The 71,919-nt window shown below is 45.4% G+C and overlaps 2 protein-coding genes and 1 long non-coding RNA gene across 5 annotated transcripts; 2 read left to right on the forward strand and 1 right to left on the reverse strand.

The window, feature by feature from the left end:
- Window positions 1-25,824: 25,824 nt before the first annotated feature.
- Window positions 25,825-27,369, reverse strand: LOC136463204 (uncharacterized). 2 transcript variants are annotated; one of them, XR_010760935.1, is made up of 5 exons: window positions 27,263-27,369; window positions 27,077-27,170; window positions 26,786-26,878; window positions 26,533-26,673; window positions 25,825-26,179 (listed from the first exon to the last, which is right to left on the reverse strand). It is a non-coding gene; the product is annotated as an uncharacterized lncRNA (long non-coding RNA). The 2 variants fall into 2 exon arrangements; XR_010760934.1 differs by having other exon boundaries at window positions 27,077-27,363.
- A 4,935-nt stretch (window positions 27,370-32,304) lies between these two features.
- On the forward strand, window positions 32,305-44,525 carry LOC136463205 (uncharacterized protein At5g41620-like). 2 transcript variants are annotated; one of them, XM_066462223.1, is made up of 3 exons: window positions 32,305-32,866; window positions 34,867-34,992; window positions 42,875-44,525. In XM_066462223.1, the coding sequence occupies exons 1-3, from the start codon at window positions 32,432-32,434 to the stop codon at window positions 44,345-44,347; spliced, it is 2,034 nt and encodes a 677-aa protein (XP_066318320.1). In that variant the 5' UTR covers window positions 32,305-32,431; the 3' UTR covers window positions 44,348-44,525. The 2 variants fall into 2 exon arrangements, with proteins under 2 accessions (XP_066318320.1, XP_066318322.1); XM_066462225.1 differs by having other exon boundaries at window positions 34,873-34,992.
- Window positions 44,526-47,894: 3,369 nt separating this feature from the next.
- Window positions 47,895-53,804, forward strand: LOC136466971 (BTB/POZ domain-containing protein POB1-like). Its single transcript, XM_066465517.1, has 6 exons — window positions 47,895-48,283; window positions 50,552-50,683; window positions 51,797-51,915; window positions 52,008-52,071; window positions 52,280-52,559; window positions 52,678-53,804. Exons 1-6 carry the CDS (start codon window positions 48,073-48,075, stop codon window positions 53,486-53,488), a joined length of 1,617 nt encoding a protein of 538 aa, XP_066321614.1. The 5' UTR covers window positions 47,895-48,072; the 3' UTR covers window positions 53,489-53,804.
- Window positions 53,805-71,919: the final 18,115 nt, after the last annotated feature.

The following is a 71,919-nucleotide window of genomic DNA, read 5'->3' on the forward strand; positions in this document are numbered from 1 at the left end:
GGTGTGCACCACACAATCCTTCGTGAACCTCATACATCACTTTCTTGGCCTCTTCTTGACTTAAACATTTGAGCAATACTCCATCGATGGACTTGTAATATAACTGATCATCAAGGAACACAAATTTGAGAGCTTTGTATCTGAGTTTTCGGGAAACTTTTTGAGATGGACCTTTCAGATAATTGGTAATTTCGTATCTCCAATCACCATCTACTTGATCAGTATTTAAAACAGCTTCTTCTATAGCAAAAACTTCCCGACTCTCTCGATATCTAGAAGCAGCTTGAGCTAACTTATTTGCTTCTTCATTATACTCTCTAGAGATATGATGCAAGGTTACTACCAGAAAATTCTTCAAAAGTTCTCTACACTCCTCATAATATTCTCTTAACACATTGTTCTTGCATTCATACTGACCACTCAGTTGATTAATCACCAACTCAGAATCCCCAAAGATTTCAACAGCAACGGCCTTTACTTCTATAAGAAGCTGAAGCCCTCTAAGCAACGCTTCATACTCTGCCTGATTATTAGTAACATGAAATTCAATAGGAACCGCATACTCAAAAGTTTTTCCTTGTGGGGAAATCAAGAGAATACCAGCACCACCACCTTTGTTACAAGATGATCCATCGAAGAACAAGGCCCAAGGCACAATGCTTATCGCCTCAACAGAAAGATCCCGATGTTGGGTAATAAAATCGGCAATAATTTGACCCTTTACCGCCTTTGCTGATTCGTACCTTAAATTAAATTCTGACAATGCTAAAATCCATTTGCCAATTCTTCCATTCAAAATTAGCATTGATAGCATATGTTTGATTACATCAAAACTAGAAACTACCACGCATTCGGCATTCAACAAATAGTGCCGAAATTTGGTACATGAGTAATACACACACAAGTAAAGTTTTTCTGTAGCCGAATACCTTGTTTCCGGGTCTAGCAGCTTTCGGCTAAGATAAGCTATGACTCTTTCTTTTCCTTCAAATTCTTGCATAAGGGCCGATCCTATCGTTAGGCTATCAGTCGCCACATACAACTTAAAAGGCTTGTCAAGTTGTGGAGGTACCAGCACAGGTGGTGCCTTCATATATTGCTTGATCTCATCAAAAGCCTTTTGTTGTATGTCACCCCATACAAATTTTTGATCCTTCTTGAGCTTTAATAAAGGAGAAAAGGGTAAAACTCTCTCTGATAGATTGGATATGAATCTTCTTACAAAGTTGATTTTGCCTAACAATGATTGTAATTTTGTGAGATTGGTTGGCGGCACAACTTTGTCTATTGCTTCCATGCTCTTTTTCCCAACTTCAATTCCTCCTTTATGAACTAAAAATCCCAAAAACTCACCAGCCGAAACTCCAAAGGCACATTTGTTTGGATTCATCTTCAAGCCATGCTTTCTTGTGCACTCCAGAGTCTTTCTTAAATCGGCTAAATGTCCTTCATGATTTCTAGACTTGACCACTACATCATCGATGTAGATCTCTACAATCTTGCCGATCAGCTCGTGAAAAATATAATTCATAGCTCTTTGATAAGTTGCACCGGCATTCTTTAACCCAAATGTCATGACTATCCATTCAAACAAACCAATATGACCAGGACATCTGAAGGCTGTTTTTGAAATATCTTCCATTGCCATAAAAATTTGATTATAGCCAGCATTACCATCCATAAAACTAATGACTTCATAACCTGCTGCTGCATCTACTAGTAAATCGGCAACTAGCATTGGGTAACCATCCATGGGAGTGGCCTTATTAAGATTTCTGAAATCTATGCAAACCCTCATTTTTCCATTTTTCTTGTATACCGGTACTATATTTGAAATCCACTCTGCATACTTGCAGGGCCGAATGAAGTTTGCTTCTATTAATCTTTCAACCTCCTTCTTCACATTGGCCAATACCTCCTCTTTGTATATCTTCCGTGGAGGTTGTTTGTAAGGACGAAATCCAGGTTTAATGGGTAATCGATGCTCAACAATGGAACGATCCAATCTAGGCATTTTCGTGTAATCCCAAGCAAAACAATCTTTAAACTCTTTCAACAGATCTATCAACTTTGATTTATATTCTGGGTCTAACTTTGCACTAATATACATCGGCCTTGGCTTAGAACCATCACCAACATCAATTTCTTCCAACTTATCAGCCGACATAAAACCATGTCCCAACTTTCCTTTGTTGCCATCGACAGGATTTCCCATTAAAAATTACTATGAGAGCCGACTGCTTGGATCGGCTGTTGGCCCTCGCTGAAAACATTTACAGGACCTTCTTTCCACAGTTTTCCAGAGAAACAATCGACGCCTTCATATTCCCAGTAGGTAGATTCTGTGGCAGCAACACTTACCGAATCGTCAGCATGTACAACTTCAACATCATCTCCAATCCATTGAATGAGAATTTGATGCATGGTCGAAGGAATGCAGCAATTAGCATGGATCCAATCTCTGCCCAAGAGTAGACTATATGCCCCCTTGCCATCAATGACAAAAAAGGTAGTAATCAGAGTTTTCGACCTAATAGTCAGCTCGACATGGATAGCACCTCGGCTATCGGAAGGGTTGCCAGCAAAGTCCCTAAGCACCATGTCAGTTTTCAACAATTCTTCATTAGTCATCCCAAGCTTTTTGAAGGTAGTATAAGGCATGATATTGATAGCAGCCCCTCCATCAACAAACATCTTAGTTAAAGGCTTGCCATTGACATATCCCTTTAAATAGAGTGGTCTCAAGTGACGATTCTTGATTGGTTTGTCAAAAACAGTCTGCTGTGTTAATACAAGCTGGCCATCAAATCCTGACATTCACTTTCATCAAAATCAGAGTACACCTCTTCTTGGACATATTGGCTTTCGGGAGCTATAAACTCTGATGGGAGGAAGAAAGCCATGCAAGCATCAGCCGAAGGACCACATTCATCAGGCTTCTTCTTAGGACGCCATATTTGCTTTGTTTCGGTAACTTCCTGTTTCAACTCCCTATTCCTCAACCGTTGAACTCTTCTTTTCTGACTTTTCCTCAGGCCTGGAGGACACCACTATCCTTTTTGCCATACGTATCTATAGGAATCAGCTTCTTCATCATGCACTCTATCATGAATCCAACCTTGACCTGCAAATCTTTTCCTTTGCTGATTCTTAAAATCATCTGTTTTTAAGCGCCGATCATCTTCAGGAACCTTCGTTCCAAGTCTTTCATAGACGGGACGGCGGTTGACTCGAGATTGCCTATACTCGGAGTACTGAGCACTACACTCTGGACAATTATTTCTAGCAGGCAACCTCAAGCCTTCATTCCAACAATGCCTAAAGAATGAACAACCCCAATGAGACTGCTCCTGTTCTGTCATGTACTCTTCTTGCTCCCTTCGGTATACCTCTTCCTCATACCTCCGGCATTCTTCCATAAACCATTGCTTATTATAGTATTCCTTCTCTTGCTCTCTCTGCCACTTGTTTAGCAAAATACGTGATGTAACTCTGGGTTTGGAAGTTTGACCTTTCTCGGTTCGGCTATTCTGAAACCGAACTCGTTGCTGCAGCTCTCTACTGGTGACTTGCCGATCCGGGTCAACAGCACCATTTTTCTTTGCTCTATCAGAAGTCAACACCTTCATCTTGCCTTTACCTTTGAGATCATTGGCAGAGACCATATTCACAGAGAAAGAAATCATATTTTGTGGAAAAGGCTGATCATCAATTTTCATCTTGCCATCAAACTTCAAATGTCCCTCTTGGATAGCTTTCTGGATTCGTATTCTGAACACTCGGCAATCATTGATAGAGTGAGAATTAGTGTTATGGAAGCCATAATACTTTTTGTCTTTCACTCCCTCAGGACGTAGCATGGGATGTCCTTCTGGCAGCTTGATGCGTCCTTCCTTCATCAATAATGCAAAAAGCTTGTCTGCCTTAGTAACATCAAAATCATAGGTTCCCTTTTGTTGTTTCAACCAGCGTTGACTAATTTGAGTAGGCTCCTTTGCCCAATTCAACTCAGCTGCAGCTATCTCATCTTTATCAATATACTCAATCGCTTCCTCCAGAAAACCTTGATACACCTCATTAGTGGCATTGTTCTTCTGAAAGCGATTATCTCTCCTGAATCCTTGGGCCTGATTACTCATAGCTGCTAAACGCTGTGCAAGTTGGCCAAGATCATCAAACTCCATGCCGAACAACTTCTCCTTGATATTCGGCAACATTCCTGCTATAGCTATTCCAGGTAGTTGATCATCTGGTAAATTCAGAGAGTAACACATATTCTTGGTCTCCCTAAATCTGCGAAGATATTCCAATGGTGTCTCATTTGTTCTCATCCTCAGACTCATGAGATCGACCAACTTCTTCTCATTAGTACCCGTGTAGAAATATGAATGAAACTTCTGCTCTAGCTCTGCCCACGTACCAATGGAATGAGCTGGCAAAGACGTGAACCACGTGAAAGCTGGTCCTGTAAGAGACAAAGGAAAATATCGAATCCTCCAGGCTTCATCTGAAGCAGCTTCTCCAAGCTGCATTAAGTACCGACTGACGTGCTCTATGGTACTAGTATCATCTTGACCAGAAAACTTGGTCAAATCTGTTGGAGGCTTCACCCTTGGAGGTAATGCCACTCTGTTGTACCACTCTGGGTAAGGAGACTTGTATGAATAGGATTGATTTTTTGGCTTCAAGCCGAACTGATTCTGCATCATATCAGCCATCCTGTGCATCAAAACATCAATGCCTGAATCCTGATTTCCTTGTACTTGTACTCCAGAAGGTAATCCTGAAACACTCCTATACCCTGGATTTGGCACAGCATTGATAGCATTGTAATCAGTAAATTCTTGATACCCATCTCCATATATATTCTTCTGTAATCTGTTTGATGCTGGAGAAACTCTATAAGCTGAAGGTGGCACTTCTCCTGTGGTACCAAATGTTACCTGGCCATAGGTGGGATGTGATTGCTTTTCAGTGTGAGTCAATCCACCTATATTTGAAGTCGATGGTCCTTCTTTTCCAACAGGCTTCTCTTGATGCTTTGGAACATTGAAAAGTGTCGGTCCACTGAGTGGGCCAACATTTTCTTCAAAGTACTTATCAACCATTGGACCAAAAGTACTGATCATGATTGCCCGAAAAGTATTCAGAAAAGCTGTGTGATGGTTTGTCATGGTTTCTCCCATAGCTTTATAAACCAGGGCTGCCATCTTCTGAGCATCCTCCTCTTCAGTGTAATCAGTTTGATGTGGAAGAAGAACCCTTGGCATTGACTGCTTTTGAAACACTTTATTGCTCTTGTTTTTGGAAAAAGACATCAAACACTTCCGTTGGTATTGCTCACATGCTTGTAGCACTAAATCCCTGTAATTATCTGGCAATTCTGCCATGCTCACATCCAGAACATGATCATTGTTGATCTCAGACGCCATCTTGAACTAACAGATTGTCCCACCGGGCGTGCTAAAAAGTGTGTTGACACAAAATGTGACGCGCTGTGCCTCACACATAGCAAGCCGGAAAGCGTGGCTTCAATTGGATGCCGGGTGCTTCGTGATCCGGAAACATGCTAGTCAGTTTGACCTGAAAAAAACTAACAAGGGATAAAATAGTTAAATGCCAAACCGGAACATGTCGGGTGAGACCAGACAGTTCCATATATACGGCCCTGAAGCCACTTACAACGACATACAGCTATAGGAAGCTATCTGCCAACAAGTTTATAAACCATTTGGCTAATCGTAAGATGAACACACGTAAAGATTCGATTGCCGAATGCATGTGCATGGGAAGACATGTTTGAACAAGTGAAATTAATCATGAGTTAATGCATAACCAAGCTCAGCAATCCAGCCGAGTTGGGGTCCATGAAGAAGGAACGTGCAAATAAACACGATTAAACTAATCTAAAACCTGCATCTGCCGCACGACACCTAGTTTCGTCAAAGCTTAAACGTAATTAACATGCATGAACCCACGACATGTGACAATCTAGATTAAAATAATTCAGCCATTACGAGCATGTTATCTATTTGCAAAGGTAATACGAAAGTAATGACCATTGAAGCACGAATAAAACCATAAGAGAGGGCCGAACAATATTAATCTAGATTGGGCAAAAGTGTGTTACAAATATATAAAATATTTAAAACATGCAACACAGGATAACTTAATGAATCTATTTAGATTTTGCCGTATCTAATAGAGCCGATAACTGTCTTGCCTTCACTAAGCATATTGAGCAAACACCTGCCGCACGGTATCTACTCAATAACAAAGCATAAGCAAAGACTTCTTGATTGTCAAGCAAAGATCCGCCGCACGATCATTGAAAACAAACAAGACTACTTGCATCACGTCTAAATCCACCGCATGATACTAAACATGATAACAAGGTTGTCGGAACTTACGGAGGTCGACGGATCGATGACTCCTCTCGAAGAACTCGACGACACGACAAAAGGACTCGAAAGTTGGCACGGGGCCGGTTGTATTGATTTGGTTGTGAACGCCTATTACAAGGGTCGAGGGTCAATATTTATACCCTAGACAAAACACGAGTCCTAAAAGACTACGATTTACAAAGGAACTCTTAAACAAACTTGGAAACCACGATTCCTTGCCCTAAACTCTCAGAGTCCTTTATTATTACAACTTTCATCTTTTCGATCGGCTTTGCTTGCCATCTTCTGCTTTCTCGAATGGAGTCACCACCTTCTGAAGTAACCGACCGCACAAGCATTTAGCCGACCGCTCGTTTTGTTTGCCGAATGTCCTTCTTCCCACATGCGGGCCCACCTGTCATCTTCCAAAGTCGACCAAAATCCAGTGTTAACACTACCATACAACTTCGAGTAAGTTCAACTCTATTCTTAAAGCTTTGTTTGATATATTTTATTCGATGCAAAAGAGCTTATCTAGTTCTATGATTAAATCCATGCAGCAACCACTGGATTTGTATAGCCGTCGATGTCAGGAGGAGCATGGCATGGGTCTTTGATTCAATAGATAGGGACCCAATGACATACAAAGACTTCATATCAATTCTCAAGACGTATACATATCGACAATCCTCATTAGTTTATATGTTTGTATACATACTTGTAATGTTCACTTTTGGATACTAACAAGTTGTATTTGCTAAAATAATTCGAACAGGGCATTTAGGTTCTATGTCACTAATCATCATGGAAGGCATGATCTAGCAAGGAAGGAAAAGCTGGCTATAAAAACACTATGTGCGGTTAGTGTAACTTACTTCTTCAGTACTCTATTACATGGCTGTCAAAAGAATTACTTAACATTTTTATATGCAAAACAAACAGTGCCCCAAGCAGAAGTCTGGGAGTGTACATTGTGGATACTATATATGTTCTATGATGAGTAACACCGGTGCCTACAGGAGACACCCCTTAAGGGTAAGTTTGAACCTCTTCACCCGTAGTATAAAAACTTCGTATATGGTATAAAATACTAAACCGAAACTTGTTCTCTTGTAGTGGAAAGAAGAGAAAGGAATGAAAAGAGACCCATACAAGGATGACCAACTCTTAGAGCTCGTCGGCGACCTTTGTAACTTCATATTGGACCAAATTGTACATGTCAGAGGCGCCTACCATGACCGAGAGTCTGACTTAGGTAGAAATCCTCAGTACCAACACCTTCGTGAGACTGAAAGGCTAGCTCTAGGACGTTGATAACAATGTGTATGGAATTTGTATATTTAATGATGGATTGTATATATTCTTGTGAATTTGACTTGTAATTGTAGTTTATATAATACTCTTGTGCTTGTAGTCGCGGTAGCGGGGCGTTCAGCAACGCGAACGCGGTTTGGAACGTTGGTCGCGGGGCGTTCGGCAACGCGAACATGGTTTGGAATGCTGGTCGTGGGGCTTTCAGCAACGCGAACGCGGTTCAGAACATTGGTCGTGGGGTGTTTGGCAACGCAAATGCGGTTCAGAATGTTGGTCGTGGGGCGTTCGGCAACGCGAACGTGGTTCGAAACGTTGGTCGCGGAGTGTTCGGCAACGTGATTTTGAATTATAAATTTGAATTTTTTTTGCGAGAAAACATACTGTAGGGGCGGTTCTAGATTGAGCCACCCCTACAAACAGGTATTTATAGGGGCGGCTGGTATTACAGCCGCTCCTATAAATCGATTTGTATGGGCGGCCTGGGAACCGTCCCTACAAATGCATGATTTGTAAAGACGGTTTGGTAGGGGTGGCTGGCCAAACCGTCCCTACAAAGGGTTACGAGCCGCCCCTAAAAATCGATTCTATAGTAGTAGAAAATCATGGACACACCACTGATCCAAGCAATGGCGGAGCATGAGGTAAAATCAAGGGTGAGGGCCTTTTGGTTTCTCAAGAGAATATTGATTGATAGGAGGGCTTGGAGATTGATAAATGGACACATGTATTGAAATTTTCTTTTAGATCAACTCATCAATGGCCTTCTCAAGAGAGATTGATGGGATAGGACGGACAGGAGAGTTTGGAGAATGATGGATGGGCACTCGTATTAAAATTTCCTTCCAAATCAACTTATCAAGAGGGAAGAGCCCAACATCGTTTCCATGAGGCTTCACCCCTAAATCCAACACACTAGACAAAGATTTAAATACATATAGAGCATGCAACTAGGTTGTAAGACTATCTTCAACAATATCACATAAAATACAAGACCTATTTCACGTTTGGGTAGTGCTACAGGTAAATGGTTCAATACCTATTTTTGGTCTTCTCCAACAACAGGACCCAAAGAAGAACCCTTTATACAAATGAATCTACAGGAGAGAGAATACTCATATTTGGGTTGTGAGTCTGTTGCAACCCAAAATGCGTCTCGTATATAGGCCCCGTTTGCTTCGCTGAAAAAACAAGCCAAAACACTATTTTGGCTGATTTATTGTGAGAGAAAAACATTGTTTTGGCTGAAAAAACAAGCTGAAAAAGATGGATTATAAGAGAAGCGAATAGGGCCATAGGTAATCTGTTGGAGGTCAAAACAGTACTATCCAATACATATTTTAGGTTTGGGTATCCATATAGGTAAGCCGTTGGAGACAGTCTAAGCAAGTGATTAACACATTACCCTATAGTTCCCCTACATACAGGCCTCGTAGATCAACTCGAATGACATTGGGCCTATTCGCTTAAACTTATTAGCCGACTTATCAGCTAGAATATACAGTATTTTCTCTCACAACAAAACAGCTTCAGCCGATTTATCAGTCGGCTTTAATACCAGTCGAACAGGCCCATTATTGTGACTCAGTGAGCATGTTTTAATACAAAAATAATGAGCAAGCATCTATGACGCACTTACACCCTGTTCATTTGATCATATCAGCCATGCTTATCAGTTATGATATAGTGTTTTTCTCTTACAATAAAACAACACCAGTCGACTTATAAGCCACCAAAACGATTAAGGGACCGGGGCTCAAACATGTGGTATATACTTCTGCGTGCGTACGTGCTTAGGGCCGACTGAGCTGAAGATTGGAAACAATAAAATATAGAAAAAGCAGGGTTGATTTGGACACCATTGAGGACGCCCTTAGCTAACAACTTTATTTTTTTTCATACCCCTACCACATACAAAGTACAAAGTGTTCAAGTAGGTCATGACTAACGAGGACCTCAAAAGCGGATGATAACAAGTATTTTTTTCACTTGCCTTATTCGCTTGGCTTATAAGTCATACTTTTTCAATCAACAAACAGTATTTTCTCTCATAACTAATCAGTCAATAGTATTTTCAGTCATGACTTATTAGCCAAGCTGACGCAGGTGAGGCGGCATAGGTCCTCCTAGGACGGTCGGGTTCCCAGGAGGCACCGAGCTGGCGCTCTAGCCTCCCGAAATCGAAGCCGAGGAGCTGTCGCTCCTAGGGGCGTGGGCCTCCGGTGCGTGCAGCTGTAGCTCCTCAAGCGCCACGGCGATCGCGTCGAGGCTAGTAGAGTGGAGAGGCTAGATGGTGGCAAAAAGTAACGATGAAGTCTAGGTTTCCAAAGCGCACGTGTGCACCCGGGACCCAGCCAATGCCATGACTAGCCATCCGAGGTCTGATATGGACGTCGAGACGCGTAAAAAGCCCCTACCTGGCGTGCCAACTGTCGGTGTTTTTGGACCACCGACGAGTAAATTTGTATTTGCGTGTCTGGCTCGCATGGTGTGCTCTAAGGACACAAGGGTTTATACTGGTTCGCTGCTGCTGCTTGTGTTACCAGCACTTGGTTTGCAGTAGGTGTTACAAACAGGCGAGAGAGGGAAATGATCCCAAGTCTCTGGTGGAAGGAGTGAACGGGTCCTAAGAGCTCAATTGCCGCTCAGCCATGTGCTCGTGTCGTGCTCTTGTGTTTTTTTTATCCCGTGGTCCCCTTTTATGGGGCGTCCTGCTGATCGGCAAAAAATAGAAGAACGAGAGAGTAGAAGGCTTCTAGAGTCGTCTTGTCCTTCTTCTCCTTTATGCGTGTCCCGTTGATCCTGTAGATGTCAACAGGGATGGCTCCATGTCACGGCCCTGTTCGTCACTAGTGCCATGAGCCAGCGTCATCTGCCAGTCATGGCATTCCACTCTGTCCCGGTGAACGTCGTGGTGAACTGATGCGCCTGTCAGCGCCCGTGAGAGAATTAGGCAGAACAGCACCGGCATGTCCAACACTGTTCTTATGCGAATCCCCAGGTATGGCCCGTCATGGCCATGGGTTACATCGAGGCATGCCAGCCTCTTCCCTTGCTTTAGAGTTTTCACCCAGGCCCATACGCTTAGACCTAGAGAGGTTGGCGGCGGTATAGGTCCTTGTCGGACGAGATGAAACTCGCATTCTCGAGGTCGGGCGAGGCTGAAACTACGTCCTCAGGGTCGGGCGAGTAGGAGCCTGCACCGAAGAGATCAGGCGAGACGGAGCCCGCGGCCTTGAGGTCGGGCAAGACAGAGCCCGCACCTAAGGGGTCGGGCGAGATGGAGCCCGTACCCAAAGGGTCAGGTGAGACGGAGCCGATGGCCTTGAGGTCGGGAGAGACGGAGCCCGCGTCCTTGGGGTCGAGCAAGACCTTTTAATATGTCTCGAGCCATCTGGGGAAGTCAACATGAGCGCTAACTTCCTTGCTTTAGGTATCCCTAATATTGATACCCAACAGTAGCCCCCGAACCTACGAACGAGTAGAATACTCCTTTGGAGGCTTTTCTGGACGGGAGGACTCTTAGGGCCTTGGCCTTCTTTTTGTAGCCCACGGCGTGTCCTAGTAGGATGACAATTCCATTTTATCACGATCAATCTTCTATGGGGCATGTAACTGTAGGATTCGGGAGGTTGAAAAGATTGTTCTTGATTCCGGTCCCCTAGGATCCGATCGTTCTATCATCGTACTGTGACCGCGTGTTTGGTCTCCTTGCGAGTCCAACTTCCCTCGAGCCCCTACGCATAGCGGGGGTCCAGTCGAGGGTCGGCTCGTCTTTGTGATCGTCATCCCTCAAGCATTTTTTCGATAAAATAGAGGGGCTGAGCCATGCCATGGTTTTCCTTGATGGACGAAACATGGTGCTCGATGAGCTGTTAACGGGCTAGTCCAAGTGGGACCACGACTTCCTGTTCACGAGGGTCCGCATGGGTCAGCTGGTTACCGACTCTAGATTCTCAGTGGCCAATCCATATAGTTCTCGAGTCCGTTTGACCGGTCCTAAGGGCTTGTTGCCTTTCTTCAAGAAAAAACCATAGACTGGGAACCGACCAAGACTCGAACCAAGGTTGGGATGCCCGTGGTGCCCATGCGCCCAGGTATTGGCTACTAGTGGGCCCATCCCATTCCACCCCTCACTCTAAGGGCGCCTCAGAGCAGCTATCAGCCCATCGGAGGGCCAGCCTTCAAACTCCTAGTCTTGTATGGGCCATAGGAGCATTTTCAGCTCTGTATCCCTCCTTACCTACGATGGTTCTTGGCCCATCGACCGAGCGAACCATCATCCGACATATCCTTCGAGGGTGTGGCCAGAGATAGCATGTGCGCGATCTTTGAAGGGAGGTGACATAACGTGGCACAGTGAGCACGTGAATCTAGGCGGACGATTCGCCTTCTCGCCCTGCTCCGTCCTATATATAGCGGCCTCCCCCTTCATGTTTCTACACATCAAAACCGTAGCCTTACCATCTTCGTTTCTCCAGTGCCGCCATTTGGATCTATCATGATTGCTCATCCACCACCGGAGTCCTAGATCTGTAGCTTCTGCTTCTTCGCCACCGCCTTTGCTTCTCCACAGCCGCCTCCATCCTCCATGGATTCATGGTACCGCTCCGATGTTACCCAAGCATGCATGGAGGGACTCATCAAGCGTGGTCTTCTCCGTAGGAGGACCGATGCGGTGGAGTGGCTTGTGCCTAGCCGTGAGGAGGCGCCAGCACCGCTCGATGGCTATGTTGTCTCCTTCGCGCCCTTCCATGAGCGTGGACTCACGGTTCCTCCCCACCCATTCCTCCAAGGTCTGTTGCACCACTATCAGATTGAGCTACAGCACTTGAAGCCCAATAGGATCTAGCACATCGTGGCCTTCATCATGATGTGCGAGGGGTACCTAGGGATCGAGCCCCACTTCAAGCTGTGGAGATATTTCTTCTCTATCTCCTTGATCAAGAAGAAGGAGAGAGGCCAGGAGATAATGGAGACAGGGACCCGATCTTCCATCAGGTGATGGTAACTATCGTTGTGGCGGAGAATGACACACCGATCCGGCTTCAGATCGAAAGATCGAATCCTGCAATCTTAGCACCATAGCTCCTCTGGTTATCAACCGAGTCATGGACCAGGTTGACCTCACCAAGAAGGCTAATCTCTACATGCGCAACAAAGAACACAAGCAAGAACAAGAAAGATCACAACCAAATTGCAGATGAATGATTAAACTCACGAAGTTGGGGTCTCACAAACCGATGAACGGCGAAACTGTTCTTAACAGATTAATCTAAGCAAAACCCAAAACCTAATGTAGGTGGTAGCTACTGATTATATAGCCTAAGGGACGTCCAAGGATCCCTCTTCACGTCCTAAAGGTGTCCCAACACGTTACAAGGCCCAACGGCCCAAAAGACGACGACGCAGCGCCGTGATAGATTCTGGATGTCAACTTGTTTCGACGATTCCCATTGATTCTGACAGAATTTTGATGTGGAACCACTTCCATTGGTTTCCTTATGAAATTATCTTTCCATCCATATGTGGATCATCAAAAATGAAGTTCAGATGCGTCCTGGGCGTCCATTTTATTGCAGACTGGTCCTGACGGCCGAGGCAGACTCGAACTCGGATTGGACTGGGCCTCTGGTTTGGCTTGGACGTCCTTGCTGGCCTCCTAAGGTGGTGGCCAAGGAGGAGGACGTCCAAGGCCATCTCTTAGGAGTTCTCCATCTTCTTGGGGCGTGCTCCAACTTAGGCCTGGGTCCCAAGGATGTCTAACAAGCCCATGACGACAGTGTAGCTCCTGCCAGAAATAGCGGCAGAATATATTAGTGATTTGGAGGCCTTGCCGACGTGATATTGAGATGGAACCAGATCTATTTGAAACTTATCAAATAAGCTTTCCATAAAGTGCTCATTGACCTCGATCGCACTCCGGATGGATGAGTTATGGCCTTCCCAATGAGGCACTGTCGGGCTGCCGACGAACCGAAAATTCAACTTTGATGAACTTCCATTATGAAACACATTTGAACCTACAATCAAATAGTGACATGTACATGTGGAACCAAGTGAATTATAACCAAAGCCACTATGCAAATGTAGGAACGAGCGCACCTTATAATCATTGTTCGTATCCGAAGGTGCCATGTCCTCATCAGGAGACCCCGATGCCGATGGGATGCGCGGGCATCCACCTCCGAGGGCAGCGGGTGGCCGAGTACATGCCCTGCCAGCTCTCCAGATCCAACAAGAGGTGGCACTCGCATTGGTTCTACCTAAAGGATGACCCTGCCGCTCCTTGCCGGTCTTCTCCGAGCGCCTGGTCAAAGAGGTACCGTCATCATGGCCATGGGGGCCACCCGTCAAGGAGAAGAAGAGGATGCATGACCTCCTTGAGGCCATCACATTCCTAAAGACCCATGGCCTCCGTGGGGCTAGCATCATCGGGGGGTATCACATGAGGAGGGTGGCGCCACTGATGTCGCGCGTCCACCCGCTGTACGGGATGATGCCTGGCATGCAGCTCATCGGGACGATGCTCACCCAAGGGTTGCTCCACGACAGCGAGATCATGCAGCGGATCAAGGAGGCCATGGGGGAGGCCGATGTCGTGTTCCTAATCCTAGGGCATCCCGTGATGTGGCAGGACGCGGGCTTCATTGAGTTACCGGCAGGGTTAGTCTTTAGGGACTCTGTCGCGCCGCTGCCAGAGCATGCGGCCATGAGGGCGACGAACCATGCCATGGATGAACAAAGGAAGAAGAAGAAGGACGACGAGGATAGGAAATGGTGGTCAAAGCAGCGAGCGAAGCTGTAGCGAGGAAAGCGGCATGAAGGTTCATCAGAAGAAGAGGAGGAAGAAGAAGAGGAGGAGGAGGAGGATGGCTACCTATCGCCCATACCATGGGACGATCTGGCCACCGAGGATGAGGACCCACCTTCGCCGTAGGGTGGGGCCCTTCCTATGGCATGCCACGGGGCAGGAGGGGACGGATGCGCCCCAAGAGCCGGCGAAATCAAAACATCCTGCCCCGTCTAGTCCTTCGATGGCGGCCTCAGAACCGACAGAATCAGGCCACTTCGCCTCATCTAGGCCTTCGACAGCGGCCCTGGAGCCGACAAAAATAGGTCACCCTACTCCTTCCGAGCCCTCAGTAGCATCTCTAGAGTCGGCGGGAGGCGGTCGTTCTGATTCATTTGAGCCCTCTAAGCCAAGGGAGGGCTCAAAGCTGCAACGTGCCGACGAGGAGCAGCCCGTCTCGAGCAAGCTAGCCCCAAAACGTCCTCACATGATGGCATTATGGTGAGTTAAGAGTTTTTTCGTCCTTTTGTCTTAATGAATTTTTGCCATGAACTGACCGCCATGTCCCTTGCAGTGTCGAAGGATGTGGGACTCTCCTATGGCTCGCTCTAAAAAAGATCCTCCTCTTGCAAACACTCTAGGAGCCGGCTAGCGCCACGTTGGTGGTGAGCACGAGTGGTGTTGGGACGGCCATGGCATCGACCGGGGAGGCACAGCCGTTGGCTGCGTCCACGAGAGAGCAGGAGAAGGAGGGCGCGTCTGGGGCACCCATGGCGGGCGCAGCAAGGCCGGTTGTGTCCTTGATGTCATAGGTGGAGAAGGCATGGCTAGAGCCACCGTCTGTGTAGGTGGCCATGTCCATGGTAGGGCGGACAGAAAGGGGCGCACTTAAGGCATCCTTCATAGATGTGGTGATAGGGCAGGCCTTCGTGTTCGTGTCACCCACCCCCTCTATCGCTAGAGGAGCTGCCACTGCAAGAGAGGTCAACGCCGCTTGAGGTCGGTGCAGGGACATCCTGGTCTCTGGTCTGGGTGGCTGCCCTCAATGAAGCTTCTGAGGAGAGGGAATAGGGGAGCGTCCACATGGAGGTTGGGGACGCGGTTTGCGTCCTGACCACCATGCTAAGCTCGATGCGTGACATTGTCGCTTCGGTTGGCCAGGTATGATATGACCGTGCTTCCGAGCCCCATGTTCTCTTTCCATGCCTCTAAGTCTTGTTTTCTTCACAGATCCTTATGGCCCATAGCCGAGAGAAGTCCTAGTTCCTTGCTGAGGAGACATGGCAGAGTGAGGGGCTGGCCGCATAGTTCACTGCCGCCCATCAGGAGGTGGCTGAGATTGCCCCTACCACCCAAGAGGTGGCCGACCTCTGAGTCAGGGAGAAGGACGCTCGCGATGACGCCCGCGAGGCCAAGGAGAAGCTCACAGCCCTAGTCAGGGAGAAGGACACGTGCATGGACGTCGTGGAGGCCAAGCGGGACGATTTGCTCTGGGCCATAGAGGAGCTCCACACGAGGATTGACCAGGCTCGCTAGGAGCGTGTCGACGCTCAGTAGCGGATCGACCACCTCGAGGATGAGTTTCAGAGGGAGAGGTACCTGAAGGTTGTAGCTAAGGGTGTGTCCACCAGGCTCATCGTGAAGGTCGGTCAGCGCTAAGAAGAGGTCCAGTGCCTAGAAGCCAAGGTGACCCAGTAGCGCGATGAGCTGCGCAAGCTTCGGGCAGACGTGGACGGTAAGTCTCTGGTTTCCCTTGTTGTATTTCTCCCTGGAATCCATGGTAAGCCTTTTAACACGGTCGATACGTGACTTGGGTAGGTCTCGATGACAAGCTCGAGGCAGAGGTGGTGAAGAGCCACGGCCTAGAGAAGAAGCTCAGTGAGGTGAAGGACACCCTCCAGAAGGAGAGCGACGATCATGACAACCTGCGCGTCGCCATCCAGCTAGTCTACGACGAGCTCGAGCTAGCCCTAGAGCAGGAGACAAGCTCATTCGTGGTTCGCGCCACTAGATCACGGATGGGGCACATGATAAGGCAAGGGGCATGCTCCACTTTGGCGTTCACTGATCGTTCATGATCGCCTGTTCTCATTATGAGAACATCGATCTAGCGACGATGAGCCAAGGCTTCGTGCCCGTGTATACCAACGCCGAGCTAGACGACATCGAGAAGGAGGTGGCCCCCCTGGCGCATGACCTTTCTACCAAGATAGAAGATGAAATCATCCCCCAAGGGGTTAGTTTAGTCAGATAGGTCAAGCGACACATTTGTAATAAGCGGACAAGTTTCATCCCTCCTGTTTCGTTTAAACAAGCTTGTTCTTTTATTTTGGTTGAACAAATTTGTTCTTTCTCCCTTTTTATGTGTAAAAAGGGGTTAATGTGTTTCGACCCTTCCTGTTGTTAAGACCATAGAGCTTGAGGTGTGGGTGATAAACTCTGATCACGCTAGTAAGCAAGAGTGTCGTAGCCGCTGGGGCGTCGATTTCTTGCAGTCCAACCAGTTTTACTCAGCGTTCATTTCTGCAAACCTTGCCTCTATGTTTTTAACATAAGAAAGGGTCAGGCATGGCAACTGTTTTAGAAAGGATATGTATATACCCTTATCAGCCCCCGAGTGAGGCCCGACCCCTTACCATTGTCGAGGCCAAGATCGAGGAGACGATAGTGAAACTGGTAAGAGGAAGCATTTTTGTTTCAAAAATGTTATTCTTAGTTTTTGTACGTACCGCCTCCCTAGGATCCGAGCCATTATCCTATGACCACGCATTCGGTCTCCTTGCGAGTCCAACTTCCCTCGAGCCCTCGCGCGTTGCTAGGATCCGGTCGAGGGGTCAACTCATCTTTGTGATCGTCATCCCTCAAGCGTTTTTTTGATAAAATGGAGGGGCTGAGCCATGCCACATTTTTCCTCGATGGACAAAACATGGTGCTCAGTGAGCTATAAATAAGCTAGTCCAAGTGGGGCCCCGGCTTCCCATTCATGGAGGTCTAGCATGGGTCAGCTGGTGACCGACTCCAGATTCTTACTAGCCAATCCATATAGTTCTTGGGTCCGTTCAACCGGTCCCGAGGGCTCATTGCCTTTCTTTGAGGAAAAAACATAGACTAGGAACCAACCAAGACTCGAACATGGCCCCGAACAGGCCGTAGGAGCGTTTTCAGCTCTGTTTCCCACCTTACCTGTGACAGTTCTCGCGCCTGTCTACACCAACGCTAAACTAGACGACATCGAGAAGGAGGTTGCCCCTCTGGCATAGGACTTATCTACAGAGATAGAGGATGAGATCATCCCCCAAGAAATTAGTTAGATAGATAAGCCAGGCGGCGAACTTGTAATAAGTGGATAAGCTCTTAAATTTCGTTATGGCCAAACAGATTTTTAGCTCTTCTCCCCTTTTTGTATAAAAAGGTTAATGTGTTTCGACCCTTTCCGTCGTTAAGGCTATAAAGCTCGGGGTGCGGGTGAAAAAACTCTGATCATGCTGGTGAGCAAAAACGTCGTAGCCGTTGGGGCGTTGGTTTCTTGCAGTCCGACCAATTTTACTCAGCGTTCGTTTCTACAATCCTTGCTTCTCAGATCTTAACATGAGAAAGGGTCAGGCACAGAGAATGTTTGTCAGGTAGATATATTCTTTAATGTGTTCCTACTCTTTTCGTAGTTAAGGCCAAAAAGCTCAGGGTGCGGGCAAAAAACTCTGATCATGCTGGTGAGCGAAAACGCCATAGCCGCTGGGGCGTAGGTTTCTTGCGGTCCGACCAGTTTTACTCAGCGTTCGTTTCCACAACCCTTGCTTCTAGATCTTAACATGAGAAAGGGTTAGACATAGAGAATGTCTACTGGATAGATATGCTCTTATTAGCCCCAGAGTGAGGCCCGGCCCCTTGCCGTTGCTGGGGTCGGGTGTCACTAAAGATCGAGGAGTCGATAGCGAAACTGATAAGAGAAAGCATGCATAAATTAAGGGTAAAAGCAACGTAGTTGTTCGATGTTCTAGGCATTGATGAAGACTTTGTCGTCGATGGTCCTGAGCCCCCTACCATTGTAGGGGTCGGGTGTCACCAAAGATCGAGGAGTCGATAGTGAAACCAATAAGAGAAAGCATGCGTAAATTAAGGGTAAAAGCGACATAGCTGTTCGATGTTCCAGGCGTTGACGAAGGCTTCACCATCCATGGTCCTGAGCTTATAGGTGCCTGGTCGGAGCACCTCCGTAGTGATGTACGGTCCCTCCTACGGTGGAGAGAGCTTGTGGCAGTTCTTGTTGCTCTAGACGAGGCGGAGCACCATGTCCCCGACGTTGAAGGCCCAACCCCGCACTCGATGGCTGTGGTATCAGCGCAACGCTTGCTGGTACTTGGCCGAAGGGAGGATGGCAATGTCACGCGCTTCATCTAGCTGGTCCATGGCATCCTCAAGGGACACCTCGGCTCCCTGTTTGTCGTACGCCCTAACCCTCAGCGCTCCATAATCGAGGTCGGTCGGGAGCATAGCCTCGGAACCGTAGGACATGAAGAATGGCGTGTAGCTGGTGGTTCGGCTAGGAGTCGTCCTCGGGCTCTAGAGCACCACAGGAAACTCCATGACCCATCATCTACCAAACTTGTTCAACCGGTTGAAGATCCTTGGCTTAAGGCCTTGTAGGACCATGCCGTTCGCGCACTCGACCTGCCCGTTCGTGCGGGGGTGCACCACGATGGTCCAATCAACATGGATGTGGTACTCATCACAGAATCAGAGGAACTTCTTCTCGGTGAACTGCGTGTCATTTTCCATGATAATGGAGTTTGAGACTCCAAAGTGATGGATGATGTCAAGAAAGAATAACACGGCTTGCTCGGACTTGATCGTAGAGATCAGTCGAGCTTCTATCCACTTTGTAAACTTGTCTACATCGACAAGCAAGTGCGTATATCCCCTGGGCACCCTCTTGAGAGGTTCGACCAGATCGAGCCCCAAGACCACAAATGGCCACGTGATGGGGATTATTTGGAGTGCTTAGCCCGGTAGGTGGGTCTGCTGAGTGTAGTATTGACACCCTTCACAGGTGCGCATAATCTATTCAGCATCGGCTACTATGGTCAACCAGTAGAAGCCTTGTCATTACATGTTTCTGACCAGGGTCCTATGCGTGGTGTGGTGCCCGCAGATCCCACCGTGGATATCACTCAGCAACTTCTTCCCTTGTTCAATGAGGATGCAGCGCTGCAGGACCCTAGTGTGGCTTTGCCTGTAGAGCTCGCCCTCAATAACGACAAAGGACTTGGCGCGACGCGTGAGCCGCTGAGCCTCCGTTTTGTCTATCAACAACTCCTCACGGAGGAGGTAGTCGAGGTAAGATGTCCTCCAGTCAGCCAGAGGGTCAGGCTATGTCGCTTTATACTCATCAAGCTCCATGACTTCAGGGTCAGATGGGTCCGCCGGCTAGTTAGCCCCTGAGCCTAGGGCAGGTGGCCCATCACTGGTCTATTCCGGCTCCTCGTAGCGGACCAAATGCTTGTACTGATCGCAGGCAAAGACGCTCGTCGGCACCGGCTCTCGGCCGAACACTATTTTTGCTAGTGTGTTGGCCGTCTCATTGAGATGCCTCGGGATGTGATTGAGCTCGAGACTGTTGAACTTGTCCTCCATCTGGCGGACTTCTCAGCAATACGCAACCATCTTGGTGTTGTGGCAGCTTGATTCCTTCATGGCTTGGTCAATGTCTAGCTGGGAGTCGCCCTGGCCCTCAAGCCATCGGATACCCAACTCGATGGTGATGCGTAGGCCATTCATGAGTGCCTCATACTCGGCCACATTGTTGGAGGAGGGGAAATGGATGCGAACCATGTACCTCATGCGTACCCCGAGGGGTGAAACAAAGACTTGCCCCGCGTCGGCGCCTTTCTTCATCAGTGATCCATCGAAGTACATCATCTAGTACTCTTGATCGACGACTGCTGGTGGCATTTGGATCTCGGTCCACTCTGCAACAAAATCAGCCAGCACTTGGGACTTGATGGCGGTCCAAGGGGCATATGAAATGCCTTGACCCATTAGCTCGAGTGCCCACTTCACGATTCTTCATGTGGCATCCCGGTTTTGGACGACCTTGCCAAGAGGGAAGGGCGTCATGACCATCATCGGATACGACTTGAAGTAGTGACGCAACTTCCTCTTGGCGATAAGGATGGCGTATAGGGTTTTCTAGATTTGTGGGTAGCGAGTCTTGGATTCAGACAAGACCTCGCTAATGAAGTACATGGGATGCCACACTTTGAGGGCATGTCCCTCTTCTTCTCATTCTACCACCAGGGCGGCGCGGACAACTTGCATGGTGGCTACAATGTAGAGCAGAAGCGGTTCCCTATCGATCGGGAAACCAGGATCGAGGCCTTCGTCTAGAGCTGCTTGACCTTGTCAAGTGCCTCCTAGGCCTCGGGCGTCCATTCGAAGCAGTCGGCCTTCTTCAGAAGCAGATAGAGGGGGAGGCCTCCTTCACCGAGGCACGAGATAAAACGGCTAAGCGCGACGAGGTACCCTGTAACTTGCTGTACCCCTTCATCACGATTTGATGGTACCCAGAGTACGCATCAAGGAAGCAAAGGATTTCGCACCCTAAGGTCGAGTCGACTACTTGGTCTATGCGTGGCAAAGATAATAGATCCTTTGGACATGCTTTGTTGAGACCCATGTAGTCAACACACATTCTCCATTTCCCACTTTTTTGTATAAGAACGAGACTGGCTAACCACTCGGAGTGGTATACTTCCTTGATGAACCCGGCCACCAAAAGCTTTGTGATCTCCTCGCCGATGGCCCTGCATTTCTCCTCGTCGAAGCGATGCAGGCGCTGCTTCACTGGCTTGGAGCCTGGCCTGATCTTCAAGGCATGCTCGGTGACTTCCCTCAAAATGCCTAGCATGTCCAAAGATTTCCATGCAAAGATGTCTCTATTGGCGTGGAGAAAGACGGCGAGCACGCTTTCGTATTTGGAGGAAAGCATGGTGCGGATGCACACCACTTTACCCTTGGAGCCACTAGGGTCTATGAGGACCTCCTTGGTGCCCTCTACAGGCTCGAAAGACCCGGTCGACCACTTGGGTTCTGGCGCTTCTTTGACGACCTCCTCCCTAATGGGCACAAGCTCTTTGGAGACGACAATTGTCGTGGCGTGTTCGCAGCACTCGACCTCACATGGGCTGGCATCTTCAACTTCAGATAGGTGTAGTTGGGAACGGCCATGAACTTCACGTAGCATGGACGTCCTAGGATGGTGTGGTAGGTCCCATGAAACCCGACCACATCAAAGGTAAGGGTCCTCGTCCTATAATTGGTTGGATTCTCGAATGTGACGGGCAGATCAATCTGCCCAAGGGGCACGTCCTGCTTTTCTAGGCAAGATGTCATGGAAAGGTGCCCCGATCGGCCGGATGTGTGATCGGTCGATGCCCATGGTATCGAGCATTTTAGCATACATGATGTTGAGGCCGCTACCTCCATCCATCAGCACCTTGGTGAGCCGCTTCATGCTGATGATCAGGTCAACCACGAGCGAGTATCCTCCCAACTATAGGATGCTTTTCTAGGTGGTCGGTCCGATCAAAGGTTATGGCAGACTCCAACCATCAGAGGAAGGAAGGCGCGGTCGGCTCGGCCGTATAGACCTCACGGCATGCAAGCTTCTGGCGGCGTTTGAAATCATAGGCCACCGACCCTCCAAAGATCATGAGGCAGCCATCCAGCGTCGGAAATTTACCATCCTTCCCCTCGGCGTCATCTACGACTGGCTTGGGCTCCTTGCTATGTTCTTCCTTGTTGGAGCCTCCAGACAAGAACCGCTTCATGAGGACGCAGTCCTTGTATAGGTGCTTGACGAGGAAAGCATGGTTTAGGCATGATCCTTCGAGCAGCTTCTCGAAGTGGTCCGGGGTACCCTCGACGGGCTTCCGACCCCCCCTTACGGTCGATAGAGGCCACTAGCGAGCCCTCACGCTGCTACTTGTTCTTCTTGTTGGGACGGTTAGAGGCACCTTTGCCGACATCCTTGTCCCGCTTTGCCTTGCCCTTGGGGCGGTTGAAAATCGCCCCGACTACCTCCTCGCCCGAGGCATGGCTGGTGGCGATGTCGAGGAGCTCCTTGTTGGTTTGCGGGCGCTTACATTCTAGCTTGTGAACTAGGGACTCATAGGTTGTTCTGGACATGAAAGCTCCTATGATGCCAACGTCGGCGACATCGGGCAGCTCGTTGCACTGCCGAGAGAAGCATTGGATGTACCCATAAAGAGTTTCCCCAGACTTCTATCAGCAATTTTTGAGATCCCATGGGTTCCTAGGACGCGCGTATGTGCCCTTGAAGTTTCCCAAGAAGATTTCTTTTAGGTCAGCCCAATTTTGGATTCGGTTAGGTGGAAGGTTGCAGATAATGAAATTATCACTATCCGCTCCACCGGCTTGGCAAGTAAGCCGATAATCCTTGAGCCACAGTTCGGGGTTTATTTCCCTGGAGTATTTCAGGATATTGGTTGGCGGTCGGTACCACAGTGAGAAAATGACATTGAGGATGTGTCACCCAAAGGCCTGAGGTCCTGGCAAGTCAAGACTTGGGCATCGGTCCTCGCCGTTGTCGTAGCGTCCACCTCAATGAGGGTGGTAGCTGCGGCTAGCCTCCTTCCTCTCATGGCCATGGGGACACCTGCGGGCATCTAGGGTGTCGCGTGCGTCACGGTGGAGGCCGAGACACTCATGCAACGGGGCCACAGCATGCGGCCTGCCGCCTCGCTGCGCCTAGTGGATTGACACGTCCCTGTCGACTCGCTCTGAGGGCGCGTGCTGGCTAGCATCGAGCTCGCGTCATCGGGATAGCGAGCTCTTGGCCAGTTGCACCATCGCACGCTCAAGTAGTGTGCAAATCTCACGATGGGTCCGATGATCCTCTAGTGTCGCGGGCTTCGAAAGCCCATAGAGCAAGGCCACCACGACAGCGACGTTCTAGCTTGCCCGGGTGAAGTGCGGGAGGGCTCCGTCGTCCTCGATGATCCTCTGATTCATGTCATGGGCCACGACGCGTGCACGCCCACCATATCCATGGCGCTCGATCTCTCACTCGAGCTCCGCGCATTTCTGCTCGAGCTAGAGTCGTGCTTCTTCAAGCTCTTGGTGTCGCGTCCTCAGCTAATATACCCTTAGGCAAGGTGGGGCCCCTGCATCCCCCTCGACCTCATCGTCGAGGTCGTCTGTTGGGGTAGCCCCTCCCTCATGGATGCTTTTGATGTATCCCTCAGGGGTTCCTGCCATGAAACATTCTCACGAGGGGTGATGGCTCCCCCTGCTGGAGTCAGAGTCGGAGGGCGACTCTAATTCTCCCACGAGAATGTCGTGGAAAGATTTCACGACGTATTCATTCATCCCCACGAACTTGTCATTCGTAGGGGATGGGGGCGTGCACTGCGCCACAAGGTGGCCAACAGTCTCTGTGGCGTGGCGTAGACCGAACAGGAGCACTATCGGGACACTCCAGATAAGGTATTCAAGGGAGAGCGACTCTCCTCCAGCAAGCTGCATCATGATGTTAGCGAACGAGAAGGTGAGGCGGCGTAGGTCCCCCTAGGACGGTTGAGGTCCTAGGATGGCGTTGAGCTGGCGCTCTAGCCTCCCATAATTGAAGCCGAGGAGTTGGTCGCTCCCAAGGGCGTGGGCCTCCGGTGTGTGTAGCTGTAGCTCCTCAAGCGCCTCGGCGATCGCGTCGAGGCTGGCAGAGTGGAGAGGCTGGACGGCGGCGGGAAGTAGCATTGAAGTCTAGGTTCCCGAAGCGCACGTGCGCGTCCGGGACCCAGCTGACGCCGTGACTAGCCATCCGAGGCCTAATGTGGATGTCGAGATGCACAAAAAGCCCCTACCTGGCGCACCAACTATCGATGTTTTCGGACCACCAATGAGTAAATTTGTATTTGCACGTCTGGCTCAGATGGTGTGCTCGGAGAACAAACGGGTTTATACTAGTTCAGGCGGAACGTCCCTACGTCCAGTTCATTGCTACTCGTGTTACTGGCACTTGGTTTGCAGTAGGGGTTACAAACATGCGAGAGAGGAAAAGGATCCCAAGTCTCTGGTGGAAGGAGTGAATGGGTGTTGAGAGCTCGATTGCCACTCAGCCATGTGCTCGTGTCATGCTCTTGTATTTTTTTGATCTTGTGGTCCTCTTTTATGGGGCGTCCTACTTCCCCTTTTATAGGCGAAGGGAAAGCGCGGGTTATAGAGAAGGCTTTCAGAGTCACTGGGTCCTTCTTCTCCTTCATGCATGTCCCGCTGATCCTGTAGATGTCAACAGGGACGACTCCATGTCGTGGCCCTGTTCATCACTGGAGCCATGCGCAGGCGTCATCTGCCGGTCATGGTGTTCCACTCCGTCCCGGTGGACGTCGTGGTAAACTGACGCGCCTGTCAGCGTCCGTACGAGGATTAGGCAGAACAGCACCGGCATGTCCGACATTGTTCTTGATGTGAATCCCTAGGTATGGCCCGTCATGGCCACAGGTTATATCGAGGCGTGCCAGCCTCTTTCCTGGCGTCAGAGTTTTGACCTAGGCCTATAAGCTTGGACCTGGAGTGGTTGGCGATGGTATGGGTCCCCGTCGGACGAGATGGAACCCGCGTTCTCGAGGTCAGGTGAGACAGAATCCATGTCCTTAGGGTCGGGTGAGACGAAGCCCGCACCCAAGGGGTTGGGCGAGATCGAATCCGCATCCTTGGGGTCGAGCGAGACGGAGCCTGCACCCAAGGGGTCGGGCGAGACGGAACCCGCGTCCTTGGAGTCAGGCGAGATGGAGCCCGCACCCAAGGGGTCGGGCGAGGCGGAGCCCGCGGTCTTGAGGTCAGGCGAGATGGAGCCTGCACCCAAGGGGTCGGGCGAGACGGAACCCGCGTCCTTGGAGTCAGGCGAGATGGAGCCCGCACCCAAGGGGTCGGGCGAGGCGGAGCCCGCGGTCTTGAGGTCAGGCGAGATGGAGCCCGCACCCAAGGGGTCAGGCGAGACGGAGCCCATGCCCAAGGGGTTGAGCGAGACGGAGCCTATACCCAAAGGGTCGGACGAGACGGAGCCCGCGGCTTTGAGGTCGAACAAGATGGAGCTCGCGTCTTTAGGGTCGAGCGAGACCTTTTAATACGTCTCGAGCCATCCGGGGAAGCCAGCATAGGCGCTAACTTCCTTGCTTTGGATATCCCTAATATCGATTCCCGACACCTCAAGTGGAGATCAATCTCCCCGAGGATAGCGTCACGGCAACAGAGACCTCGACTCATAATCAAAACCCTAACCTCATGATACCATGTAAGCATTGAGGATTATATATAACTAGGAAGATAGGCGCGCTCCGCTGCGCCCGTTCGCGAAGCATATGCCTATATATATTTGTTTAATTAGCTATCCTTAGGCACTAAGCTTCATAGTATGAGCATAACGCAACAGTGGGCAACTTCAATTTGCATTTTATGAACATAAACCTTGTCTTCTCTCATATATGGCAGGTACTACAACTCTGAATTTCTGAAAACTCAAATATTAAGAGAAGGCCTAAAGGGGGCAATACACTGGGAATGGTTGTTTCCTCATACATTAGTACTTCCATTTGATGTAAAAATGGATCCGTTAGAGACTATCTCGATGCAGAAACCTGACATGCCGCTAGCCAGCAAATAAACGGCTGACTAAAATCTGCAAGAAATGTGTGACCTTTTGTCAGATATGTTTAATAGGCGCGTAATAACAAACATAGACACGTAGTAACATAACAAAATGAAGTGAATGGAAAACTTTCACACATCCGGGAAATGATTCCACAATTTAAAGACAGCCACATATGAGTTTATCCAAATCCAAATGGAGACATATGGTTATTAATTACCCTATTAGTTGCATCTTAACAAATACAGGAAGATGCATTAGAAGCATGGATTTGTCATTCCTCTGTAGTTCTAATTTATTACTACCATTTTGCTAGGACACAAAAATATGGGAAAGAATAAAGTTATAACATCTGATCAGCAAAATTTAATGACTACTATCACCTTGTACTTGTACTTGACCCAGACAACACTGACCAAGGAGCAGGGGTGCGCCTTGGTCAAATAGCGTTTAGGATGGAAGGCTTCAGCATCCTGGTTTGATAAAGGTAATTACAGTTGTTTCTCTTGGACTGGCATGTCATACTACGAAATGAGCAATGGAAAAAAAGTATTGGACTGCCATGTCATGCTATGAAATGAGCAATGGAAAAAAATAATGGGTAAGGTAAATTAGATGGTTTTCTTTTTTTAATACCTTGTGTCGGTTTGGTAATTGTAGACATGATGCAGTTGCCTAGTGCTTGCCCTGGCAATCTGTATGTTGATATGGCCGCATCCTCAAAAGATCCTGATGCCATTTGCATGGAAGGGCAATTCAGTAAAGAAAGAAAAAGGATTTTCTAAATCTGATCTTTTTGTATATTTATATAGCATAGTTTCATAGTTAGATAACATGATACAGTAAGTAATGCAGCTGCTTTTTTCCAATGTTTCATAATTAGATAACGTTAGTAAGTCGAGCTGCTTTTTTCAGGAAAACACGTACATAGTACGATGTTTCGCTATCACTTCCAGTTTGATGCTGATGAAGCACGCAGGCCAATGGTGTATTATTGCGATTATTAACTGTCTCCAAATAACTGCAGTACAAATTAGCTAACACAGATAGCTTCTTTGAACTAACAATCAAATGCTACGTGCAGAAAGAGAAAAAGGTTTGATGTATCTGAACCTGATGGATGGAACAGATGGAAAATTTGTTCCCATTGTCTTCTAAATCAGCTACATATGAGATTTGATCGACAATTAAGGTTGAGTAAACAGAGACAAATGTGGAAGAATGCCAAAGGCAAAAAGAAATCAGCAGTTTCCTTTCTAGGACTGCAAATAAATTTGGTAAACCTAGTCATCCATACTATTTCATTTGGTAAAAAAAATATATTGACATTGTTCAGTTGGCATGAGTATACAGAAGGTAAAATAGAAAAAAACATATTTTAGAAGCAATTCTAAAAAAGAATCATAGTGTCTCCTTAGTTATATTAGCATAGTAATTGTCATGTCATACATATTTGGAAGCAAAAAAGATAGGGCATTAACTAAAAAAAACATGGATACTCAGGTGATGTACCTGGTCCAGAAAGCATACAAATGCATTCAGAAACCTCAATACGCATGTGATGGAAATGTGTGTAGTTGTTTGAGCATTGAGCCATTGACCATATCACAATTGCAAGAAATAGTATAATAAAACAAAAGATGGAAACAAATAGTGTATGATAATCATTTATTCTTGACATAAAGCAATTTGGCAGTTACTCGTAAGACATGGACCATGACTAAAAGGGACAGATAAATTTCCAACTCTCAGCAACCTTGAATTGCTATCATGTGCCAGTAGGAACAATTAACACTCTTGGCTACCTAGGATTTATAACATCTCAGTAGAAATAAAGGTGTGAGCCCTACTTTAACAATTGTAAGTAGTTGATTTAGTAATGACTGTAGGGGTAGCGCAGCAGTGGATCCAGTACCATGAGCTTGGCCTAACTAACAGTATAGCAGTGTAGATTAATTCATGAAGGTCTTGTCTTTGGATCAAAGGGTAGGGCTTCAACCTGAAACTATGAAGGTAAATCATAAAAGTGATAATGACACTGAACCCTAATATATCTAATCACCAAACTGAAATTGAAACATGCTAATAGGAATGGATACTGGGGTGAGGACATTTATTGATTTATGATCGCAGACAGCAAGTCACATGGGCAGCAAGCAACAGTCTCAAATCCTTGTGTACCGCAGCAATAATTTGGGGAAGAAGAAAAGCAAAGCAACAATTAAAGAGAAGATAACGCATCAGGGACTACAGGGACCTCTCCTCAAATGAAAGGCTGGAATGACGTGAGGAGGGCCCTTACCAGCACAGGCTGGAGGCGTCCTAGACGCGAAGATGGCCTTGGTGCTGTCGGGGATCGGGGGATGGACCAGCGTGGTTCTTTCAGCAGCGGCCGGTGGCGCTGAAAACCGCTGCTCCGGAGACACTGAGTAGGGCAAGGACGCAAGGGAAAGGTGGAGAGAGCGAGATAAAGTAGGCCAGCTCGGTGAGGCGGCCATGCGACAGCGGAGCGTGCAGCCGCGCCGTCCCGGTTTGCCACCACGGAGACTGATGCGCGTAGAGGCGGCCTTCCCCGACCTCCGCCAGCCAATGGAAGTGGAGGATATGGGGAGGGAAGAGGGGAGAAAGGAGAAATCTCACCATGCGGCTGTCGCTGGTCATGTCAGTGGGCATGACCGAGGAGGTGATGGCGACGTCTGTGCTGGATCCGACGACGAAGCCCCCATGGAGCCATCGCGCGTGGCGCAGGAGGCAACTGCACCGAAAATGGTCGTCTGACCCGCAGCGACACCGGCGAAGCAAAAGCGGCCGCATCGATGATGGTAGACTGATGAGCGTACATCTGGCAGACCGGATCTGGCCACCAAGCGGCAAAGCGCAGTCGAGAGGTCAGAGGTTCTGCGGTGCCTAGGGGCCTTGCGGCGCCCCTATCGGCCGTGGGGAAGAAGGGGGCAGGGCTCCCTGCTATGAACGGAGAAGGCAAGGATGCGGCAATGGCCAGAAGGAGTGGAGGGAGGCAACACCTGTAGGAGGCGGATTGCGCGAGGCGAGGCCGATGACAAGTATGGTCCTCTTCCAACTTGGGGGAGCAGTGGCGGCGGCGATCGGGATTCAGTGTTAGGCGGCGGAGGTGCCAAAGGTGGGGGCGGAGGAGGCGACGGAGCCTGCGAGAAAGAAACGACGGGTAGAAGCATGATTTCGCACCGCAGCACAATTCATTTTGCGTTGAACATTGGGCCACCAAAGCACAAGGTCCCAAAATCAGGTCGGGACACGCACGAACACCGCGCAGGCGCAACTCGACTGGCCTACAGTAGTGTCTGAACACGCATTAACACCAGGCGGGCGCAACGGAATTGGTCTAAAGTAACGGCTACACTAGCTAATTGCGCGGAAGCTATGCGGTATATATGGCCGTACGGGTAACAGTAATCAGAGCGCTGAGAACGCAGCGATTCTAGGAGCTTTATAGAGTTTAATATGCGTGGATATATTGCATTGAAATTCTTGGATGGTACATAGAGTACTGAGCCTTAGAGCTACTACACCTCCCCGAATACATACACATGGCAATACCATGTTACAACTCTAAGTACCAAATACTATATTCTAACAATAGATAAGGGTTGGAGTTTATAGCGTGTTAAGAGTATCTCCAAGAGTACCCTATTTTCCTTTCCAATCCTTGGTTTTTGGCAAGATGTGAAAAATTCTCTCTCCAACAACTTCTAATCCTTCTTTCTAAAATTTAGGCACTTGACAAATCCTTTCCCGTTGCGCGTAACTTTGCGCGGAGTCGCGGTCGCGCGGATACACGCGTATTCTTCGGCCAATTAAAGGTGGATGGGTGAAAAAAGAATAAAGAGTATGAAAGGGTTTCATATGCAAATGTACATGAGAGAAAGAATATATAAAATTGGTTAAAATAATTTGGAAGTAGTATATGATTCTTGATGTAAAATTGTCTTCTATTTTTTAGAGTGAATTATTGAAAACTATTGGAGATGGCCTTCTTTTTTTCTCCCAGCACATTTTTAGGAGTTGGAAAACATAGACCTTTTAGGAGGAAAATTTAGGATACTCTTGGGAATGCAAATGCTTGAGGGGTAGGTTAATGATGATAGATCTAGCTTCTTAAATTAGACCGTTCTGTAAGTAGTAGCACTTTAAACGACATGTTACGAATATACATCCTAACGGTAACCAGTGTTTGAGATCTATCTCAGTTTCACTGCCATGCAAAAAGAGACCCTAGTTCAATATGATTATGATCATATATATAGAAGTAGGTGGAATACATTTTTTGTCACTCAACCACTGTCTTATACTCTCTTTCGTCCGTGAATTATCATTCATTAACTATTAAATTGGTTATTTTAGTTCTCAAACTTTAACTTCTATCTCAGTTTCATCAATGAATTATCAAAGTGATGTTTTCGATCATCAAACCTTTTTGGGGCTCATCGTCGGTCCTCGTTCTATGCGGCACACCATGTTTTCATGCCTCTTTAGCTCTCTAAAGTTAGGGCAGCTCACCATGGTATCCAAACATGTCTTGTCATGAACCTTACCTTTTTAACAGTTCATGGATGAAACTAGATCTAAAGGTCAAGTTAGACGACTAAAATGACCACTTTAATTGTTTAGGATGAAACTAAATCTGAAAGTAAACTTTAAGAACTGAAACAAACACTTGATAGTTCAAGAACAAAATAAGTTTCAAACCCATGTTCGCTTGGAGGAATTCTGGAGGAATTTGGATGGTTTGGAGGAATTTGTGAGAGAAAAACACTGTTCTGGATAAAAAAAGAAACGGATCAAGCCGGGTTTAAGGGCACGCGAATGGGGGGTCGGAGGCGAAAATGACTATTCTGTCAGAAATATAGAGGAAGAAGCTCCACTATGACTAGGAGGGAAAGCTATTTGTTATGTATCTTAAGATTAAGATGCGGTTAGATGAGAGAATAAATTATATTTCTAAATACAGTTGGTAGAATTGATGCCAAATACAATATAGCTAGAAACCTTTCTATGAGAATTGAAGATTTCTTATACAGACCGTTTGAACATTTTTAATTATATAAGACAGAAACAATATTTTAGATGTTTTTTGCAGTATTTTTAGTTGTTATTATCGGAACCTAGCCAGCCAGTAGGTAAACGGTTAAAAAAAGCAATCTTAATTATCAAAATAAATATTTTTAGAGAGAACCTAGATCAAAGCGTTCCTATGAGAAACCCAAACCGTAACCCCTATCTCTGGACTGTGAAATGCCGACCGGGAAACATGATATTATGAACATGATTGATGAATGATGATCAAGAAATGAATAATCGAAGGCCCTATTGGGTAGACCTTCTAAAGGGGCTTCATCTGTGGTTTTTTTAGAAGTCCTTGCAAATACTAACATCGCAAAAAACAGCTTGTGAAACCAAAATGAAGAAAAAAAGTGATGAAACCTAAGCCATTTTGATATATAGAAGGCAAAGATATAAAAAATGTTTTTTTTTCTAGTTTCACCATTTTATAAAAAAAAGCTAAAACCCTAATAAAAAGAGTGAAGATATGCAATATTATGCCATCGACACCAATGAGTAGGGGTGAAAACGGCACGGATATTTTTCGACCGTATTTGAGACCGAATCCGTTTAGAGGAGTTCAAATTTGTTCGTATCCGAGTTCGGATATTCAACATCCGATACCGTATCCGTATCCGAATAATCAAATCGCATATTTATGATATCGATATCCAATCGTATCCTATCCGTCATGGTTGACAATATCCGTATTCAAATCCGAATCCGGACAGAAATATAAAAACAAATATAATATCAGTGATATCCGTTCATATCCCATCCGTTTTCATCCGTACCAATGAGCTAGCGCATAGTGTTCATCGTCTTTTACGTTTGCTGTCGCTCTAGTGTGGATTCAGGTCCGCCGTTTTTTTGAGCCAAATTCGAAGGAAAAAAGGAGGTAAAAAGGGCCCCAAAACGAGGCGGGAGAAAAGGCGCGAGGCGAGGGAGCGAAACAAACCAAAAAAGGGCGCTCACAAGTCACAACATGCTGGCCAGTGGGCCCACCACGCACTCTGACTGCCCGGCGAAAAACCTTTCCTTCTCGGCCTCTTCTCTCCTCCACTCCCCTCACCAGCTCAACGACAAGCAGACCCTCCCAACTCCTCTGTGTTCCCTCCCTCCCTCTGCCAGCTCGACCCGTCCCTCTACCATGGACTAGGCTCTAGGCGGCGTGCATGTCCGCCCGGGTGCAGGCACATAGGCATGGAACCGCCCGCAACCGCAGCGCCACGAGGGGCCGAGCGCGCGGAGGCTGTCGCTGCGGAGCAGGCTCCCGGTCCCGGGGCCGCCGGGGCCAGAGTCGAGGCGCAACAGACGGGGCCCGAAGGTTCCGGAAGGGCGAGCCGCGGGGGGCGGGGGGAGGTGCCGCTGCGGCCGCGCCTCAGGAGGGCCCGTCGGCGGGCGGGGCCTGCCACACCGACGCCGTCGTGGAAGATGGAGGACGAGGAGGGAGTCCGGGAGGGGCCGTCCGCGCCCGCCGCGGCGAGGAGGAGCTCGGCGTCGGCGTCGGCGCGCCAGCTCGGCGCCAGCCTCTGGGAGATCCACGACGTCGCGCGGGAGGTCCACCGGAGCAGGCGACGGGGCGGGAGGGGCGTCGCCGCCGGTCGGGAGCACGGCGGCGGCGGAGAACTGGATCAGGTGAGGGTTTCCGTTCACTCTAACCTGCACCCACGTGGCATAGGAATTAGAATCGGATGTGTTGCTGCGGATTCTGTGCCTTCTTGTTCCGTTCTTCTGAATTCTGAAAGCAAATCGATAAAATTCCGACTCGCAAAAAAAAAAAAAAAATCAAATTCCAAAATTGGTTCCTGCACGTGGTTCTGTCGAATTGTCCGTTACATGGCTCGCAGGTTTTGGCCCCAGTTCATTGATTTGCTTGCTGGTACCGCTTTTGACCACCCAATGCAGTTTTCTCAAGGTCCAAAGTACTGTGGACCTTCAGTTGGTGTAATGCTAGTACGATTTTTTTCCTATTGCTTCACAGAAATAATTGCATTCTGGGGCTCAAACCTAACAAATTGGGAAGGATTGAGAGTGTGCTACTGATGTACTCAATGGAGGCTATTTAACCACATTTGTTCGGCGGGTAAAATATGATGCAAAAGGGTTATTTTACAAGTGATTATTTTATGCTAGCTTTAACTACAAGTACAAGTGGTTATTTTACAATTAAATTACAGCTTTGACATTTTCTACTCTCAATGATATTTTATATAATGAGCTCTTCTTATGTTATGCAAGAATTTCGCAGTGTATCTGTTTTTCTCATTTGTCTTTGCTATCACTAGAGGTCGAAATGAAATAAGAAAAATACACACTTGCAATGCTCAACTATAGTTATAATATATCGTTTTTGTACTACAAATAGCATATATGTACAGCGACTAGGTACCGCCTGCGCGTTGCAATGGGATTATGGGAATTGGGAATGACAATCTTGCTGCAGTCTAATTTTTCCACAAGCATAGAACTGCAAACGCTGCCCAATTCACCTGAAACCACATCCATCGAAAATTATACTTGTCATTAGCATCACACATGTTCTTTATGCTGATGATGTGATCATGTTGACTAAAACATTTAAATGTAAAATGACGCATTCATGCCTAAAAAATATTTAAGTAGTAAAAACTTGATTTTTTCTGAAAAATACTCATTTACAAACACCTGTCAGTCTAGATGAATGGCAGAAATGACAAAGCTTGACACATCAAACATGAACCACAAAGCCGACAGCTCAACAGCTCATTTTCAGCAAAACAAAAAACAGTTCATCATGCTCTAGTGGTCAATCCATTAGTATCTACAGACGGGTGCCCATTGTTTTGCCATGTTCTTAAAACCCATTGGCTCTTCAAACAGTTGTTGAGCTCCCCTTACCAAGCAGTTGTTAAGCTCCCTTGCAGCTAGTCATGCTTCTTAGCACCACAAAGAAGAGGAGTTAGGAGTCACCAACCCAATATTTGGAGTAGGAGAAAACTGATAGTATTGCTTGCTGGAATTGATCCCTTCAGTCTATTTCTGTTCAGCTATGGCTCAAAATGAGATTCTATAGTTTTTCCACATCTGGTGGTATATTCCTGGAATAAGTCCTCTGATGCCATTGCAAATGTCGAGAATCTGAAATTTTGCCACTGCCAGTTTGGGAGACTAAGGTTACATCCAAAGTAATAGAAGCAGCCAAGGATATTTAATGCAAATTATGCACCATTGAATTCCTGCCTACAGATAGGGTGATGAAATGCTGTACGCATAGAGTGAAGGAAAAAAGAAAAGGCATAATTGTAATAGCAGAACAGAAGGGAGACGAGTTGGATGATTGCAACACCGTACCTGCAATCAAGCTTCAAAACACGAAGGCTTTAAGCCTGTAACATGAAAAGATGGTTACTGACACTAAATTTTAATGAGTCAAAGATTTTAAATATCTTTTCAGAGTAACTCACTATGACACTACAGTTTTCACAGGGCAAACAAACAGTCAAATATTTTTAACATGTGTGATAATTTTTTTTTGATGAAACTGGTGTGCTAAATTTCATTGTTTTCCATATTGATTGAAAGTTAATTTACCGTATTGATTGAAATTTATTTTCATATATTTTTTTTCATTGCTGATGTTTTTCTTGCTATTTTAGCCACAGAGTTCAGGGGGCATCGGTAGGCATCTTGCAGACTCGTCAATGAAACATCATAAGTTGAATCAAGAAAGAAGCCATAGAATACAACCTTTTTCTCCTGCAAGTTATACAAGCTCAGTTGGGGTACGTATATATATTCTTTCGTTGCACTTCATAATGAAATTTGGCCATGGCCCCAATTTTTTTCTTCAACACATAGGAGAGTTGCGTATCACTATATTAAGGAGTGGCAAAAGCCCCAAAACACTCACACACATCCCATGAAAAAGAAAAGAAAATAAATGTGCCGCTAGGAAAATAAAAGCAACCTCGACCTGGACACGGGTGCTACCTAAGACCTGTCAACTATATAGCAGTCTATACTAGTAGTCTGGCCCATAAGGCCCATGGCCCAAGTGCCTATTGTATACATGTACATGTATCTGAATACTATAGTCTGGAAGGTTTGATTCTGGTTTATTCTGCTAAACTTAGCATGGCATCCGAGCTAGGTCTTCCGCCGCCGCCGTTGGTCTAGTCGTCACCGCCGACGAAGTGTCCTCGGTCGCGGCGCCTCTCGTTTTTTTCGCCACCGGGCCAAATCCTCTGCATCCGAGGCCGCCGTCCTCAGGCGGACCGTCCCTGCGCCGTCCGCGTGAACCTTCGTCGTCTACCCGTGCTGCCGTCGCCACATCGTACCTGCACGCCCATCCGCCCGGCCCGTCCCCGCGCCGTCTGCACGAACCTTCGTCGTCTACCCGTGCTGCCGTCGCCGCATCGTACCTGCGCGCCCATGTGCTCGTGAAGTCCGCGCGTTTGTCTGCCCTACCTGCTCCTGCACATCGTCCGGCCGGTTCGTGCAGAGTTGCCGGCTTGTTTTCTGTGTGTGCCTCCTGCCCCTGAGAAGCTAGTTGTTCGTGCCTGCTGCCGTTGTTGCTGCTTGGCTGTCAGAACTGCAAATGGGTTCATCCGCTGCATCTAGCTCCACTATGGCACCTATTACCTTTGTTGCCCCTGCTCTTGATATCAAATTGACTGGTCAGAATTATAGAGAGTGGGCTTTTTCCTTCAAAATGCTTCTTCGTTCTGCCGGTGCCGGTCTCGCTTCACATCTTACAGATTCCCCGCCTGATGCTAGTGACAAAGATGCAAAGGCTTGGAGGGATGTTGATGACCGAGTAATGGCTATTCTAGCCATGAATGCTGATCCAACTATAAGATACTGTCTGGAGGATCTCAGTACAGCTAAAGAAATGTGGGATTTTCTAAAGGAGCGGTATCAGCAAAGTAGCTCTGCACTTCGCTATTCCACTCTCAAACAACTTCATCATTTACAGCAACAAGATCTGTCGGTTGAGGACTACCATGCTGCTTTTATGAAGCTATCTAGTCAGTTAGACTCAATGGTGCCAAAGCCTAATTCAGCTTGCAAGGAGTGTGGTGTCAGGGATAAGTATGAGCAGCAAAATAAGATATTTCACTTTATGATGGGCCTTCGGTCCACGTTTGAGCCTATTCGTGCTCAAATCCTTGGACGCTCCAGTCTTCCTACCATGGCTGAAGCACTTTCAGCTGTACTTGCTGAGGAGACAAGGCTTCGCACTATAGATGTTGCTCCTCTAGTTCCTCAACACTCTGTCCTAGCAGCACCTCCTCAGTATGTTGTCATGGATAGCTCTCTTGTTTCTAAAGAGAAACCTAAAGAGAAACCAAAATGCAAGCATTGTGGTGGAAAAACACATACTGAAGAGCGTTGTTTTCAGAAATACCCACATCTCTTGAAGGAGTTCAAGGCCAAGCGTGCAACATCTCATAAGGGTACTAAAACAACTGTTTCTCCAGCCACTCCTTCACCGTTGCCACCAAGTACCACTACAGCAGCATCACAGTTCTCCACACCTGTTGGTGCCTACATGTCTGGTGGCTCTATAGCTTCGGCTTCAGTTTCAGGTACTCCTGTACCCTGGGTCTTGGACTCAGGTGCCTCTTTTCATATGACTTTCGATAAATCTTAGTTGGATTTCTGTCGCCCTCTTCCTAATAATAAACATGTTCAAACTGTTGATGGTAGTTCTTGTATCGTTACCCATCATGGCAATCTTTGTTAGTCGCTGAATTCTTATTCTTGTTAGTAGCAGAATTTTTACTCTCATCGAGAGAGGATGACACTAGGAGTTGGGGCAATTTTCTGGTTTATTTCTCACACAAATGTCATGCCAACCTGAGGGGTTGGGGATACATATTTATAGGCTGCTAGCCAGCCAAGCATATGTCAAGATGCTAGATGCTAATATGCTGTCCTAAAACAGATGCTGTCCTAGATGCTAAGATGCTGTTTTAGCCAGTCAAGGATGCTGTCCTTGATAGGCAGCAAGACCATCATGCAGTGCAACCACAAGGACCATATGTTGCAGCCCCGCAAAGACCAGCCAACACAGAGACTTATCCCATCATTCTCCCCCTAAGTTTTGTGCGTCGTCTTGTGGGAATGTTGAACCATCCCGATCCTGGAGCAGAGCTCAAGGAACTTGATCCTCCCAAGAGGCTTGGTAAGCAGGTCCGCAAGCTGGTCCTTGGTGTTGATGTAGCTTGCCTTGATGCTCCCTTCCTCCAAACAGCCTCGGATGAAGTGGTACCTCACCCGGATGTGCTTACTCCGTTCATGGAAAACGGGGTTCTTTGCCAGGGCCAGAGCGGACACCCGGATGTGCTTACTCCGTTCATGGAATCCGGAGCAAAGAACCCCGTTTTTCATGAACGGAGTAAGCACATTCGGGTGAGGTACCACTTCATCCGAGGCTATTTGGAGGAAGGGAGCATCAAGACAAGCTACATCAACACCAAGGACTAGCTTGCGGACCTGCTTACCAAGCCTCTTGGGAGGATCAAGTTCCTTGAGCTCTGCTCCAGGACCGGGATGGTTCAACTTTTCCACAAGACTTAAGGGGAGAATGATGGGATAAGTCTCTATGTTGACTGGTCTTTGTGGGGCTGCAGCATATGGTCCTTGTGGCTGCATGGTGGTCTTGCTGCCCATCAAGGACAGCATCCTTGACTGGCTAGGACAACATCTTAGCATCTAGGACAGCATATTAGCATTTTGGCATATGCTTGGCTGGTTAGCAGCCTATAAATATGTATCATCAACCTCTCAGGTTGGCATGACATTTGTGTGAGAAATAAACCAGAAAATTGCCTCAACTCCTAGTGTCATCTTCTCTCGATGAGAGTAAGAATTCTGCTACTACCAAGAGTAAGAATTCAGCGACTAACAATCTTGCTACTTCTGATTTCATTGTTTCAAATGTTTCCTTTGTGCCCCAACTCTCTATGAATCTTATGTCTGTTGGTCAACTTACCGACATGAATTGTTTCGTTGGGTTTGATGATACCTCTTGCTTTGTTCAGGATCGTCGAACCCAAGCTCTTCTTGGTACTGGCCATCGCCATAAGAATTCATCTAGCCTCTACATCCTCGACCGTCTACATCTACTGATGTCCTCGTCAACATCTTTACCACCACCATCATTACAATCTTTTGCTTCTCCTATGGTTACCTTTCCTCAGTGGCATCACCGTTTGGGCCATTTATGTGGCTCTCGTTTGTCCAGCTTAGTTAAGCAGGGTGTTCTTGGCAAAGTGTCCATAGATCCCTCTTTTGAATGTACTGGTTGTAATACAACTGCCATATCCCACTAGTAGTTCTAGAACTGAACATCCTTTTGATCTTGTTCATTCAGATGTATGGGGTCCGACTCCTTTTGCTTCAAAAGGTGGTCACAAATACTATGTTATCTTTATTGATGATTACTCTCGTTATACATGGATCTATTTTATGAAACATCGATCTCAATTATTGTCTATATATCAAGCCTTTATTCGTATGATACATATTCGCATTTTTCGTTCTGATTCTGGAGGAGAATACTTGTCAAATGCCTTTCGTCAAGTTCTTTCATCTGAAGGAACTCTTGCCCAATTATCATGCCCTGGTGCTCATGCACAGAATGGTGTTGCCGAGCGAAAGCATCGTCATATTATTGAAACAGCTCGTACTCTTTTGATTGCATCTTTCGTGCCTGCTCACTTTTGGGCAGAGGCTATCTCAACTGCTGTCTACTTAATTAATCTTCAACCCTCCTCTCGCCTTCAGGGCAAGTGTCCTGGAGAAATTCTACATGGATCCCATCCTAGCTATGATCATCTTCGTGTTTTTGGATGCAAATGTTATGTCCTTCTTTCTCCTCATGAACGCACTAAACTAACTGCTCAATCCGTTGAGTGTGCTTTCCTAGGCTATAGCCTTGAGCATAAGGGGTATCGTTGTTATGATCCTTCTGCTTGCCGTATTCGTATTTCTCGTGATGTCACCTTAGTTGAGTCTTGTCCTTATTTCCACTCACCCACCTCAAAGTCATCATCTTCAAATGACTCTATTTCTTTCCTTTCATTACCTCCTATCTACATTGATTTATCATCACCTTCCTCTTCTACTTCTCCTATGGACTCTCTCACGCCTCCACCTGATATTCATATTTCTTCTGATCTTCCTGTTTCTTCACAATCTATTCTTACACACCCTCCCATTCATTTCCAGTATAGTCGTCGTCCTCGTGCTCCTTCAAATCCCGAGCCATTTGCTAGTCTTCCTGATCCTGAGGCCAGTACCACAGATACTCCTTCTCATGATCCTTCTTCTAGTCTAGACACACGTTATAATCTTAGAAATCGAGCCACCATTCATGCACCCGACAGGCTTGATTTTCTCATTGCTGGTGTTGCTAGTGAACTTGAACCTTCTTCATATAAGGAGGCAGCAGGTAATCCAGTTTGGGAGCAGGCTATGTCCGAAGAACTTGCAGCTTTGGAACGTACTGGTACTTGGGAGGTGGTTCCTTTACCTGCACATGCTGTCCCCATCACATGCAAATGGGTATTTAAAGTTAAGACCAAAGCTGATGGATCAATTGAACGATACAAAGCTCGCCTAGTTGCTTGAGGTTTTCAGCAATCTTATGGACGTGACTATGAGGAGACCTTTGCTCCTGTTGCTCACATGACTACTGTTCGAGCTCTCATTGCTGTGGCTGCCATTTGCTCATGGAACATCTCCCAGCTAGATGTTAAAAATGCTTTTCTTCATGGTGATCTACATGAAGAAGTCTATATGCAACCACCCCCAGGTGTTAAGGTACCAGATGGTTATGTTTGTCACCTTCGTCGTGCTCTTTATGGCTTAAAGCAAGCACCTCGTGCATGGTTTGAACGATTTGCTTTAGTTGTTAAAGCTGCTGGTTTTACTCCTAGTGATCATGATCCTGCACCGTTTGTCCATGTTTCTGAGCGTGGGCGCACACTACTTTTACTCTATGTGGATGATATGCTGATTACTAGTGATGATACTGAATATATTACCTTTGTAAAGGCAGAGGTACTTTCTTGGCATAGAAGTCACAATGACATCTCATGGCTATTATCTGTCACAACAGAGATATCTTCAAGACTTAATAGCTCGATCTGGCCTCTCTGATACTCGTACTGTAGCAACACCTATGGAGCTTAATCTTCAGCTACGACCCAATGATGGTACACCTCTTGCTGATCCTTCCCGATATCGTCATATTGTGGGTAGTCTTGTTTATCTTACTATAACAAGGCCCGACATTGCTCATGCTGTACATATTCTTAGTCAATTTGTTGGTGCCCCCACATCAGTTCACTATGCACATTTGCTTCGTGTTCTACGGTATTTACGAGGGACAGCAACACAACGACTATTTTATGCCGAGTCCAGTCCACTTCAGCTGCATGCTTACTCTGATTCTACATGGGCAAGTGATCCTATGGACCGTCGCTCTATCACTGGTTATTGCATCTTTATTGGTACTTCTCCCATTGCATGGAAATCAAAGAAACAAAGTGCAGTATCACGCTCTAGTGCTGAAGCAGAACTTAGAGCTCTTGCTACTACAACTGCTGAGATAATTTGTCTTAGATGGTTGCTGGCTGATCTTGGAGCTTCATCTGATAACTCTACACCTCTTTTGTGTGATAATATGAGTGCTATTCAAATTGCAAATAATCCAATCAAGCATGAGCTGACCAAACATATTGGTGTTGATGCATCATTTATTAGATCTCATTGCCAACAGTCCACAGTTGATCTCAAATATGTTCCATCTGAGCTTCAAGTGGCAGACTTCTTCACCAAGCCTCAAACAAAGGAACATCATCGTTTTTATCTTTTCAAACTCAATGTGTCTGATTCTTAATCAGCATTCACCTTGAGTTTGAAGGGGGGTGTCAACTATATAGCAGTCTATACTAGTAGTCTGGCCCATAAGGCCCATGGCCCAAGTGCCTATTGTAGACATGTACATGTATCTGAATACTATAGTCTGGAAGGTTTGATTCTGGTTTATTCTGCTAAACTTAGCAAGACCCACCCTCTGGACCAAGAGCAAGGAGGAAGGAGATGCCCCTGGCCTCAGCCAAGTGCCACAAAACAACTCCCTAGCAAGCAACAGAGCATTAGCTAGATTAGGAGAAGCACCATCAAAGACGTATCTTCTTCTTCTTCTTTTTAAATGGCAGGAGCTCTGCCGTTTCAATCAAGAAGAAAGACTTGACTCTTTTTTTTATAAAAAAACTCGACCCTTGGGGGAATGACCTTCCCCGAGGTATATCACTGAAGGGAGCACACGCCGCAGCCCACTGAGTGTCACTGTTGCTGAGCTAGTCGCAACAGCGTACAACAGCTCTGACTTCGCACAAACCTCAGCTGAAGCTCCCAAACTTCGCCACCACATAGATATCCTTGATCCTCCAAGAGAGACCATGGCATGTCATTGTTGCCGAGCTTTGATGAACCCCATATTGACGCAGCCCTGACTCCAGCACCATAGTCCAAGCCAAGATTACCAGTTATGCAGTATGCACCACACAAGTGATGAACCATCCACAATCCCAAATCACCAGGCATCCCCTACTGCAAGTAGCCACACGAGCTGAGCTCCTGGGCATGCCATGACATAAGACTCGGCTCACCACCACCACATCACCCATGCGTGGCCACAACCATTGCTGTTGCCGGTGCAGGCATGCCATCGAACATCTGCGCACACAGCGCTTGCATCTTTCCATGAGCAATGTGGCCACAACAGCCACGCGCCTGCCCACAGCACCACAACTGCCGGCACAGCGCCCTGAGCTGCCATAGTCACCATCCGTCCTGCTCCCATGTCCCATGCAGCCATGGCCAGGCCATCGGACTAGGTCACCGTTGCGATCTCAAGCTGCTGTCGTGGCTGTGACGAAGGAGAGGTCAGCTGCCAGATTTGCCTCATAGAGGCATGGATCTGAGCCACTAGCCCCCGGATCCATAAGGTGGAACTGCTGTCAGCGGCCACCGGAGCCAAGGAGAGGGAGAGGCACGGGATAAGAACCATAGATGCCAAAGAAGCCTGGCTGCCATCCTCATCGCGGTTGTGCAGGCTAGGTGGCGTGTGCTCCGGCAGCAGGGAGGCAGAGAGGATGGCCACCGGCGATGCTGGTGGTGAGGTCCACCTGTGCCACCCGAACGGGTGACGTGGTGGCTGGGTTGATGATGACCAAGTTAGGAGTTTTCTGCACAGCTCTATTACTCTTGTCTATTAAATACACATCCTTTGTGATGATTCCAAATCGTCCAAGCCCCTAAGATGATGAGAGAGTTCAGTCCTTATCTGGCCTGTCCATCCACCAGAGCTTCCACATTCGACCACCAAGCACTGACCATCATAGGATAAAAGGTTTTGTTGTTGTTACTGCACTGATGACATTGTCCTTTGGAATTATATGAAAATTCGTTTTACTAGGAACATACCATTAATGTTATCTCAATGTAGCAGTTTCCTTGTAGTTCAAAATAGCTCTATCTTATATAGCGTTTTTTTCCCCTGTAGTTCAAGGTATGTTTTCTGGCTTAAAAAGTTAGAACAGTGAAGCGCATTTCTCAAACATGTAATTCTGTGTCTCTATTTTACAGGATTCCAATGTTAATCAAACTAGAAGTCCAACTCGTTCTTTGGGTATCATGGGTAGATCTATGGGGGAAGGCTATAGCCTTAAAACATCAACAGAACTATTGAAGGTTCTAAATCGAATTTGGAGCCTTGAAGAACAGCACACTGCTAACTTGTCAGTGGTTAATGGATTGAAACTTGAGTTACAGCAGGCTCAGACACATGTCCAAGAACTCATGCAAGAGAGACGGAGGTACAGACACGAAGTTTCGTCATTAATGAGGCAACTCTCCGAGAACAAACTTGTTAGAAAAAACAAGGACCACGTGAAGGTTGACGCAGCTCTGCATTCCCTGCATGGTGAACTAGAGGATGAGAAACGTCTGAGGAGGCATTCTGAGGACCTCCACAGGAAGTTAGGCATGGAGTTGTCTGAAATAAAGTCAGCGTTTCTCAAGTCAGTCAAGGACCTTGAGAAGGAGAAGAAAGGAAATCGCCTCTTAGAAGACCTCTGTGACCAGTTCGCAATGGGCATCAGGAACTATGAAGAGGAACTCAGAGTGGTAAAGCAAAGAAATGTCAAGAGTTATGAGCTCAACTTTGATAATTCAGTGCTCCATATTTCAGAAGTATGGCTTGATGAGCGAATGCAAATGCAAAATACTGATATCAATGGGGAATTAGCTCATAAAACCACAATAACAGAAAGGCTCAGCAGTGAAATACAGGCCTTTCTTCTTTCTAAAAAAGCAGGTAGCTCTATGAATAATGAAAAACATATGAATGATAGTACTAGATTGCGACGTCAATCCCTTGAGTCTGTCCATTTGAATGGGGCCACCAGTGCTCCTCAGTTTGCTGAAGATGATGACGACTCTATTGCTAGTGATTTGAATTGCTTTGAACTGAACATGCATGGCCATATGGGATCTCGCAGAAGTGGCACAGGTGCCATGGATGTGCATAAGAGAAGATCAGAGCATCCTCATGGTATAGCTGCTGAAGGTTCACGCATGTCCAGTGTGCCAGTTTATTCACAGAAAGGCATCGCAAGGCCCAGTAGCAGCAAACTGCAGCATGCCAGTAAAATACCAGAGATCAACTCACAAAGCAATGCCAGAATTACTTCAGCGGAAGAGCAGAATGGAAGCACAGGCAACCAAATTATTCGAGGATCCAACAATGGGTCAACAAAGAACAACCCAGATGTGCATCATGTTGCTTTCCTGGGGCAGGAATCATTTGATCATTTCTCCCGAACAAGTCTATTTTGTGAAGGCACTACTTCAGGGGATTTGGGTAATGTTGGCAGCCCAACGCGGCAACTGAAATACCAATCCACATCTTTGGACCCTGAGATAACGGAATGCTCACCTGAACAGCCAGTAGGTGTGATGGAGAACACCCTGAAGGCAAAATTACTTCAAGCAAGGCTGGAGGGTCGACATGCCCGGTTAAAGGCGTCAGGTGGCTCCTCAACCAGCCGGAGAAAGTGAGAGTGCTGCAGATTCTGGGGTTTGACTGTTTGAGGCCCACACGAAGAAATCGAAGGTGTAATATAGCTAACTTGTATCTATGGAATTTCCTTTGGCCGTGTCAATTGGTTCAGTATCCGTGTACATGGGTTATGAGCTATCTGAATCTGAATATATGAATCCTAGTTCCATATGTGAATCATCTTCCATGTCAATTAGGCTGTTAGATGCCAGCACACTTTAGGCTGATAGCTCAAGACTCAGAAGGATTTTGGTTATGACACCTTGTGTCTTGTTATCTCCCTGATGATACTTTGCTTAGAAGTCTTTTGATGTACTACATTTGAACAGCCAAGTTTTCAGATTTCTCAATAGTTTCTATGAGTGAGTATGAGCAAACATGGTACATGTACATGGCGCATGGGCACCTTAAAATTTTTGTGGTTGACAGTACAATATCCGTGACACCTCCAAATTTTGTTATTTCTTATCTTTTTATATCTAAGTTGTTAGGGGTTAACTGGTGGTGCAGCCACTGCCTGGCTACCCAGGGCAGCTGCCCAGGCTCGCCATCGGTAGGCCAGGTGCATCTGGGCGGCAAACTTTACAGCTTATTAGGAGCGACTGAGCGAGTACGTGAAGTCTTTCCTTGGACTTGCCCAGGCTCTACAAATTTCTCTCAGCCACTGGGGTTACCACTAGGACGTCTCCGCGTGCTACTATGCGCTCCTGTACAACTCATAAACTAGCTCCGGCTCCTGTCTTCCTCTCTAGAGCCTGTGGAGCTGCCTTTCTCTGGCTCCTCCTGCTCCACGCTACATGGCGCTATAGTGCCGGAGAGAGCCAGGCTAAACAGGCCCTTACACACGAAACTCAGACTTCAGCATGGACAAGAGGGAGGACGGTGTTAGCTACTTAGCTTGTTATTAGGGTTGGAGTGAGCAACTAAATGTCTAAATTCGATACTTTTAATCCGAAAAAGCTAATATTTTAATAATAACATGCCCGCAACTAAATTTTTAACAACCGGTTCTTTTGACTTCTTTCTCCGTCCTTCCCTCTCCTCTTGAGACAGTGGCACGATGGTGGAGATAGAAAGAACACTGGGGCTCTCTAGTGCTAGCATTGGATGAAGTACCGGAAGCAAGATATGGTTGTTCGTTGAAAGGCATCACAGTTCTCTAGTGGGTGCAACAGATGATGCACTAGAATTTCAGTCTAGAGAAGATTGCACTCCCACTGAACACATGATCTCTCTTGTGGGGCATCAGACAAATCACCAGAGGTTAAATACAAAAGTCGATAGCGGTTAGTTTGCACAGCAGAGGGCACCAGAATTCTTAGATGTGGTCATCGAAGCTATTCGGTGCACCCTGCTTTTGCAACCCGAACTCCCAATGTCTAGTTGGTACTTGTGGGGCTGTATGTATATGCCCTCTTCGGTGGGCCATTTAGAGTGTGTTAGAGCTTGCTGAAGCTATAGTTGAGTTAAGGCTCATTTCTTATGCTCTAGTCATCATATGTGCCTAAAAGAAGATAAGGCGATTAGCAAAAGTGATAGGATTGGTGCTTAGGCTAGTTAGAGACCGCTTTAGCGATTAGTCTAGTTTTAGACTTAGTGTTTAAAGAGATTTGCATACATCTTTGATATCGGTGCTTATACGTACCTAGTCCCTTATTTCTCCGGGCTTGTAAATCTTATGAGGCCTTCCAAACTGAGTTTGTGGAGTGGTCGTCGGTGACGTACAAGGGACATGACGCCCTCAACATTTTGGCCGAAGGTCATCCAGTGGAGATGGTGGGGAGCGATCTGGGAGAGACTTGATGGAGACCCACTTGCATGTGGTGAAGGCCCGTGAGCTACCCGCAGAGTTATCGACACAGAGCTTGACCCTTGTGAGGGCATCCATATGAGGGTCTCCAAAGAGGACTAGTGGAATAAAGCGTTCGCTTTTCAATATCTTAGTAAAAATATCGTTGTGCAGGTGTATTCATTCGATAAAAAATTCCATGGACAATTTTGTTTTACCGGCTTTATAATGTGGAAAAAGGGGAGAGAAAAAAATCTCAGTTAGGATCTTTATGTTGCCAACAAATTGTACGTAACGAAAAGGTGGAGAGTGCTATATCCTCTGAGTGGGTGTGACACGGCACTATGGTCGACACATAATTTCTTTTATTTCTCTTTAGGGCTTGAGGATATTTCTAGTGCTCAACATAGCTACAAGAAGCGGCCAAGAAAAAACCTTGATATTATTCGTGGACACCGGCACAACGCAGCGTATCCATTTCTTATAGCATCCCTTCCCTAAAAAATATTATGGCATCCTAATAAGTATGGTCATCGACATTTTATCAGCCCACAATGTTTTTTTGCTTACTACTAAAAGACATTAATTATGAGATTTGTTTTGAATCATGTTAATGTTTTAAAAGCCATTTATATTCGTGGCTGAATAAAAGAAAATTCAGCACCAGATATCAGGTTGAGCGAGTGCATATATTGGTTACTAGAATTGTCCACTTGGTTTATTTCGGTAATGAATTTTTCAGCATGGTTTATTTCTAAATTTGACTTCAAATTTTGTTCATCACATATTCACCCCTTCTATGAATATTCAGGATTCTAGGACTTCTACAAAAATTTAAGGTTGATAGAAAAATTTGCGTGTACTTCTCACTAAATCATAAGGAATTTGCTTTGATTTACATAAGTCATGGTATTAAATGGCAAGTTACCCATGCCATTAATAAGATTTGTGTCATTAAATGTCAAGTTATTTTGATTAGTGTATGTGAGTGTATTAGGCTAATCTTAGTAGAGGTTTTATGTCCTAGTTTCTAATACTCTCATGTGTTGGAAACAATTTAGACTAGTTTCATTCTCATCAAACTTTGATAATCTTTCTATGCATTTATATGGTGTCATGTCAACATATTTGCTAAGTTGATATCTTATTTAATACCCATAAAACTTTAACGAAACTCCCACCAAGACTAGCCTCTGAGACATGAAAACCCCACTGAGACCTAATAACTCACAACCTCTTATATTCATGGATAGAATTCAAGGTTAGGATCTATTTTGTGGAACGAGGGAGTAATTGTTTGCATTATTTACCAAAAATATATTAGCATTACTCTAATGTTTCTACATCGCTAAAATTGTATATCATTATAGATATTTCATTCACGAAAACTAGTTAAATCTAGAAGTAAGTTATTTTGATTAGTGTCCTAATGCACTGACGTCCCTTATATTTATGGATGAACTTTAAAGATTAGGATCTACCTTATGGACAGAGAGAGTAGTTGTTTGCATTACTTAACAAAATATATTAGTGCTACTCTAATGTTTTCTACATCTAAAATTGTATATTATTAGATAAATTATTTACATAAAGCAGTACATGCAATTGAATATATTTTTGAATTGGAACGCCAAAGACGGTCAGCCAAACTAACATTTCCGAGCACGAATTCAACGCCGCTATCGCGGCACCACCACGACCAAAACGTTTGAAGCCCCTTTTCCCATCTCGCCCCCTCCATTGCCTCCTTATTATAACCACCACCGTCTTCCCTTCTGTCTCCTCCTTCCCCTCCCGGCCACACTTCTCTCATTTCGCCCTCCCCCTCGAGCCCTCCGCCGGCTAGGGTTACGGCCATCGCCTTCCACGCCTCTCCCACTTCCCGTAGGCGGCGGGAGGAGGCTGGTCGGCGCGCACGCGACCGCGGCGGCGGAGATGGACCCGGACTTCTCTCCCGGGGGCGGGGGGCCCAGCTTTGAGTTCGCCTTCAACGAGGTCAACTTCTCCGACCGGGAATTGCGGATCGAGGTCGTCCCCGGGGATGACGACGCGCCGGGGTCCAGCGGCGGCGGTGCCGGAGGAGGTGGCCTCGCCGACTGGGCGCGCCACCGCAAGCGCCGCCGCGAGGAGCTCCTCAAGGAGAAAGGTACGTCGACGGATTCTGGCTACGCATGCCGTTGTTGCGTTGAGGACGTCCCCTTGCGATCGTGCGATTTTGTCTGTTGATTTGTGACGTTTGATGCGATTCGGTGGTGAATTTGGTGGGGACTTATGTGCCTCTTTGAGTAAATTCAGATTTCCGTAGGTACCCGACAATATAGGTTATAATGGTAAAGGAATTGGGGGAATGATAGAGAGGAATTTCAATTTTGAGCTGTCATGATGTACCTGTACGAATTATCTGACATTTTGATCTGAGCCACAATAATAATTGGTAAACGTATGTACCAGAATAAATGAGCTAATTTAGGATATGCATACTTTGAATTAGAATTCACCCACCGAAATATTCTAATTAATCTAGATGAGAATCTACGGGGCAACCAGAGGGGTGCAACTCAGAAACCATTTGCAGGTGGTGCATCTGTACTCTATAGGTTGACAGCATATAGATGCTTCTGATTAGGGAAATGTAGGTTATTTGTTGCCTGTTAATAGGGTAACCTTGGAAGAGTTATTCTGTGCTTGATAAAATACCCTGAGAATGGCAATTGTGCTTCATAAGCATGGTTATTAAGGCGTAGTTTAAGCGCTGGAGCGGTCTAGGACGATGCCATGCCCGGTGACTCTCCTTACATATGTATCTCGTCCGCCTTATGGGTGTGGCGTCTCAAAATCATCGCTTTAGCGTCCGAATCGCAGGAAATCGCTTGTGGTGAAAAGTGTGTGTGGGTGGGGGTGGGGGGGGGGGGGGGGGGGAGGGGACAGCGGCAGATTCTGGCGAGAGACAATCATAGAGGAAGCATGAGAGAAATAGAGCGCGAGGCAGAGAGGAAGTGTGTGGGAGACAGGGAGAGTGGCAGATCTGCGGGATACTGTGCAGGAGGAGTTGCTGTCCTCCTCCCTCGATCCAGCAGCACTGGTGGCAGCAGCTGCCTTCTCTGGTCAATCCAGCAGCAGGGCATGCTGCCTCCAGTTTGCGCTGCAGTAGCAGGGGACGCCGCCTCCACTGTGCTCCAGCACAAAGGGATCGTTGTCTCCAGCCTGTGATCCAGCGTTGATAAGCAGACAATTGCTTCTATTTTGACCTCTAGCCTAGCCAGCTAGGTTTGTGGACCTGTTCATTTGTTGGGCTTCTATGGGTGACTTGGCCTGGTGCCATTTTTCCTTTTCCCCTTTTGTCTTTTTCCTTTTTGGTGTGCTCAAAATCCCTCGCCTGGCATACTAGTATGGCGTCACCACGTCTAGCGCTTATAAGTGTCCAAGCGGGTAATCAGTTGCCTTATCTCGCGTTACCGCCTTGATAACTATGTTCATAAGACATAAGGTACCCTAAACAAGCGCATTGAGATGATCGAGAGTCCAACTGGCAGTGTCTAAAATTTCTTATTTTCTAATTTGTAAAGGTCCCCTTTTCCTCCTTTCAGCCATATATTTATATATGAGGATTAGCATGGGAAATTGTGAAAAAAAAATCTTTGTTTTACCTTCCTTAAAGAAATTAATTGCTGCACTACCTTCTTGTTCATGTGTTTATGGGTAGCTTTCCTGTTGTAGGTGTGTAATTTGGTTATCGATTAGTTATATAAAATAATGTTTGTCATTTTTCCTATAATCATCGTTCTAATTGCCAATGTTCACTCTAACCTTCAAAAGCAAATTTTCAATAAAGAATATATGACAGTTAAACCAATGATGTTTGTAATGGTAAATGAATAGTTGTTGAAGGTCAGAAGGTTATAAATGTTGAGTTGCAATCATGTTCCTGCTGGTTGATTTTGTGAAATAATATTCTTTACCGGTAGCAACTGCCCAGATTAATAGACCCCAAGATGAGGTTCTTGAAATGACATAATGGGGGTGGTGTAATTTGCTAATTTTCAATCAAGATACAAATGATTTTCTGAAAATTCTATATTTTTTTATAGATAATATTCAGTAGGCTTGTGATCCTGATAGTCACAATGCATTGCTTTCTTCTGCTTATGACATTTTCCATACTCCACTTCGACTCCACGTTAGCTATATAAGTCATGGGTGATGCTTAGGGATGCTAAATTTTGATTTATGATCCGTTTTCCCCTTAATAATGCTACTGTTGTGTACATACGACCATTTTACTATGCAACAATGTTTCCTATTATACTATAGTTTGTTCTATTATTGCGATCCTTTGTTGTTTCATTTGATTTTCGGCTATGCCAGTTTCGTCTTCGTTTTTGTGATTTATTTTGATTATCAATTTCTTCTGTAGAATATACAACTCACATGTCAGACCAAACAAATTGCAATGAAGTTGAAGCAGAAGAGTGTGATGCATATGAAGAAAATCAAGAGGAACCTGTAGCAATGATAGAAGAATCTCCACCCGATGTTGGCCAAGACGGTTTGTATAACCATAAATTGCATCCCTAATAATTTTTTTTTGTGAATATAATATTGATATTTTATGGTTATTAGTGAAGTTAGGCAAAAGGTCCTGCTGTTTGAAAATTATTGTCTATTTAGGCTTTTGGCAAGTTTAATTTTTAATGAAATTTTATTTGTCCTAATGAATTGAACTTTTTGGAGGTTAAGTTAGATTGAGATTTTTACAAAAATCGTTGAGCAATCAGGATGAGCCTGGTTGCAATTTGTTAATGCACTTCCTGAGTTCCTATTGAGGCCTTTTCAGTTTTCACCCCCTATTTTGATAACTTCATTCTTGTTGCTAGATATGCTTCTTTTAAGTTGTAGGTTACATTCCAAAAATCAAAGACCAAATTCTTAAATCGAAACATCCAAAATTTTAAGCTGACCCTGTTTTGGAGCCCAAAGCTGTCTTATTTCTGGAATTGCTATGTTTTTTTTATTTGAGCCCCAAACTGAGCACAAAAGCTGTAGATGTCATACAATTTGTTCAATTATTCTGCTTGATCATTACCTCAAATCTGCTGATTGCTAGTTCTATATATTTAACAAAAAACTAGATAGGTTTGTAGGAAGAACTTATAAATTTAGTTGCACAATGTGACATTCACTGGTGAGCTAGGTGCAATCTATTGACAAACTAGGTGGTTACTTGTTCTATAAATTGATTCTTGGTTGGTAAACATCTATGATTGTTACTTGGTGAGCTATAAGCATGCTTAGATTGCTAAAAGCGTACAAAATGAGTATTTATTTGTGTTTTTTAAAATTAAAATTCCTTTATTTTCCCATTGCCATGTCTTTCTGAAGGTAGCAAACTAATCTGGATGCAACAAACAGTTTGCTCCAAGTGTTTTGATTGCAGAATGCATGTTTTTAGAATTTTGTTCTTTATTTTCCCATTACTCTGTCTTTCTTTTTTTCCACAACGATTACTCTGTCTTTCTGAAGGTAGAAAACTAATCTGGATGCAACAAACAGTTTGCTCCAAGTGTTCTGATTGCAGAATATCTGTCTAATTCTCTTTTTTTGTACCCTTTGCTTCCTTCCCTGTTTACCCATTATACACCTCTGACCTTGTTATTAGCAGGTGATGATGGGCAAGGTATTGATTCATCTTGGACTGTGGTGGATACGCCAGTTTTACGAGTCAAGACAATTTATATCAGTTCGGCGATTCTTGCTGCGAAGAGTCCTTTCTTTTTCAAGGTAGTTATGGAGTTATGGTAACCTCCTCAAATGCATTTGATATGTACTCCAGTCATTGCTACTTTCTGATAAGCTTAATGTCTTTTTCTTAGCTTTTCTTAAACGGCATGAAAGAATCGGTTCAGAGACATGCAACCCTTAGAATTACTGACTCAGGTAATGTGACAACTTTGGGAAACTAGAACCTCCTGCTTATATATGCAAAGAACATTTTATTTACAACTTTCTTCATTTGTTCTCTGAGAACCAGTTGCCACACGTGCACACACACACAAAAAAAGAAGAAGAGAGAAATCATTCTCTAGTCAATATTTGCTTTGTGCGTCATCCTTTTTTTTTCTTCTTCTTAATTCTCTTGGAACAGAGGAAACTGCCCTCATGGAGCTTTTAAGCTTTATGTATAGTGGAAAGTTGACAACTACTGAGCCCACTCTTCTGCTGGATATCTTGATGGCTGCCGACAAATTTGAGGTTGTTTCATGCATGAGGTACTGCAGCCAGTTGCTCACAAGCTTGCCGATGACCACAGAATCTGCACTTCTCTACCTAGATCTTCCCTGCTCAATTTCAATGGCAGCTGCAGTTCAACCACTGACAGATGCAGCTAAGGATTTCCTTGCTGTAAAATACAAGGATTTGACTAAGTGAGTGATATACACTGGATGGAGACCTATTTTTACTTTATGGAAAGTTTAGCCCAAGACTGTTCTGACAAGATCGTTGTGAACGTACTAAAGGTGATTTTTTTTCTTCTCATTTCAGGTTCCAAGATGAAGTGATGAACATCCCTCTTGCTGGAATTGAAGCCATCTTGTCAAGTAATGACCTCCAGGTGGCATCTGAAGATACGATCTATGACTTCTTGCTCAGATGGGCCCGTGCACAATACCCGAAATCAGAAGAGAGACGTGAGATCCTTAGTTCTCGGTTGCTCCCTCTTGTGCGATTCAGTCACATGACATGTAGGAAGCTGCGGAAGGTCCTAACATGCACGGATATAGACCACGAGCAAGCAACCAAGTGTGTCACCGAGGCTCTTCTGTACAAAGCTGATGCACCACACCGGCAACGAGCTCTTGCAGCGGACACAATAACCTGTCGGAAGTTCGCTGAGCGGGCTTACAAGTACAGACCACTCAAAGTCGTTGAGTTTGATCGGCCCTACCCACAGTGCATAGCATACTTGGACCTCAAGCGCGAGGAGTGCTCTCGACTCTTTCCTGCAGGCCGGATATACTCGCAAGCGTTCCACCTCGCAGGGCAGGGCTTCTTCCTCTCAGCTCACTGCAACATGGAGCAGCAAAGCACGTTCTACTGCTTTGGCCTCTTCCTGGGGATGCAAGAGAAGGGCTCAATGAGCGTGACCGTGGACTATGAGTTTGCTGCAAGGACGAGACCATCTGGCGAGTTTGTGAGCAAGTACAAGGGTAACTACACATTCACCGGTGGAAAGGCAGTTGGGTACAGGAATCTCTTTGCAATCCCATGGCAGACGTTCATGGCGGATGACAGCCTCTTCTTCATCGATGGGATGCTGCATCTGAGAGCCGAGCTTACGATAAAGCAACCCTAGAGCAACGGAACAGCTACATAGATGTGCTGCCGTGAGGTTGAGTTTGTCCGACCGTGGGTGATGCTGCGGAAAATGCTGTGTGCTGCAGATATCCTTTTCGTTTTTCTTCTTCTTTTGTTCGTGCACCTTAATCCTTTTGTTCATAGACAGTTTGGTGATGACAAGTATAAAGGGAAAAAAAGGCTGAAAGCTGCCTTTTGCTGTTTCACTAGTCACTAGATGAAGGTTGTATGATCTTTGTCTCTGTATAGTGAAAGTTGTTGCACCAGATGAAAAACGAAAGATATCGGATGGGAAGTCTCACAAGCTTGAGTTCTCTGCAAGTTTCCAGATTGGCCGGTATCTCACTGCCAGTGAGCTAGATTCTGGTTCGAACTGTTCTGTTTGCCTCTGTAACGGCGCATTGGGAACACATGCAATGGTCTTGTGGGGGTGGGGGCATTTGTCGTTGGTTACTTTGGCCTGCTATGTCTCGTTGACGCAGCCTAGCTTGCAAGGCAGTTGCAATGCAATTGTTGTTGCTTGGATAGGTAGGTTGTGCGCCTCTGCTGAAGCCTGAACCCTACTGTCGGCGAGCAAACACATCTACTCAGTTGCTTCTCTGAGGCTGGAAAAGGCAACTAGTCGATATCTTCAGCTTGGAAGGAAGTTTGTTTAAGTTTTCAGGTCTCGGAACATTTCGCTGGGCACACAATATCACATCTACACAAGCTGAGATCTGCGGCGTGTGTACAGTGCCACGCAGGCAGAATCTATGGTTGCACGCCGACACGGAACGCAGAGACGAGAAGCGAACCGACAGCGCAAGACGTGCCGTAGACAGACGCACACATTGTTCACGAGTGGAAAAGAAGCTGCATCGCCGGTCGCCACGCTAGCTAGGGGGTCGCCGTCCGGCCCGGCCGGCTTTGCAACAGGCCCGCGACGCCTCAACTGCGAGGCAACAGCGAGGTGCCGTCCGTCCGATCCACTGGCCACTGGCCACTGGGGTTGAGGCAGAGCGGGTGTGCGGCCGCTGCCAACGTCCCTGTCCCGCCGGATCCTCCCACCGCTCGCTTTCTGCCCTCTGTCGGTACACCGGCGTCCGCAGCTTCGTTAATCTTTTCTTTAGGAGTATATATAAAGAAGAGGCACTGCACACTGCAATGGTTATGGCACTGCTCAACTGGGTTCAGGGTTTTGCAAGTTTTTGGGGGATTATTCTTTATTATATTGTATTGGATTGATGTGCGAGTTCGAGAGTGTTTATTGGGTTTTCACTTGATTTCTGTTGCAATATAATTGGCATTGGTAAGCTGTTTTGCATTTTTGTTTAAGAAAGCATATTTCTGATTAAAGATGGCAACGGCCCCCGATACCCGATACCCGATACCCGACGGGTATTTGATCCATTAGGGGACGGGGATGTGATCATATCTTTACCCGCGGGCATCTAAATAGGCAAAAATCCATCCCCGACGGGTATAGCAGGTACGGGAACGTTCCCTGTTTACCCGTCCCCGTTACCCGTTGGAGAACCCGACTATTTGAGCTGTCATGCGAGTATTAGGCTCAAAGAAGCTTAACATAGGTATTTTGGCCCAAATATGAACAATCATATATATAGTTTGTGTGTTCTAGAAACCCTAGTTCAATTTTTACTCACCATCTCCGCCAGCAGCACAAGCACGCCTGCCTCACGAGCGCTCGTGCCCCTCGCTTCCTCAGTTCGGTCTCTTTGCCACCTTTGCTTGTCATCCTCGCAACCTCGCTCCTTCTCCTCGGCATCTCCGAGACTCCGACACTTATACCCGGGTGAAGAAGAAACGTCTCCGATTGCAAAGCTGCGACCCCAAGTGTCCTTGTTTATCGGATATGCAGTACCCGTCGGGTATCTGTTACCCGGCCGATGCCCGACGGGTACGGGGATGGACAAGAATCTATACCCGAGACAGTTAACGGGGACGGGGACAGAAACGGGATGAATTCTCCGTAGCAGGGAAGAGAACGTTCCGACGATACCCGACGGGTACATCCCCGTTGCCATCCATATTTCTGATATACTGTTCCTCAATCCTCTGTTCTTTTAATTCTCGGTACCAAAAGGTTGTTTAATGCTACGTCAAGTGCATCAGTGCATAAGCGTAATAATTGTCCTGGAAATTATTAGATTAGTTCACTTGATTAAGCTTTTGGTAAGGTGTGGCGTGGAGGGAGCTTAGCCCGACTTAATTTGTCCGCCTTAGTAGCAGTGCAATTTTCTCCTAGCAACTAAACACACACGTAAGAAAGTTGGTTTAGGCGTAAATGCTAGATCTCTGCTAAACTAGATTTAAAATTCATACAAAACAAGGTGAAATATTGTTGTCGTTACCATTACGAGTTGCTCCTGGGGTGGATATCTCTGGCTCCGTTCGCTTTGCTGAAAAGCCATGGCTGAAAGTACTGTTCGCTGATTTGTTGTGAGAGAAAAATATTGTTCGTTGAAATAGTACGGCTCATAAGACAAGGGCGAACATGGCATGCCTCTTTGATGGGAGGGTAGGAACCAAACACGTTGTTTTACTAAGAGGACAATGTTCATTTTCTTCTCTTGTTCTGCCAGAAGCCTTAGGTCGATTTAGTTCAATGTTCCCATAACAACAAACTAGTTTGTTATACACGCCATATCCATCCTTGATGTTGATCTTAAACAGTACCACTTTCACGCCAACAGAGGTCATTTCGCTCTACAGCACGACGTTCCAACCAGAGTGAGCAAGTACACAAAACTAATGCAACGCAACCAAAATCCACATTGGCCACAAGTATCATCTGCAGCATTTTGTACATTATTAGATTACGAATGCACCAAGAATCAATTATTAGTAATACGAATTTCAAATTCTCTTACTGGCGTCAATATGTGTATTGATTGATGCTACCACTTGTCTTTTATCACAACAGAGCAAAGGAGAGGCAAGCATTTATTCTTTCTATGAAAGAAGTATAACTTGAGCAGGCAAAAATTTATATTCTCTCTAAGAAAAAAGGCAGCATTTTGGAGCAATGCACCTTGAGGAGACCATTTCTCTGAACGGCGTGCATTGCACGCTACGTTACACGAGTACGGGTACGGGTATCCGATACAATACGTATCGGATACGCGGATACACACTTTCTCAAAAGAAAACCCACTAAAATGGTGTATCCGAGTATCCCTATCCACGTATCCGACGAGTATCGGATACGGATACGTCACCCCCTTTGGAGTATCCGTGTAACATAGATTGCACGTCCCTATCCATTCTTCAGCAGATCGATCAGCATGTGGGTAAAGGAAGAACGATAGATGCTGCTGATCGATCTTTCACCCTGTTTGCTTGGTGGTTTCAGCCAGACTTATTTAACCAGCCAACAGTGTTTTCCTCTCACAAAAAATCAACACCAGCCAGCTCAAACCAGCACCAGCACCAGCACCAGCACCAACCAGCAAACACGCTGTTTGACGGATATATACAGTTACAGGAGCCAATTTGGCACGTCTCTCTCTCTCTCTCTCTCTCTCTCTCTCTCTCTCTCTATATATATATATATATATATATATATATATATATATATATATATATATATATATATATATATATATATATATATATATATATATATATATATATATATATATATGACGTATGTCCATCATAGACAATCATGGTTGATTCTTGCGTGCCATGGACTCGTCACCGTCGCCTCATTCCTTACTTATTCTGTCTCCAGAGTCCAGACGGATGCAATGTTGTCGCTGCGTCAAGGGATCATCGACTCTGTCCATGTGGGAGAAAGAAATGTGGCCATGATTTTAGAGAGAGGCAGGACAAAAGGCTTCAGTCCTTTGGCTTGTTCCTGCCAAAAGGGACATGACTCCATGTTCTAGGTCTCCATCGATCGATCCATCTCACGATCTGTCTTGTCGCCATTTTGTTTCATTAATTTGTATGTATATTAATCTTCACAACATTTTGTGTGGACTGAAGGAATTGTCGACACTAGTAGCTACTAGGCTCCTTATCGTTACCCCAGCGACCAAGCTACTGAACATCCATAAACCATTCAGTCAGAATTCCAATGAATGGAAAACTCCCCGTGATCATGAACATCACAAAATTTATACTACCTCCGTCTACAAAAGAATATAATTCTCGCTTCTCGAAGTCAAACAATTTGAACTTTAACTAAATTTATATAAAAAAGTACTCCCATTCAAGATGCAAAATCAATACCATTAGATTCGTTATAAAATATATTTTTATAATAAATTTATTTAAAGACATAAATGTTAATAATATTTATTATAAATTTAGTCAAACTTAAACTATATTGACCGATATGCATCCCATAATTGCAGTTCGTTCGTGCATAGAGCGAGCGAGTACATGCTACGTTACTTTACTACAAATGAGTTGTGAATGATTCTCGTGAACTAACAGTAACAGTACTTGAACCGACGGCCAAGCTAATGTGCAGCACGCAATCATCAGGCGAATAGTAGACACATCATTCGGATTTTGTGGCAGCAGCAGCAGCAGCTACATGCCTGCTTGCTTTTGCCGACAATTCGTATATATACACATGCATGCATTCGTCTTGAATTTTTCTTTTGTACCAACCGCTGATTGAATATAAGCACGCACCTAACCTAACTAGATACCTATATGTGATTAGTGAAATTAAACCTTGTGCTAACGCGCTCATTCTCGAATTGAATTATTTTGCTGCATGCTCCGTTGCTCCTCGCCCGTCGCAATCCCATCCCATATATATCACATCTTATTATTATACAACAATGTACGCCCTCAATGGTCCAAATTATACACGCACACGCACGCATGCACGTACGGCCTACCTACATTTTGATTGGAATCAGATCAGGTCTTTATAGTCGATTGATTGGCCAAGCAAACAAACAGAAAAGCGAGCGAAATTCGAAACGTGACGATGTTGAAAGCATCTACCTGAAGAGGCATGCATGCACTTGAGGGTCGTCATCGATCCAACTTTGTTAATAGGCCCACGCAATTATCGCGGCATTGTTGTAATGGTAAAGGTCTCTAACAATCGTCCGTCCAGCTGGATGGAATGGACCCGTCCGCGCCTCGTGCCTCATGCCCCCCCTCCCCCGTCTCGTGCTACGTTCCATCGTACCTCACGTCTCTCGTTCGGACTCACGCTCCGCACAGCTGAGGTCCGACCTCCGCGACGTGGCATCGAGCTTGGTGCTGGCGTCAAGCTCCGCATCAACGAGCGTCCATTGGGGGACAACAAGTAGATGAACACATGTTGCAACCGTATATTTCGTGCGTTTCAGATGTATTTTGCAAATGTTTTATCTGGATGTTGCATATGTTACAATGATTAGAAGTGATAATGGAAAAGAGTTTGACAACACAAACATTGAAGTCTATTGTGATAAAGTTGGAATCAAGCATGAGGTCTCCGTAACATATACTCAACAAAATGGTGTAGTAGAAAGAAAGAACCGGACACTCATTACACTTGCAAGAACAATGCTTGAGGAGTACAACACACTCGAAGCTCTATGGGCGAAAGCTATCAACACTGCATGTTATATATCCAACCGCCTATTCCTTCAAAAGTTTCTTGGCAAGACATCTTATGAGTTACTCAATGGGAAGAAGACGGACGTCTCTTTTTTTAGGGTGCTTAGTTGCAAATGCTACATCTACAAGAAGCGGCAACACCTAGGGAAGTTTCAAAGACGTTGTGATATTGGTTTTCTTGTTGGTTACTCATCAAAGTCCAAAGCATATCGAGTATTTAATCATGCCACCGACTTGGTTGAAGAAACATATGATATGAAATTTGATGAATCTAACGTCTCCCAAGGAGCACAAGAGAATCTTGATGATGTAGGTGATGAACCATTGAGGGAGGCTATAAAGAACATTCTAGTTGGAGACATCAAGCCTAAAGATGATGATGATAATGTACAAGTGATTGATCTATCTTCTTCATCAAATGTGCCACAAGATGGTGATAAAGATAGGAGAGTACAAAATGAAGATACTCATGTCTCTCATGATCAAATGGTGGCACAAGCACAAGATGTTGATGCTCCACAACCTCCCCCTCAAGTGGTTGATTGAAGAAATTCACCTCTACTATAAGCTCATCCACAAGATCTTATCATAGGGAGTCCATCAAAGGATGTAATGACTTGATCTAAAAAACTTGCTTCTTTTATTAAACATCACTCTTTTGTCTCTTGTGTTGAACCTAAGAATGTAGAAGAAGCTCTTCAAGATTTCGATTGGATAAATGTCATGCATGAAGAGTTAAACAACTTCGTCTATAATGAAGTATGGACTCTTGAAGAGCGACCACAAGGTGCAAGAGTCATTGGAATAAAGTGGGTGTTCCGCAACAAGCAAAATGATCAAGGCATTGTTGTGAGGAACAAGGCAAGACTAGTTACAAAGGTGTTCTCACAAGTTGAAGGGTTGGATTTTGGAGAGACCTTTGCACCGGTTGCAAGACTTGGTATGAGCGCCTTCGGGATTTCATTATTGAGAAGAGCTTCACCATTGGGAAGGTTGACACCACACTATTAACCAAGAAGCTTGATAGAGAGATCTTCATTTGTCATGTATATGCTGATGATATCATCTTTGGATCGTCAAATGAAGATTCTTGCAAAGAGTTTGGTGAATTGATGTCGAAGGAGTTTGAGATGTCTATGATTGGAGAGCTTACATTCTTTCTTGGTTTTCAAGTCAAGCAAATGAGAGAAGGAATTTTTATCTCTCAAGAAAAATATACCAAGGATCTTCTCAAGAGGTTCAATATGGATGAATGTAAGCCAATCAAGACACCAATACCATCTAATAGACATCTCGACCTAGATGAGGGAGGTAAAACGGCTGATCAAACTCTCTATCGCTCTATGATTGGTAGCTTATTATATTTTACCGCATCTAGGCCCAACATCATGTTTAGTGTGTATATGTGTGCTAGATTTCAAGCTCATCCTAAGGAAACTCACTTGATTGCCGTTAAAAGAATCCTTAGGTACCTTAAGCACACACCAAGCATTGGTCTTTGGTATCCTAAAGGAGCTAGATTTGAATTAGTTGGCTATTCCGATTTGGATTATGCTGGTTACAAAGTTGATAGAAAAAGCATACCCAGAGGGTGCCATTTGCTTGGTAGATCACTTGTGTCTTGGACCTCCAAGAAGCAAAATAGTGTGGATTTGTCCACCGCCAAAGTGGAATACATTGTCGCGGGTGCTTGTTGTGCACAAATACTTTATATAAAGCAAACTTTGCTAGACTATGGTGTAGTTCTAGAGAAGGTACCACTTTTGTGTGACAATGAGAGTGTGGTAAAGCTTGCTAATAATCCGGTTTAACACTCTCACACCAAGCATATAGATATCTACCATCATTTTCTTAGAGATCATATTGCTAAGAATGATATTTCACTAGAAAGTGTAAGGACCGAGGATCAATTGGTGGATATCTTCACTAAACCGCTAGATGATGCTACATTTTATCGGTTGAGGAATAAGCTCAATGTGCTTGATTTTAGTAACTTCACTAGAAAATGAGCTTGTATTGTCCCTTGCATTGCATTATAATATACAACATGTTTAATATTTGATAATGCATTTAGGGCTTGTCTAACATTGTTAAGATAATCGCCGAAAAGCGTATGAAGAAGCTTAACTTTAGATCAAACTTGACAAGCAACTAGAATTACTTTCAAGTATTGCATTGCATATGCATGTATGTTGTTTTGTCGTTTCTCTTCAATTACCCTTTTATTGTCTATTTTCTTAAAAAGAATTATAGCCTAAGGCAAAATACTTTGAAAAAATTAAGGGTTTGAGAGAGGTCACTCACATCAGTCCTAATTGGTGTTTATTTGGGTCTTATTGAAGTTGGGACTTGATTGGGAACAGACAGCACGAAGGCACTTTGAAGATTTGCTGAAAAAGAGTGACCGGACGCTGCACCGGACTCTGAAGACCAGCGTCCGATTAGTTCATAGGAGGTGAACCGTTGCTGCGAAGGAGTGACCGGACGCTGAAACAGTTCTTTCCCTACGTCCGGTCAGATGGCGTTCCGGTGTCCGATCAAGCGATGAAGAAGATCTAAGGATCGACCGGACTCTAGCTGCGTCCGGTCAGTGGTGATCGAACACGCCCGGTCATGACTTGGAGGTTTTGGACCTCTCTATTGTCGACCGGACTCCGGGTGGCAGCGTCTGGTCATTGCCACCGGAGCGTCCGGTCAGTAGAAGTCGTGTGGGTTCCGGTCTCTATTCTATTTTCTTTTCTCATCCATCACGGGGGCCACCATATAACCGCGTCGTTGACCTAATCTAGCAACCACCTACGCCAACTTCACCGATTCCTGAGCCGCCGCGCTGCGCCCAAGTCGCATCGCCTGTGCCCTAACCCTCGCGGCGCTGCGCTCACCTCCGCCGCCGCACAGCCGTGCCTCACCACCTACCACACCGCCGCACCTGAGCCATCCATGCCTGTGCCACCGCAGCACGCCCGCGCCGTCGTGCCCTGCTCCAGCGCCGCCGTCGCGCCTGTAGGGGATCGTGACGCCTAAGAGGGGGGTGAATTAGGCAGCTTAAAAATCTACTTCTAAACTATGACCTCTTTTTCTAACCCTAGCAAAACCTATGCAAAAGATAAACTATCTCAATGTGCAACTACGATTTAGCTAGTGTGTTGCTATCTCTACCGCAAAAGAAGTAATACAATCAATGTAAATGCGGAAGCTAAAGATCAAGGTAGAGATATGCAAACTCCCGTCGACGACTCTGGTATTTTTACCGAGGTATCGAGAAGCTCGCAAGCTTCTCCCTAGTCCTCGTTAGAGCCCCTCGTAATGAATCCCTCGCAAGGGCCAAGCTCCTGGTCGGGTAACTCCATGGATAGCCTCAAGCCTTCCCCACGCGCAAGTGGGTCTCCGACGTGCCTTCCGGTAAGCCTCTCCCGGATGCTCCCCGCCGTCTTCACTATCAAGCTTCTAACCAAAACGCCGTGGACCTTATTCCCTCCGGTACACGGTGGCGGCCACACCACAAACGTGGTTGGTGTGATCTCGTAAGACTACAAGCTCTTCTGATGTACAACAATGGTGCGCGCAAGCATCGAGTGGTAAGAGGTATACAAACCTCACTAAACACTAGGCCTAAACCTAGAGCAAGCACATAAGCGGTGGTCTAATCAACCTAAGCACTTCACAAAGCACCTACGCTAATCACCTAATAAAATACTAAGCACTATGCAAGTGGAGATCTCTAAAATGGTGTATCAACACCCTTGATATGTTTTCTTAGCTCCACACTTTCCATTTGGCCGGTTGGGGTTGTATTTATAAGACCTACTGAGAAAGTAGCCGTTGGGGTTGAAATTCCGCTTTTTTGCTACTCACCGGACGCTGATCACGTCCTAACCAGATGCGTCTGGTCGTCCCGACCGTTAGAGCTGCGATCAATTGATCGGACGTTGCCAGCGTCCGGTCACATGCCACCGGACACGTCCGGTCACAATTTCATCGCTCTGGAACCTCTCTGTACTCGATCGGACGCTGCTGTCCTGTGTCCGGTCGATTTGACGCCAGTGTTCGGTCAGTACTGAATGTTGCCGGTGATGATGAACAGTGCCATCAGTGCGTCCGGTTGTTTTTAGTACTCAGCGTCTGGTCACTGCTACTGACGCCTGTTGTAGTTGAGTCACTGATCGGAGCATCCGGTCACTTTTCTCCAGCATCCGGTCCAGCGTCTGGTCACTTCTGTGAGCTCGTTTCTTCGTGATCTTGCGTATGGCTTGGTTCCTATCTTCATGCTTGGACTTTGCTAGATATCTTGGGTCTTCTCTTGTGCTCTTAGGGTCTTGCTTATGGTGTTGATCATCGGATCACCACATCGCCTTTGTCCAAGTCACATCTTGCACCCTATTGAACTACAAAACAAACACTTACAAATACTTTAGTCCAATTTGGTTATGTTGGTCATCAAACACCAAAATCTAAAGTAAATGGGTCTAAGGTCCATTTTCCTTACAATCTCCCCCTTTTTGGTGATTGATGACAACACGACCAAAGCAAGCAAATAATAAAAATTTGGAATTTAAAAAACTATCTACTTACTAGGATGCAATGCAAGGGGCAAGGTTATATGATGCTTAAAGATACTACTTGTAAGACTAAATAATACCACAATAAAACTTATCTTGCCCTTGCAAATGTCCCCATGTGGCATTATGGATTTAAGCTTTGCTTCCTACAAATTCTCCTCATTTGATAGGATAATCCATAATCCACTATCCTCCCTTTCTTAGACCATTACCATTTGTAAATTATTATGATCTAGCTTTTGGTCCTACAAATTAATGCTTGCTTTTGGTCCTCTAAATTCTCCCCCTTTGGAATCAAACACTGAAAAGGAAGACATTAGTAGCACAAGGGAGGGTCAAACTTTGTGATCCTTTGTGTGTAGAGTGGAATAGGTCACAAAGTTTGACTCTCACATTATATAGACTAAGCTCCCCCTAAATATATGCATACATATGATAGAAGGCAAAGTATATGCATAATTGGCAAATTATTGCTCAAGGGAATTTAATCTATATAATGCATGGAGAAAGCATATATATATATATATATATATATATATATATATATATATATATATATATATATATATATATATATATATATATATCAAAATGAAATCAACATGATGATATTGGTTTGGAAATACCACATGTGAAAACCAATTTGATTTCTACCACTTGAAATAGGTGGTGGATAATTGAAGTACGATGCTTAACTCCGGGGACTCCATTTTGCTTGCAAGGAGACTACTATACACATGATAAGCTTGAAAAGGTGTTAGTCTCAAAGCATCCAACTTGTAGAGTAATCTCCCTCTAAATTTGTGCATATAAGCATGGAATACTTGTAGGAATCATGCACATTTGATTTTAGAGTAAAAAGTACCACTTGAAAGATGACATCACATGAATGTGAGAGTCATTTTCGAAGGCGATATTCAGGAGAAATTATCTACAATTTGAACTTTGGCACATATTAGATGAAAAAACTCAAAAGACAAGCTATGTGTCATGCTCCTAAACAATTTTAAACCATATAGGATTGCTCCAAGAAATAAGAATAAAACTGAGCAAGCCTACTATATGATATACCTAGTGTATAGATGACAAAAGATATAAGAATGCAAATGCAAACCTAGGCATGAAGAGTAACTAGATGCTTAAAGATACCAATTTGTAAGAAAGTTAAATCTAATACCAATTGAAGCAAATATAGTCTAGTTACCTAACATGGGAAGGAGAATTTGGGTCCATAGTATTCACTAACCCACTTGGCAATGATTTTGTCCATCATGATGCACCCCATGAAATGCATCCATACTTTGCCAAGTCTCCAAATTCCTCAAAGTCCAATGGACTTCTCACTTCCCTTTCCAGATCTAAACCTTCTTGGTGCTCTTTATGTTGAAAATGATTTCCTTTGGCACCCAAAAGCGTTTGACCCCATTGATGGCTTGCTTGTTCACCTTGATGGCCACCACCTTGTTATTTTTCTTCTTCTTTAATAAGTATGGTGTGGAGGCCTTCTTGTCCACCTTGTTGGTGTAGGTGTTGGAGAGCTTGCTTGTTTGCTTCTTCTCTTTCTTCTTTGCTCCTCCCTCATTTTTCACCTTGCACTCATAGGACTTGTGACCTTCATTATGGCACACGTAGCAAACCATGGTTTGTCCTTCATCAAGCTTCTTCACTCTCTTGACGGTGTTATGTTGATGAAGTTGGGCTTGCTTTGCCTTGCCTTTCACTTGAGTCAAGTCCTTGGTGAGGCGAGCTACTTCTTGCTTGAGTTGCTCATTCTCCTTAGCAACCTTTTGTGTGCGTGTATCTACAATAACTTTCTCAACACAAACTTGGTTGCACAAAGATGAGTCTAAACATAAATCATTATAAGAAGTAGATGCATCCTTTTTAGACATGTTAAAGATGGAACTTTTGTTTTTAGATGCCTTGGTGAGGGTTGCACTAACGGCTTCAAGATTAGCAACTTTATTAGTTAGCTCATCATAATGTTTGCACATGGTTTCCATTTTAGCAAGCAAACTTTTATAAGCATCTTGTGAGCTAGCTAACTTTTCTTTTAATTTTGCATTTTTCTTTACAAGTTGCTCATCATTGATTGTGCATGCATTTGTTGTTGCACTAGCCTCTAGTTGCTCAATTTTAGTAGATAGTTCAACATTAAGATTAGCAAAGTTCTCATATTGTTCAAACAAAGTTTTGTATGCTTCTTATGAACTATCTAGATTTTCTTTTAATTTTTCAAGCTTCTTTTGTTGACTAGTGCAAACTTTAGCATAATTAAGATTTTGTTGCACAATTTCATCATAAGAAGGCATTTCATCATCACTATCACTCTCACTAGAGGATGAGCTTTCGTTATCTCGTGCCATAAGGCCCACACGAGAAGAGCTTGATGATGAGTGCTTACGGCCTTGCCTCTTGTGATGGTGTTCTTCTTCACTTGAAGAATCATCCCATGATCTTATTGATGTGAGGGTTTAGTTCTTGCACACCTTCTTCTTTGTCTTGGGTGTGGGCTTATTTGGACAAACTTCCATAAAGTGCCCCAACTCACCGCATCCATAGCATCCTCTCTTTCTTTGCTCATTTCTTTGATTGGTGAAAATGAGATCTTGGATTTGGATGGGCACACCCTTGACATTGAGCTTTTAGATCATCTTCACCACCTTGTTGATTAGTTTGATTGACTCTTCATCAAGGTCGGAGGTGGAGGAGGATTGATCATCATCACTCGAATCTTCATCATCATCTTCTTCTTCATCTTCACTTGAGGAGCTTGAGCTTGAGCTTGTCTCAACTTGCTTGCCCTTCATCTTCTTTTTCTCGCCACATGCGAGAGCTTTGCCTTTGTTTGATGAAGAGGCTTCTTCTTGACCTATTTTGCAGGGTCATGGTGCTCAAGTCCTCTATGTTGTGAAGGATGGTGATGATGCTTGCATATTTCTTTTGTGGTAGCACAGAGATGGTCTTCCTCACGATGTCTGCATCATCTAGCTTTATTAATCCTATAGAATGGAGCTCATTAATAATTAGATTCAAACAAGAATATATATCACGAACAAGCTCATCATCATTCATTATAAATGAATCATAATTTTGTTTGGCTAGACAATATTTTTGCTCATGGACATTAGATGTGCCGTCATGGAGCTCTTGGAGTTTTAACCAAATTTTATGTGCCGTATTTAAAGTGAACACTTGGTTAAACACATCCATGCTAAATGATTCAAACAAGCAATTTTTAGCTCTAGCATTGAAATGAATTTCCTTTTCTTCACTCTTTGTGGGTTTATCGGGATTCTTAATGGGTTTTATCCCATCATGAGTGACTCTCCAAACTCCCAAATCAACCGCCTCAAGGTAGCAAGGCATTCTAGCTCTATAGTAGGGGAAGTTAGTGTCATCAAAGTGCGGAGGCCTAAAGGTATCCATCCTAACCACTCTAAATAGCGTCGGCTCAATGACGGTTAAGCTAAAGATCCAAATTGAGCCAACTGGCTCTGATACCACTTGTAGGGGACCGTGACGCCTAAGAGGGAGGGTGAATTAGGCAGCTTAAAAATCTACTTCTAAACTATGGCCTCTTTTTCTAACCCTAGCAAAACCTATGCAAAAGATAAACTATCTAAATGTGCAACTACAGTTTAGCTAGTGTGTTGCTATCTCTACCATAAAAGAAGTAATACAATCAATGTAAATGCGGAAGCTAAAGAGCAAGGTAGAGATATGTAAATTCCTATCGACGACTCTAGTATTTTTACCGAGGTATCAAGAAGCTCGCAAGCTTCCCCCTAGTCCTCGTTGGAGCCCCTCATAATGAATCTCTCATAAGGGCCAAGCTCTCGGTCGAGTAACTTCATGGATAGCCTCATGCCTTTTCCACATGCAAGTGGGTCTCCGACGTGCCTTTCGGTAAGCCTCTCCTGAATGCTCCCTGCCGTCTTCACTATCAAGCTTCTGGCCGAAACGCCGCGGGCCTTGTTCCCTCCGGTACACGGTGGTGGCCACACCACAAACGCGGTTGGTATGATCTCATAAGACTACAAGCTCCTCTAATGTACAACAATGGTGCGTGCAAGCACCGAGTGGTAAGAGGTATGCAAACCTCACTAAACACTAGGCCTAAACATAGAGCAAGCGCATAAGCGGTGGTCTAATCAACCTAAGCACTTCGCAAAGCACCTACGCTAATCACCTAATAAAACACTAAACACTATACAAGTGGAGATCTCTAAAATGATGTATAAACACCCTTGATATGTTTTTTAGCTCCACACTTTCCATTTGGCCGGTTGGGGTTGTATTTATAAGCCCTACTGAGAAAGTAGCCGTTAGGGTCGCAATTCCGCTTTTCTGCTACTCACCGGACGTTGATCACGTCCTAACCAGACGCGTCTGGTCATCCCGACCGTTAGAGCTACGATCAACTGATTGAACACTGCCAGCGTCCGGTCACATGCCACCGGACGCGTTCGGTCGCAATTTCACCGCTCTAGAACCTCTCTGTACTCGATCAGACGCTGCTATCCTACGTCCGGTCGATTTGCCACCAACATTCGGTCAGTACTAAATGTTGCCGGTGATGATGAACAGTGCCATTGGTGCGTCCAGTCATTTTTAGTTCTCAGTGTCCGGTCATTGCTACTGACGCTTATTGTAGTTGAGTCACTGATCGGAGCGTCCTGTCACTTTCCTCCAGCGTCCGATCCATCATCTGGTCACTTCTGTGGCTCGTTTCTTCGCGATCTTGCATACGGCTTGGTTCCTATCTTCGTGCTTGGACTTTGCTAGATACCTTAGGTCTTCTCTTGTGCTCCTAGGGTCTTGCTTATGGTGTTGATTATTGGATCACCACGTCGCCTATGTCCAAGTCACATCTTGCACCCTATTGAACTACAAAACAAACACTTGCAAATACTTTAGTCCAATTTGGTTATGTTGGTCATCAAACACCAAAATCTAAAGTAAATGGGCCTAGGGTCCATTTTCCTTACAGCGCCATGAAAGCTCTAGTTTGGTTTTGGTTAATTGATGAAACCCTAAGTGCTAACCTAGTTTATCAAGATGATCATGAGATAGGTAGCACTACTCCAAGTGATGAAGCAATGACGAAGATGATCAAATGCTTGAACTTGGAAAAGAAGAAAGAGAAAAACAAAAGGCTCAAGGCAAAGGTATAAAATGTAGGAGCCATTTTGTTTTAGTAATCAAGACACTTAGTGAGTGTGTTCACATTTAGGATAGATAGCTGTACTATTAAGAGGAGTGAAACTCGTATCGAAATGCGGTTATCAAAGTGCCACTAGATGCTCTAACTCATTGCATATGCATTTAGGATCTAGTGGAGTGCTAACACCCTTGAAAACATTTGTGAAAATATGTTAACACATGTGCACAAGGTGATACACTTGGTGGTTGGCACATTTGAGCAAGGGTAAGATACTTCACCGGTGGAGTGTCCACCCGTAGAGTGCGGACAGTCCGACGGTGCCACTGGCGCCCTAGATAGAACAGTTGGAGGTCACTGTAAGTGACCGAACGCTAGATCTAAATTGAACGGACGCTGGAAGTCTGGGTCCGGTCGAACTGACGGGTCAGCACAGTATCCAGGGTTTTGCATCGGACATTGAGGTGTGTCCGGTCGTGATGGACCAGATGCGTCCGATCAAAGAAAACCTGGTTTAGAACTTTACTGTAAATGACCGGACGCTGGGGGTCCAGCGTCCGGTCATTTGTGCCGGAGCGTCCGGTCGCTACTTAGCCGTTGCGATCGGGTGGTTCCTGTTGAATGGACAATGACACATGGCTTACATCGGTTGACCGGACGCTGGGTCTAGAGTCCGGTTAGTCTGACCGGAGCATCCGGTCAGCCCGTGTTGTGCCCAGTGAAGGGGTACAACGGCTCTATTTGATGGGGCTTCTATTTAAAGCCCCATGGCCGGCTCAAGCTCTAACTCTTGCACATTTTCATTGACATAGCAACCTTGTGAGCTTAGCCAAAGCCCTCCCACTCATCTCCATCATTTATCCATCATCATTGTGAGATTGGGAGAGAATCCAAGTGCATTGCTTGAGTGATTGCATCTAGAAGCACTTGGTATTCGTGTTGCGCTACGGATTTCGCTTGTTACTCTTGGTGGTTGCCACCACCTAGATGGTTCGGTGCAGCGGTGGAGGATTGGCACGAGTTGGTGATTGTTCGTGACCGCCTTCGGTGATTGTAAGGGGAGTTGTACCTTCCCCAGCGGAGTGCCGAAAGGTAACTCTAGTAAATTGCTCATGTCATTGAGTTACCTCACTTGTGGGTCGGTTCTTGCGGTGTCCTATCGTGTGGACGAGGTTTGTGAAGCACCTCTTAGCCGCCGAACCACCAAGTGTTGGTCGACACAACGGGGACTAGCATGTTGGCAAGCACGTGAACCTCAGGAGAAAAATCGGTTGTCTCTTGTCATTTGCATTCTCCCGGTGATTGGCTTAATCTTCATCTTGTGATTGTTCATTCCACTACACGACGATATAACCATCCTACTCACTCATTTATATTCTTGCAAACTAGTTGTAGCAAGCTCTTTAGTGTAATTAGATTTGAGAGCTTGCTTTGTTATTTAAGTTTGCTTAGTGGAGCTCTTTAGAGTAGAAAGTTTGAGAGCTCTTAGTGAGTAGTATCATAGCAAGGTGTGTGTCTAGCTAGCTTTGCAACTAGAATTGTTGGATAGGTGGCTTGCAACCCTTGTAGAGCTAGAGCAAGTTTGCATTTTGCTATTTATCTTACTAATCAAATTGATCTAGTTGATTTGTAGAATTTTAAATAGGCTATTCACCCCCCTCTAGCCATATTAGGACCTTTCAAGTGGTATCAGAGCTGTGGTCACTGTTTGATTGAAGGCTTAATAACCTTGGTGTCAAATTATGGCTCAAGTTGTGTTCAACCATGTGAGGGGCAAACCACCATTCTTTGATGTCACATGCTATGATTATTGGAAGAGAAAGATGAGGATGTATCTTGGTTCAATCAATGATCAAGTATGGGAAGTGACCGAGAATGACTATGCTATCATTGATCCCGATGATCCAACCAACCAAGATAAGATCAACAAGCAATGCAATACAATGGCTCTCAACACCATATACAATGCCATTGATTCCAAGGTGTTTGAGCAAATCAAGGATTGTGAAAGAGCAAATGAGGTGTGGAAGAGATTGGAGGAAACATATGAGGGCATATCGGTGGTGAAGAGTGCCAAGTTGTACATCCTCAAGGACAAGTTGACAAGTTTCAAGATGAAGGATGATGAGAGCATTCTAGAGATGTTCCATCGGCTACAAGTAATTGTCAATGACTTGAAGGCTTTGGGAGAAAAGATCAAGGATGATGATGTCTCCCATCGATTCTTGATGTGCTTACCTCCAAGATTTGAGATGTTGAGATTGCTCATCATAAGAGGAGGATTGAAGGATATTACCCCTAACCAAGTACTAGGTGATGTCATAACACAAGAGATATACCATGTGGAAAGGGAGGGGGATGACAAGGATGACAAGAAGGAAGAAGACAAGAAGAAGAAAAGCATAGCATTCAAGGCTAGCTCATCATCATCAAAGAACAAGGGCAAGTCCAAGAAAGAATCAAGTGATGATGATAATCTTAGTGATATTAATAATGAAGCTATGGCTCTCTTTGTGCGCAAGATGGGAAAATTCATGAAGAAGAAGGGCTATGGTGCAAGAAAGAGAAGAGATCACACCAAGAAGAAAGAGTATGTGAGAAGATGCTACAATTGCAAAAGCCCCGATCATATAGTAGCAAATTGTCCATACAATAGTGACAATGATGAGGATAAGAAGAAGAAGCACAAGGAGGATAAGAAAGAAAAGAAGGAGAAGAAGGAGAAGAGAATGACCTTCCAAAAGAAGAAGGGTGGAGGCTATTTGGTCACATGGGATAGTGATGGCTCTTCGGATAGTGATAGCTCTAGTGATGATGACAAGAAATCTATCAAGAGAGCACTAGCAAGCATCGCCATCAACAACAAGCCCTCCATCTTCGACACTCCATCGACGTGCCTCATGGCAAAACCTACCAAGATAAAATATGATGTGAGTGATGATGATGAATGTGAAAGTGATGCTTGTAGGAGTGATGATGATGATGATGAGTACTCCAAGGAGAAGCTCATGGACATGTGTGAGCAAGTGCATACTTGCTTTGAGATGAAGAGAAAGGAGTACAAGGAATTGAACAAGAAAGTCAAATTTCTTGAGCAATCCCTTGATGAGCTCAATGCCACTCATGAGAGGC

This window comes from Miscanthus floridulus, chromosome 7, assembly GCF_019320115.1.
Source record: "Miscanthus floridulus cultivar M001 chromosome 7, ASM1932011v1, whole genome shotgun sequence".
In the NCBI taxonomy this organism is placed as follows: domain Eukaryota; kingdom Viridiplantae; phylum Streptophyta; class Magnoliopsida; order Poales; family Poaceae; genus Miscanthus; species Miscanthus floridulus.

Excerpts from the sequence above, each read along its gene's own strand:
- LOC136463205 (XM_066462223.1), top strand. The coding sequence starts at position 32,432 with ATGGAACCGCCCGCAACCGCAGCGCCACGAGGGGCCGAGCGCGCGGAG. Across the intron at positions 32,867-34,866 it reads GCGGCGGAGAACTGGATCAG|CCACAGAGTTCAGGGGGCAT; the intron begins GTGAGGGTTTCC and ends TTGCTATTTTAG. Across the intron at positions 34,993-42,874 it reads GTTATACAAGCTCAGTTGGG|GATTCCAATGTTAATCAAAC; the intron begins GTACGTATATAT and ends TCTATTTTACAG.
- LOC136466971 (XM_066465517.1), top strand. The coding sequence starts at position 48,073 with ATGGACCCGGACTTCTCTCCCGGGGGCGGGGGGCCCAGCTTTGAGTTC. Across the intron at positions 52,072-52,279 it reads CCTTAGAATTACTGACTCAG|AGGAAACTGCCCTCATGGAG; the intron begins GTAATGTGACAA and ends CTCTTGGAACAG. Across the intron at positions 52,560-52,677 it reads AAATACAAGGATTTGACTAA|GTTCCAAGATGAAGTGATGA; the intron begins GTGAGTGATATA and ends TTCTCATTTCAG.